Source organism: Gymnoscopelus braueri (genome assembly GCF_963280865.1).
Source record: "Gymnoscopelus braueri genome assembly, chromosome: 21".
Classification (NCBI taxonomy): Eukaryota; Metazoa; Chordata; class Actinopteri; order Myctophiformes; family Myctophidae; genus Gymnoscopelus; species Gymnoscopelus braueri.
In genome coordinates this window covers 40,306,737-40,378,825 of record NC_137623.1, presented here as the reverse complement: position 1 = coordinate 40,378,825, position 72,089 = coordinate 40,306,737, and the positions used below count along the sequence as shown (strand labels likewise).

Genomic DNA, 72,089 nt, shown 5'->3' with positions numbered 1-72,089 from the left:
ATCCCACGATACCGACAATGTGGATCGGAACCCAAAAAACTACAAAGGTTATGATGATCCTTGAGATCAGCTGGCTCGTTCGTTTGCAGCTGGACAGAGCTCTCTCTTTCACCTTCCGGTAAAGGCAGATGTAGAAAGATGTCATGACAGAGAAAGGCACGACGAAACCAAACGATAGATCAAGCACTGTGGCAGCCAGAGTTTTCCCCTCCATCTGTGGTGGTCTGCTGCAGTCAAAGTGTCCATCCTTCATCCTGCCAAACGAGGCAACTGATGGCCATGTCATGAAGCAAGACACCCCCCACAGTCCCACCACCAGAGCTCTCTCACCCATTTGACCCATTTGTGCCCACCTGTGATGATGAAATACTTTCATAAAGCGCTGGATGCTCATCAGTGTTATAATGTAAAGGTTGGCATAGTGACTGCAAAAGGTCACAAACGTAATGAACTTGCAAAGCCCGTAGCTTAGGTCCCATTGTCTTAGCGTGTCAACAATCCACACAGGCAGGATGATCAGACACAGCAGGTCACAACAAACTAAGTTCAGCATCAAGAGATGAGTAAAGTTGTTTTGCTCCAGTTTGCGTAACAAAAGCACCAGCACAGTCACATTCCCAAGAGTGCCCAAGACAAAACAAAGGCCTAAAAGAACCGCTGCGGTCAGATTGGCTGGGCTTGAGGTAAATTCCACTTGGCTGGAGGGTGAGCTTGATGAAGTTGAGTCGTTGGAAATGAACATTTCTGCCATTTTGTTCTAGAACAAAAACGTGATGATGTTGGTTGCACCAGCAAGTATGAGGACTGAGGAGTGATGGTGTCTTGCCTTAAATGGTCTGTGGTTTATTCAGGAGAGTAATGTGTATAATAATGACTCTAAATATAGACAGAGTAGAGACAGGAAGTTGCACAGTAAATATTTATCTATGCTTAAATACAACTGAGTGCAAAAAAAAAACGTCCTCATTTTTGCTCCTGATAAGATTGCTGCAAATGTTGCCAACTTCCTTGGGTCTGTAAACCCAAATGTGTGTTAAAATCACAGAAACCGTGGCATTATTTGATCAGGCTATGCTTTTAGATAAGCACTGGTGCTGTGATGTTGTTTATATAAGGTAGGCCTACCGTGGCAGCTACTGATAAATGCTGATGGTGTTTATAATATGCCAAGCTTTACTGTATGTACATTGTACATACACTAATCTATTTTTATTTTTATTATCCTAATAGTGTTAAACTACTCTTTTTGCTATTGTTTCTTTATTTTTTCTTTATTTTTCTTCACTTAAAGGGATATTTCACTTTCAATTTTTTTTGGGTCATTGTATCATCTACTCAGGCTTTTGTCTGCCCCCCAGACAGTTTTTAAGTTGCTTGATTTAGTATTTAGATATTCGATATTCACTTTATCAGACACGCCCCTTCATAACGTATAACGTATGTGTGCGAGTGGAAACACTTTTATTCTTTCAACCTTTTTTGTCAGGTGGAGAAAGAAGAAAAGGTGGAAACTGGTTGAAACTTACAGACTTTGCTGCCTCCTAGAGGTATGTTGGGGTATGGCAGCGTCTACATTACAATGAGCAACTGAAAAGCATCAGCAGTCAGACAGGACATAAAAACCCCAAACCCTGTTCACTTCCTACATAGGCCTATCTCATTACATATCCTCTACCATTCCTTGTAAAGCCTGAATGTAAAGCTGCACTCCATAACTTATTTTAGTGAATGAAATGTTATTTTATTCCAGTCTATATGGCAGAGTATGCTGAAATGTATATCCTGTGTTCGGTTAGGACCAATACTGGTTGACAAGTGGCATTGCACAAAGCTCAAAATGCAATATACTGTATATATACCCTCCGCCTCAACGCACTTTCTGTATTACCTCAGCAGGAGACATTTCAGAGCTCACACGGGGGGGACCTAGCTCTGGTCCAGAGCGCTAACGAGTTCTCTCTAACGCGCTCTGTTAGGAGCGGTGCTATTCCCATGGACCGAAACTAGAAAGACTATTCACCGTGGTGGGAAACGTCTATGTGTAACCTCTATGTGTAATACACTTTAGGGGCAGAAAATAAAATATGTCCGCCAGACGGAAATTATTTTATTTACTCCACTGCGCCCTCAACAGATCTGGTCAATGGTCATTTATATTGACCAGATCTGTAGATGGCAAAACACCAAATATGAGTGGAGGAATGTTTTCCTGTCCCCACTCAGCCCTTGAACCTGTGTGACCTACCGTATAGAGCCGGGGTTCTCAAACTTTCTTGGCTCAGGGCACTCCTGTAAATAACTTTTTCATCCACGCCACCCCTGACTGACATTGTTACTTTATAATACCTTACATTTATGTCATATTATAGTACGGAAATATGTAAATCTTTCCCCCAGAGATACAGGATGTCACGAGGAAAACTTGAGAGAATATCTGTGTGATTATATTGTATGTAAGTGTGCTCAGACACGACAAGCTCCCAGGACATCAGACATGGCATTGAGCAGTGGTTCTCAACCTTTTCAGGCCACAACCCCCCAAAATAATCATATTTGAACTGCCCACCCTGACAAGCACTTTTGTAGGAGTTGAGGCATTACATTTAGTTTGACTAGGTTCCTCAGGTAAATATTGTGAAAATAGCCAATCTACAAGCTTACGCATTGCGAGGGGTTGTGAGCTTGTAGATCAGCTATTTTCACAATTTTTGCCTCTTTCTTATATTATTTGACAATTTGGCCTATGTATTTCCTTTCCTTTTTTTCTTTATTTTTTGGTATTAAAAATCCTTAAATTGTCACTTTACTGTCATCTGGGGATCCCACCAAATCATGTGTGGACCGCTCTGGAGGTCCCGACCCACAGGTTGAGAACCACTGGCATTGAGGATGATTTGAAGGGCCTTAGTATCAGCACTGAACAGCTAGTGAGCCTGGTGATCCAGACATAGGCCCAACGGTAAGCAGGACCTCAAGGTGAACTGTGGTCAGTAGCATCCCTTGAGGTTTTCAATACCCAGAAAACTGGCGAAAGCAGCCGTTTTCAAGATGTTTTGGTCATTATCTCTGGAACAGAAGGTCCAATCTGCTCAGTTCAAAGCTTGTTGGGTGCGTGACTTTGAGGACATAACACCTTTTCGGGTTATTCGTTTTTTTTTAGGGGAGGCGAGATCTTAGTTGGGCAGGCGACCGCCTGTCCTGCCTCTACAGTAGGTACGCCACTGGTCGCCGCTCGGCGCTCGTAAAGACAGTGATGTCACTGAAATGCGACAACTTGTCTGTCTGCCGTCTCGCCTCTGCTGTGTTAACATTATGGGTAACTCGTTAAAGTGGCAAATTAAATGTGAAACACATCAACTATTAAGAAAACAAGAAGATATGTTGACAAAGACACTCCATACATTTGGAAACATATTTTTATTTAAATCAATATCATCTTCAGTTAATGCAGGATATTTTTAAAAGTAGGCTAACTCTCATATCCTCTCATAGGGAATGCATTGGCAGGTGCAGTTCATCGTTCTAAAGGACCTCGAGTAGCGGCGCTGTCTCAAAAGTGGGCGTGAATTTGTAGCCTTCCGCTTCCGGCCGTGTGTCTCTATCTAACTGAACCTTTGTCATTCATTGGATACTGCAAAGATCGTTGTTTACAAATTGTTTTCCTAAATCTAGACCTTTCTCCCCAACTTTCTCCACAACAATATCTTTAATACTCCTTGCTGATTTCACTACGGCCTCTATCACGTTTGAAAGGAAGCCGTTATCTGTTTCAGCCTCGTCTCTTGCTTGTTGTTGATGTTCTGTATTCAACTTTGTCTCTGCTGGTTTCAGAGTTGCCAGTCCATATTTTCTCTTCAGTCTTTCCATCTCTCTATATCTCTTCTCTTCATTCTCTTTAAGAATCCTTTGTTTCCTTTTCTCTATTGCTCTCTCTGCTTCTTGGAGCATCTCAGTGGTGTAGTGGTTTCCTCCATTAGTCTTCACCATCGACTGGATTTTCTCCAGCAGCTCAGTGACCTGAGAGGGATCCTTGGTCTCGTTGTTGAAGACATGATAGCGACCGTCACATTTTTTGATCAGTTCTTGTAGTTTTGGACTCTTTTCCAAAAAGTCTTCAACTGGTACACCTTGAAGCAGGTCACCACCAGTGAAGAGAATCATGGTGTGTTTGTTTGACCCTTCACCAAATACCGCCTGAATAATTTTCACCGATGTCTGCTCCTCAACTGTGAATTTTCCCAGTCTGATCACAACCAGGAACACATGGGGACCAGGAGCAGCAAAACATATACACTGTTTGATCTCCTTAATGATGGCGTTTTCACCATGTCTGGTGTCAAACAATCCTGGCGAGTCAACAACAAATACATTTCTACCATCCACTACACCTCTGACCTTCTTACAGTCAATTGTCACAGATACAGGCGTGGATGAAGATTCAAATGCATTAAAACCCAGGATGGTGTTTCCAACAGCGCTCTTTCCAGCTCCAGTCTTTCCAACCATCACCATCCGAATTCCTTCAATGATATGAAAAAAAAAGGGATATGATTAATGATGATAAACATTCTTACTGTGTGTGTGTGTGTGTGTGTGTGTGTGTGTGTGTGTGTGTGTGTGTGTGTGTGTGTGTGTGTGTGTGTGTGTGTGTGTGTGTGTGTGTGTGTGTGTGTGTGTTTGAGGGAGTACGTACCACTTGAACTCATTTTAGTCTTGTGTCTTTGTTACTCTGTAAGAGGAGGGGGGTATCATTATAACGATATTCAGATATTCACATGAGACAGATGATGTTCTAAACTCAATCAGCAACAGTTTTTTATCATGTAATCAAATGGGCTGTAATATACTGTAAACAGGGGAGTCGTTTTTTAAGAGTGGTACTTCTTAAAAGTCACAAATATTCCAAATAAAAACACGATTAACAGATCGGCCTGTAGACCTTTTTCCGTAACAATACATTGTGTTATTTAGCGTATTGCCAATTTTGTTCATGTTAGCCTCGACAGACAACTATTGCAGGACATTTGACATGCATGATGAAGTAGGCAGGGTATACGTAACTTGACTGAGATTCCATCACTCACCTGAAGACTGGAAAATGATTAGACGGCCCTCCTGATCGTTGTGGTGGTTCTTTAACTGTGGGTTGATTGCAGGGAGAACCTATCAGTGGAAATAAGTGTAATAAGTAAGTTATTGAGTAATGGTAACTCTCACATGTAGGCTTCATTAAGACAGCACCATGCTTCTGATTGGTTTGTGTGGAAACAAATAGTATCTTGTGTTGTGTGTCTTAAATGGACAATACTTGAACTGAGTTTAGGATAACTATACATCACGCAACTTCATGCCTCTAGGAAATTATATTACTGTTGACATTAGTCACTGATATTGCAAACCCTTATTTTAATTTTATTTGATATATACGTTTTTCCTGTTCGACATTTCTCAATTATGCCTGTGGATTTAACATTCTATTTATTGTACAGTATTTGATACTATATTGAATTGAGTTAGGTTATGGAATCTAAAGCTAGCTATTAATTTGGATTATTTGTGTGGTAATGAAGCATAATGTTCATTAATTTCTGAATGCTGTTCATGTAAGTTTTTGTAACAGAACTTACAGAACAGAACAGAACAGAACTTTCTCATAAAATCAACACTGCCATACGTTCGTTGTCAATGTCAATCATAGACAAACTACAATTGCACAGTTCCTGCTTTGTCAAAGTAGAGTCCCCCCAGTTTGACATTCTCATCATGAATACATGATACTTGATTAACTAACTGCAACAAATCAGTGTCAGTCTGATCTTTAGTAGATGGAAAAGAAGGAAAATTTGGGTCAATTGAGTACCATGCATCTAGAATCTGCATCTATATATTTGTGATCTCATCATGATTTCTATAAGACCGTAAGGTAAGTCAAATGTAACAATTTGTACCACACAGGTGATTCAACCTCAAAGGGGACACACACCCATGTCTACATTTGTCCCCAGTCTGTAGGATGCTGATTTTTCGTGTCTATAAGTGACCAGTAAATGTGATACTTGAAAAAGTCTATATTCAATTATTTATAATGTGCTATGATTATTCCTATAAAACATTATGCATATTTATGAGTTCTCATACAGTGTTATAAGCAGATTATAATGCATTTTAAAGTATGTTTACTGTATAAGGTATTATAGACAGGATTCATAGGAAGTGTCACCGGTTAGGTCACACTTTCCCATCTACATGTCACTAAAAGAGGTGTCAGTATCTTACCTGTTTCAATGTTGAAATCCTGATGAAGGTCTGGAGAGACAGAGGAAGTATAAAGACAGGCTATGAAGGTTCATCAACAAGGACCAGCTCACTGACACATCTCTGGTGACTCCCTGTCATTTTATATATTTTCAGTGTGCAATTCCTTCAATGGGGGAAGTCAGAGATCGATCTCTATTGTTTACATAAAGAGAGGCCGTTAGTTACATGTGATCTAGCCTCGGAAACCCATGCATTTTTTTTTGTTACAAAAAAGAAAAGCCTGGGGGAGCGATGCACGAACGATGGTCTTGGACCTTGTTATCTCCCTACCAATCAGAGTGCAGAGGGGCGTCGCTCTAAATTTGGTGACGTCAGCGTGTTCCGTGCACAGGCCGAGGGGGGGAGGGGAGGGGAGGCGGGGACATAGATTGGTGAATCAATAGGAAGCCACGCACAAATCCAGGCGGCTGTGTTTGGGTCCGCCCTTCAAGACCATGGATTGAGCTCGTAGCCTCAGGCTACATGTGATCTGATTAAGCAAAGTTACATTTGCATCACTGAGAGAAGGAAGACAACAGCAAAGTAAGAATCAATCAAGGATTGAGCTAATCAAGGTTCAGGAGTTAACTACTGTACCTTCATAGTTCCATTTATTTGGAATTAATATATATATATATATATATATATATATACAAACATACATACATACATACATACATACATACACATATACATATATATATATATATATATATATATATATATATATATATATATATATATATATATATGTATACACACACTTTTAAGATTCATGGTGAAATTTACCAGGAGTCAAATTCTGTTCCATTTCAGATCTCAACAAATAGGATTCTATTGGACCTTCCTAAGGTCTCTTTGTCTCTCAGGTTCTTGGAGGATCTAAGAGCAAAAGTTCTTCTTCGTGAGTCTTAATCCTCTGGAGTCGGCCATACCAGCCCTGACGAACAAGGACTGTCATTTTGTATTTTAAAACAAATTCATACACAACATTGGCATGGACTGTAACTTTTGAAACCAATTTCTTTGGGAATTATGTCTGATTCCCCAGGAAGAGAATAAATCACTTGATTATTATGGTGGTATATGGGTTGGTGCTTTGTAGACACACAACCATAGACATAAGATAGATGACAGAATCAATAGGCCAACTTGTAGAATTTAAGTATCATCTGCTGTTGACAACTTACATGGGTGTTAGGTGGGTCAGGAATTGAAAGACCCTTGTTCCAGGCAACAAAAAAACTGTTTATGATTATATTTTAGGTGAGAAAGGGGCCATGCAGCCTTTCAGTATTGAATCAGTTCATATTTACAATGGCATCAGTAGTTTAAAAGTTTGTTATCAGATTTCAGGAGCTCCCTTGCAGTAATTGGAAAGCGTTGGAAAGAGTGTGCCGCCGACAAATTGTTGTCGGATAACGTGGTTCCGTCGGTTCGGACCTCTTTTGACCCGACTCAGAGAAACTGACCATGTTCAGTCCTAAACCTCCTAACTCCATTGGATCCTCAAACTTTGGAGATAGCTGTTTTTTCCATCTTTGATTAGAATGATTAGAATCTCCACATTAATGGTCAAAAGCCTCCTAACTACACTTGAGCTGTATTTGGGTAAAGTGATGATTATATAAGGACACATTCAAGTATCTTACAATGTATAAAGTCACCATACCAACTTTGATGAGGCAGTATTCTGTTATTTCTAAAACATGTTTTTTTTTTCTTTTGAAAAGTTAATATTTTGGACATAGCTGGTTTCTGCCCGACAGCAGATATAAAAAACTTGAAAAAGTGCTCCTCGGAGCACAGGTCTCCGCCAGGTCAGGTACGTTATTGTGGCCTCCTGGTGAAGCTATAATAGGCCAATGTGAAAAGGGTGCCATTTCTTCTTAGGCCTTTCAATCGGACACTGCATTCATGATTTGAGGCATTTTGTTCCAAAAATGTGTTTGCTAAATTAGACCTGCTGGTGGCGCTATAACAGGCCAATGTGAAAAGGGTGGCATTTCTTCCTCGGCCTAGTGGGAAGGTGCGCGCAAGATTTCACGGCAATCGCACGCTGCGTTGATGATTTGCGGCATTTTGTTCAAAACGAACCAATCCTGCAAACTTTGGAAGCCAATCTTAGCCAATCAGGATAGAATATAGAAAATCGGACAGATGCGTGTTGATCACATGACTATATAGATACTGTGTACCGATTTGCGTGAGGTTTGGACAAAATCTGTAGGAATGATATCCAAAAATGTGTTTTGCACAAATCGGCCTCCTGGTGGCACTATAACAGGCCAATCTGAAAAGTTCGGGGCAGAGGTTAGGCTTTGGCATCCAGGGAGTGTGTGTGCACAGTTTCGCAGCGGCCGGGCTAACGGTGCCGGAGATTAGCTGTTCACAGACAGACACACGGACGGACGGACGGACGGACTGACGGACAGGGGGTAAAACATACACTCTCGCCATGCCTTTCGGCCTCGCGGAGACAAATATATATATATATGTGTGTGTCATCTTTCAACATACTGTGTGCAGGGCAGTATCAACTGAAGGGTGTCTCCTAAAAGCAGCACCTATATCCTTCAGAAGCCAAAGCTGTGCATGTTGGTCATGACATTATTAAAGAGGTCGATTTCATTCCCAGTGAAAGCATGTCAGGTTTGATAGATTGAAACGGCCTAGCACACTAGGCTGTGAAGCTGTGAAGACACTTCACGTAGACTGCTGTAAAACTCATGAAAGAAGTCACAAGTCGCAGGAGTTCAGGCTAAGTGCACGCTTTCAGCTGCCAGGAGCTCTGACTCTCTGATGATCAGGTGGAGGGAAACACTGAATATTTATGCTATTAATGCTATTAAAGCTATTAAAGCGTCACAACGTGTCACGTTGTGACGCGTTGTGAGCTTGTAGATCGTTGTAGAATGTTTCCCCTCGGAATGGGGATGCTGGGGTTAAACGTTAAGTAGAAAGTTATTTTCAATCTGTCCTATTATAATGGAAACGGACATTCTCTGAAGTTGTCCTTGTTACTTAGGCTACTGTAGCTTAAGGGGAAAAATTTATATATTTACGTACCGTGATATGACATACATGTAAGGTGCTGTAAAGTAACAATGTAATTCAGGGGTGGACGAAAAAGTTGTTTACAGGGGTGACCTGAGCCAAACATGTTTGAGAACCACTGAGCCAGGGCCTTCATACAATGCATGAGAATCGAGCCCACTTTGTAACTGGCTGCATTTCAAATTAGGCGACGCAATTACACGGCATCGCCTAATTTGGCACGTTCGATAAGAGAGAGGGAGAGTGAAGTGTGCACATACATGCACACGCTGAGGAGGAGCCCTCATCTTCAGCCGGGGGGTCATTAGCCTGGGCCCAGAGCCACTGAAAAAGAGAATTACGACGCTCCAGTGTTGATTTTGACTGCAAATTTTGATTTCGTTTTAGTCGTAAGTTTTTTTTTGTCTTTTGAATAAAGTTCTGCTCAGTTTTTGTCATATTTTAGTCACCTGAAATGTTTTACTTTTAGTCTAGTTTTAGTTGACTAAATATCACAAGATTTTAGTCGTCTAAAATGTAATTTTGGCGGGCTGTGATGCCACCGAAATTTTTGGTCTGTGACATCTGTGCGCACCCATGATGACTTGTCTTAGTTCTACTGGATCTCTTTCCACTAGTCCCTCCCTAACATTTTAGTCTAGTTTTTATTTGTTGACAAAATTGTCAGTATATTTAGTCATAGTTTTAGTCATCATACCTTAGTTGTTATTTCGTTTTTATTTGTATATTTGTGAACATTTTTCGTCTTAGTTTTAGTCGACAAAATCAACACTGCGACACTCCCATATAGACGTGTATTCAACTGTTTAATCAACCTACAGTTGATTTGGAATTTATTTCAGTGTGCTCAGAGATAACAAGAACAAGAAGAACATGATTACACTATGTGTTGGGACTGTGTAGGTCAGTGATATCAGTGTGATTGTGTCACGGCTAAATCAAAGATTGTGATAACTCTATCTTTCGACGGCTCTGACGTGGGCTAACCAGCACATGAAAGTAAATGAATAAAGTGGTGGAAAGTAAAGTAAGTACATTTACGCAAGTAATGTGCTTAAGTACAAGTTTGAGGTACTTTTACTTTCCATTCTTTGATAGTTTAAACTTCTACTCCACGATGCAATGCGCTGTGAGCATGTAGATCGGCTATTTTAGAAACAAGAATGAATGACATACTGTCATGGTGAACAGAGAGTTGGCAGTCGCTGGATGTGTGTGGGATGCGGGTTTGTGAGGGCAGGCCATATTATGGCATGTGGTGGATTGTTGGTCTGTGTGATGCGTGTGATTTCTGCTATGTAGGTGATTGATGTGGTTGGCATTGGTAGTTATAACATAGTTTGGGAATGTATGTAAATGTGAGCAAATGATGGTAGTGCAGATGAGTGGATAGGAAATGGAAACGAGTGAAATGCGTGGAAGCAAATGATGCTCGGAAGTGAAAAGAAAGAAGAGTTCATATAGATGAGATTGTAGAAATGTGTATAATTTATATAAATAATATAAATATGGATATTATATGTGTGTGTGTATATATATATATATATATATATATATATATATATCAAAAAAATCTGTCATTTACTCCTAAATGTATTCAAATATGCTGTATTGGGCCCTAAATGTACTGTAATTGAGGGGGGGGGGGGGTATTATATGTACTCCCCCCCCCCCCCCCCCCCAGTAACTGGAGGAAAATGTATGCCCCCCCCCCACCCAATAAACCATTTTTTTTTTTATATTGACACCAACACTAGGAGTAGAACATAAAATGAATGCTGATCTATAATTATTATTACCATTATTATTAAATGTAATTGCTCAGTTTGTATGTACAGTGTTTCTACAATTTACAATTTAGGCATTTAGCAGATGCTCTTAATCCAGAGCGATTTACAGTAAGCAAGGATATCACAAGGTAATACATCAAATGCATAGAAATAGTAATCTAGGATCATAGGTAAACCAAGAACCAATCATCAGTCTAATAATAAATAATAATAATACATTTTATTTGTAATGCACTTTTCATTCTGTGGAACGCCCTCCCTGTGGAACGCCCTCCCTGTCCACCTGAGAGCACCACAGTCGGTCGACTGTGAGAGGATTAAAGACCTACCTTTTTAGCAAAGCATTTTTAGCTGGTTTTACCTCTAGGCTTTATGCCCCCATGTTTTAATTGTTTTGTTTCAGTTTCTTAGTTGTTGTTTTCTTTTATTGGTGTGACGTTTCTGTTTTTATGCAATTGCCTTCTGTAAGCACTTTGAGATTTCTTGTAAATGTAAAGTGCGTTATAAATAAAATCCATTATTATTTATTATTATTATTCACAAGGAATCTCAGAGTGCCAGATGGTAAAACATCATCAATCATATAAAAAAAAGCAGAGTTTTGCACATATTGATTTTTTTTTAGAACTTTAGAGGTGGCACCGTGGAGGAGGCTGGTGTGCAAAACATACTTGCAAAACATACGTAGAGGAGGCTGGCGTGCAAAAAATACTCTCTCGCCATGCCTTTCGGCCTGGCGGAGACAATAAGTGAGAACTACAAACCTTACCTCTGGCCTGACCTCTGGACTGGTGGAAATAAATATACATCACATACAGTCTACACTATAAAGAAAACATCACATGGATGCACCTGGGACATATCATCAGTGTTGTAGCCTTGGGTCATAGGGTGTTTCGGGTCTCGCAACAACATACACCCTCGCCCAGGTGACCCAGCCGGGGTTGATCATGCCCCGACTTACGTCCCAGTAGCTATCCACGGTCAGTCCTATAGGGAAAGACAGGGCCACTCGGTCCGCTTTTCCGGAACTACTCTGCCGGGATTCGGGGAGGCTCTGGCACGTGGAGGGACTAGGCTCTGTGGGTTGTCTCCTGGCCGGGCTCCTCCTTCGTCTCACCAGGTCCAGGACCTGAGTGCTGCACCAGATCCGATGCACCACCCCGATCCAAACATTTCCTTCTGGCGTGATGGTTCCTTGGGCCGCGGTGGTACTGCAATACAATACAATACATACTGTATGCAGTACATTATGTGGCAACTTTGGACTGTAGCAGAGCTGCTCTTAGCTGATGTTTCTAATGAGTTCATATCAGTGAATTAATCTAATTAACATTATGAAGTAATTTGCTGAATAGTATAAAAGAACATTTTGAAGGTGTTCTAAGTGATATTTCTAGGTTAAAACGAAAAAAAAGTTGTTAGTTAAAAGGTTAAAACTATATTTTGATAATCATTGATATAGAACAGGGGTGTCAAACTCATTCTGGGATAAGGGCCACATTGGCCGAAAGGTGACTTGATGAAGGCTGCGACCAGTTGCAGACACGCATGTGTTTTTACACAGCTGTCACTTGGCTTTGTTTTTCAGCCTGTTTTCTCAGTCACTGCTACAGCTGCCTTTACAAATGTGATTTATTATTAAGAATTGTATTATCGGTATTGCAGTTGTAGGCTACAATAAATGTTGTAAGAGAGGTGAAGAAAACATGCTATTTTTGTTTAAGGAGCCCCAATAAACCATTTGAAAATATACTAATTACATTTGAAATACTCATCTGCTACTAATCTATAAATGGGTACACAACCTTTCTTTATGCAGGCCTGCTTCCAACAATCAAACTCAGACTTTTTTGACAATGAATCACCATAATATGTCTAAATGCTTCCAAGAAATAACAAAAAACAACAACCTTTTTAATGATTTTTTTTTTAATAGCCAAAATGAAAATGTTACATTGGGTAGCCAGCATGAAATTTCATCTCAGTCACTTGCTGCTTCCAGTCAACTGAAATCTCTTTTTGCATTAACCAACCTGTCAATGTCAGCGACCAGTTTGGTGTTGAGCAACAGTCCACAGACAAAGACTGTTGTGAATGCTCTGATATATTCTCGCCTTGATTACTGTAATGCCCTATACTCTGGTCTCAGCCAAAACCTTATTATTCGTCTGCAACTGGTTCAAAATGCAGCAGCTAGGCTCATCACTGGTACCAGGAGATTTGATCACATAACCCCTGTTTTAGCTGCACTTCACTGGCTGCCAGTCGCCTTCAGGATTGATTTTAAGATTTTACTACTAACTTTTAAAGCTCTTAATGGTCTAGCTCCTAGCTATTTACTGTATGTAATTTGGTTGAACCTTTTGTGCCAGGGCGCACCCTTAGATCATCTGGCCAGGGTCTACAGGAGATTTATACGGCTAATTTGGTGACCAAAGGAGGTCGGGCCTTTTCTATAAAGGCCCCCAGACTCTGGAACAGCCTACCAGAGCAACTAAGATTAACCAGATCATTAACAAGTTTTAAATCCCTGTTAAAAACCCATTTCTGCAGAATGGCCTTTTTAACTCCCTGAGATAAATGTAGTTTATTGTCTCCGCCAGGCCGAAAGGCATGGTGAGAGAGTATGTTTTCGCCCCTGTCCGTCCGTCCGTCCGTCCGTGTGTCCGTCCGTCCGTCCGTGTGTCCGTCCGTGTGTCCTGTCTGTGTGTTAGCACCAAATCTCCGGCACCGTTGGCCCGGTCGCTGCAAAACTGTGCACACACACTCCCTGGATGCCAATTCAGAACCTCTGCCTCAAATTTTTCACATGGGCCTGTTATAGCGCCACCAGGAGGCCGATTTGTGCAAAACCCATTTTTTCCCATTACTCCTACAGTTTTTAACCAAACCTCATGCAAATCGGTACACAGTATCTATATAGTCATGTGATCAACCCTGATCTGTCCGATTTCCCATATTCCATCCTCATTGGCTAAGGTTACCATCCAAAGTTTGCAGGATTGGTCCGTTTTGAATAAACTGCCTCAAATCATGAACGCAGCTTGCCATTTGCATAAAATTGCACACGCACATTCCCACTAGGCCGAGGAAGAAATGGCACTTAAAACTTTTCACATCAGCCTCATGGTGGCGCTATAACAGGCCGATTTGCATTTTTAACTATAACTGCACCGATCTGCGTGAAACTTTGCACGCCTACTCCCTAGAGGCCAAGGAAAAACATCTGCACTGCATTTTTCACACCTGCTTTTTACAGCGCCACCAGGAGGCCGACTTATGTCAAATACATTTTTGGATATTAATCCTTCAGATTTTATCCAAACATCACACAAATCGGTACACAGTATCTCTATAGTCATGTGATCAAGACGCATCTGTCCGATATTTCATATTCCATCCTGATTGACTAAGGTTGACTTCCAAAGTTTGCAGGATTGCTCCGTTTTGAACAAAATGTCTGAAATCATGAACGCGGCGTGCGATTTCCGTGAAAATTTGCACGCACATTCCCACTAGGCCGAGGAAGAAATGCCACCCTTTTCACATTGGCCTATTATAGCACCACCAGGAGGCCACAATAACTTACCTGACCTGGTGGAGACCTGTGCTCGGAGGAGCACTTTTTCTAGTTATTGTTCTATTTTAAAATGTAATATATCACTGTTATGTCATTATTGCATTGTTGTTGTTGATTGCTGTTTTGATTGTTCAAGCACTTTGTAACTTTGTTTAAATAAGTGCTATACAAATAAAGCTTTATTATTATTATTATTATTATTATTACCTTTAGAGCCATAATGATTTTCCTCTTTTGATTACCATGTTGCACTCGCGGGTCACATTGGACCGCTCCGCGGGCCGCATTTTAACCACGTACCTTGAGTTTGACACCCCCGATAGAATGTCAGTTCAGAATTGTTATCCTCATGATCATGAATCATAAATAGTGATTGATGCGCTTACAAGTAGGAACAAATTCAGTGGCGCCCGTCAATAGGGGGCGCTAGTGCGCCGCACCACCTCTCCTAAACCTAGATCTTCCATGAAAAAATATTACTTTAAAATATATTCTATATATTTTAAATGATAAAACCATTAAGGTAAATATTATTATATAGTTAATGACTAGGGAGTGAAATGTATAATCTACCATAAAATGTAGATAAAAACGTTGTACTGTACTGTACTGTAACTAAACTTAATGCTGTGTGCGTAAAAATCTTTAAACATTGACTCGCAATGTTAGTTTGCGCATGCGTATAGTTTACTCTTCAATGCAAGTGAACAGGGCTTCTTTGGGTGCAGGTTTGCTACGCCTCTAGCGCATAGATATCTATACACATCGGGCCCGGCGCCACAGGGGTGCCAGAGGGGCCCTGGCACCCTCAGTTGCAAATTCTGCCCCCTCAGTTTATGCTTGACCAACATTGGGGGGGCACCAAACGGAGTGGAGAAAGTGAAAGAAGACAGAGCTATCGCCGAAAAGCGGACACACACACGGACGGACACACACACACGGACGGACGGACAGGGTGCAAAACATACTCTCTCGCCATGCCTTTCGGCCTGGCGGAGACAATTAAAAGGGAATAGAAATGTGTACACAGAGCTGTTACATTGCAACTGAGGGACATTTAACTTACAAAACCATAAGAATTGTGCATTTGCTGTCAGAAATAGTTAAGACTATATCCTCACAGGAAAGGTTAGCTTGGGATAAGCTTTTGCAAAGTTGTGCACAAATAGCAGCTGTTTTTCAAAGGTGTTTAAAGGTAATTGCTCTTTTTGTATGTACAGTGTTTATACAATTAATTTACACAATTTTCCCCCCAAAAGTGTTTAAAGGTAATTGCTCTGTTTGTATGTACAGTGTTTCTACAATTTACAATTTAGGCATTTAGCAGATGCTCTTAATCCAGAGCAATTTACAGTAAGCAAGGAGATCACAAGGTAATACATCAAATGCATAGAAATAGTAATCTAGGATCATAGGTAAACCAAGAACCTTTCATCAGTCTAAACAGTAGACAGTCTTTAAAGTGGTTGTGTTCAGTTTGATATCCTTCTCTATCAGAATAGCTCACACATCTTGCTGCTGTGTTTGCACATTGTTGTACTTCGCCCAGCAGATATGGGAGTATTTTTTGTCATTAGTGTTTTCAAACTCTCCTTTGGGTGATTGTAATCTGTGGGGGATGTATGTGTCTCCGATGTCTTGGTACAGTGAGCAGGCAGTTAGGAAGTGTAGCTAAGCTTCCAGTTAATTTTGTGTCTCTCTCTCTCTCTCTCTCTCTCTCTCTCTCTCTCTCTCTCTCTCTCTCTCTCTCTCTCTCTCTCTCTCTCTCTCTCTCTCTCGTGTGTATTACATTTTTGTACAGGGTACAGCCAGGGTACAAATACACAGCGAATACTACAAGCCTGTACAACATATTTTACAGGCACAAATGGACCCTTAAGGTTCCATTTGTACACTCTCAGAGTTATGGTGGTCCTTGAAATTAAAGAGTTATAGAACCACTGGTATTATATTAGTATATCAGACATAAAGTCCTCATACCAGATCTGACAGTGTAGATAAAACCTGTTCCAGAACGGGAAAAGGAGCAAACTAAATACAAAGCTGAACATTTTTAAGTGGTTAAATGTCTCAAACAAAAAACTTAATTTAGACACTGATGATAGTCTATGAAGCTATCTATGAAATCTATGAAAATGTTTCATCTGAAACACAATTGTATAAAATATTTTAGTGGGGGTCCCTGCTTCATCTCTGTCTCAGCTAAGGGGTCCCTGCTTCATCTCTCTCTCAGTTAAGGGGTCCCTGCTTCATCTCTCTCTCAGCTAAGGGGTCCCTGCTTCATCTCTCTCTCTCTCTCTCAGCTAAGGGGTCCCTGCTTCATCTCTGTCTCAGCTAAGGGGTCCCTGCTTCATCTCTCTCTCAGCTAAGGGGTCCCTGCTTCATCTCTCTCTCTCTCTCTCTCTCTCTCTCTCTCTCTCTCTCTCTCTCTCTCTCTCAGCTAAGGGGTCCCTGCTTCATCTCTGTCTCAGCTAAGGGGTCCCTGCTTCATCTCTCTCTCAGCTAAGGGGTCCCTGCTTCATCTCTCTCTCAGCTAAGGGGGTCTCTGCTTCATCTCTCTCAGCTAAGGGGTCCCTGCTTCATCTCTCTCTCAGCTAAGCGGTCCCTGCTTCATCTCTGTCTCAGCTAAGGGGGTCCCTGCTTCATCTCTCTCTCAGCTAAGGGGGTCTCTGCTTCATCTCTCTCAGCTAAGGGGTCCCTGCTTCATCTCTCAGCTAAGGGGGTCCCTGCTTCATCTCTCTCTGAGCTGAGGGGTCCCTGCTTCATCTCTCTCTCAGCTAAGGGGTCCCTGCTCCATCTCTCTCTCAGCTAAGGGGTCCCTGCTTCATCTCTCTCTCAGCTAAGGGGTCCCTGCTTCATCTCTCTCTCAGCTAAGGGGTCCCTGCTTCATCTCTCTCTCAGCTAAGGGGTCCCTGCTTCATCTCTGTCTCAGCTAAGGGGGTCCCTGCTTCATCTCTCTCTCAGGTAAGGGGTCCCTGCTTCATCTCTCTCTCAGCTAAGGGGTCCCTGCTTCATCTCTCTCTCAGCTAAGGGGTCCCTGCTTAATCTCTGTCTCAGCTAAGGGGGTCCCTGCTTCATCTCTCTCTCAGCTAAGGGGGTCTCTGCTTCATCTCTCTCAGCTAAGGGGTCCCTGCTTCATCTCTCTCTCAGCTAAGGGGTCCCTGCTTTATCTCTGTCTCATTTAAGGGGGTCCCTGCTTCATCTCTCTCTCAGCTAAGGGGGTCTCTGCTTCATCTCTCTCAGCTAAGGGGTCCCTGCTTCATCTCTCTCAGCTAAGGGGTCCCTGCTTCATCTCTGTCTCAGCTAAGGGGGTCCCTGCTTCATCTCTCTCTCAGCTAAGGGGGTCTCTGCTTCATCTCTCTCAGCTAAGGGGTCCCTGCTTCATCTCTCTCTCAGCTAAGGGGTCCCTGCTTTATCTCTGTCTCATTTAAGGGGGTCCCTGCTTCATATCTCTCTCAGCTAAGGGGGTCTCTGCTTCATCTCTCTCAGCTAAGGGGTCCCTGCTTCATCTCTCTCAGCTAAGGGGGTCCCTGCTTCATCTCTCTCTCAGCTGAGGGGTCCGTGCTTCATCTCTCTCTCAGCTAAGGGGTCCCTGCTCCATCTCTCTCTCAGCTAAGGGGTCCCTGCTTCATCTCTCTCTCTCAGCTAAGGGGTCCCTGCTTCATCTCTCTCTCAGCTAAGGGGTCCCTGCTTCATTTCTCTCTCAGCTAAGGGGTCCCTGCTTCATCTCTCTCTCAGCTAAGGGGTCCCTGCTTCATCTCTGTCTCAGCTAAGGGGGTCCCTGCTTCATCTCTCTCTCAGCTAAGGGGGTCTCTGCTTCATCTCTCTCAGCTAAGGGGTCCCTGCTTCATCTCTCTCTCAGCTAAGGGGTCCCTGCTTCATCTCTCTCTCAGCTAAGGGGTCCCTGCTTCATCTCTCTCTCAGCTAAGGGGTCCCTGCTTCATCTCTCTCAGCTAAAGGGGTCCCTGCTTCATCTCTCTCAGCTAAGGGGTCCCTGCTTCATCTCTCTCTAGGCTAAGGGGGTCCCTGCTTCATCTCTCTCTCTCTCAGCTAAGGGGTCCCTGCTTCATCTCTCTCTCAGCTAAAGGGGTCCCTGCTTCATCTCTCTCTCAGCTAAGGGGTCCCTGCTTCATCTCTCTCTCAGCTAGATGGTCCTGCCATTACTGCATCAAAAGTAATCAACAAACTATACTATAAAAACTGGCCAAATTGTCAAATAATATGAGAAACTTTTGAAAATAGATGATCTACAAGATCTGCTATTTTTAGTTTCAGGTACATTCATTATAATAGATGATTGTATGAATCTCTAGTAGAGCTGTTTACTACTGAGTACATTAAGTACATGTAAATGCATGAATGATCTTAACTCTACTCACAAAGACTCTGCTCCTGTTTTCCACACAAACATTTTTAAAAGGAGGAAAGGGGCGGGATTACTGACACACCTGAATCTGATAGGTAGAGCAGAGGACAGGTGACCTTCTTCTTCTTCTCTTAGTTTTATGGCAGATTACTACCTCAAAGGTGTATACCGCCACCTACTGTAGGCCTACATATTATTTCTGCTGTAGTATTATTGCGAACGCAGCGGAAGGAGGCGCGCGTGGAGCTTACTATGAAACTGTGCTCGGCTTGTGTGTGTGTCTCTCTGTGTTCACGCTCTCATTGGCTGCATGCACCCATGTGACTCACATGCGTGCACTGCCTGTAAGCAGCCACCCGAGTGCGCCAGAGTGCAGGAATTTAGACAATGCTCTGATTACAATGCACAACAGCCTGACACACACACACACACACACACACACACACACACACACACACACACACACACACACACACAGTCAATGTTCTCTCCCCATCACGGTGAAATAACACGGATTACAAGTCCGTAAATACACAATATGTTCGAGCTGCGTTCGCTTCCCGCGTTCGCGCGTCTTACTTGTATTTCAGACTATTAACACAAAAACACACAAAGTAATCCCCTTTCCTGATATAGTCATTCTACCCAGACCCAGTGGTCTGATTGGTTCAAACCCTTCCTCTCCACTTATGTCCTCTATGTCATTGGTTCTAAAAGTGGGGTCCGGGGACCCCCAGGGGTCCTTGGGGGGGTTCCAGGGGGTCCCCAGCAAAATGTGTTAATATAGCATCGCAATCATTTTAACCTTTTATACTTTGGCTATTGAAAAAATAGCAGATCTACATGCTCAAAATGCGGCACCGAGTGCGCGCTTTGAGCATACCTACCTTGACTGATCATAGTCCCTACACGCACCCTACGACCCAAGACGGCTGGGTGACTGTTCCTGGTCGTAAGCGTAGTAATAAACAAAAGCACACGGGACACCAACCACTTCACGTTTCAAACAGATTTTCCCCACTCGTTGCTACACCCGTTGAGTTTAGCAATGAGACGTCAGCTCCACTCTGTGACACACCCCCTCCACGTGTCACTGAGAATACAACTCTGGTTATTGGTAGTTCTATAATGAGAAACGTGAAGTTAGTGACACCAGGGACCATAGTCAAATGCATCCCCGGGGCAGAGCGGGCGACATCGAATCAGATTTAAAAATGCTGGCTAAAAGTAAACATAAACGTTATGATACAATTGTAATTTACTGCGGTGGCAATGACACACGACTTAAGAGATCAGGGGCCTGTTCCTCAAAAGGTGAATCAGAGCTAAAGCCTGGCTTTACCACCTATCCTGGCTTAATTTAGCCAGGATTAGAGCTGAATCGGTTCCACAAAAGCTGAATGCTCTGTCCTGTCTAAATAAACAAATAAAGTAAGTAAAGTAAGTAAAGTATAGTTACCATGGCAATTTAGCTGTGAAGTTAGCCTGGTCAGGAGCAGGCTAACAGCCAAGCTTACTTAATCCAGTGTCTTTGTTCTTCAAGTTTTTCCACAGTTAATTCAACACATGTGTTTGTATATGGACTCATTTGAATGACCCTGCATTCAAATAAAATGAAATCAATACAATAAGATATAATCAATGTATATATATTACTGAAATAGTGTGTGACCATGAATCATAATTGTTTCACAATGACTCATGTGATATGTCATTGTCACTCTGTTAACACTATAGTTCATATTGTTGTTAGATGTTTGATAATATATTACCATTTTTTAAAATATTATAAAAAATGTCTAACACATACATAAAATTAAATAATTAAATTAAATAAATAAAATATTTTTTTTTTTTTTTTTCTTGTCCACCTTTGGAGTTACATCATGATGGCAAGGTAACTACACAACCCAAATCTCTACCAAAGTGGTCTTGCAAATGTGGGGTTATTGTGTGTCTCGTCCCGTCCCCCGTCCCCCGCTCATCCCGTTGCGGTCAACCCCGTCCCCGCCCCCCCCCCCGTCCCCGTCCGTCCCGTCCGTCCCGTCCCGTCCGTCCGTCCTGTTGCCCGTCCGTCGCAAACACACACACACACACACACACACACACACACACACACACACACACACACACACACACACACACACACACACACACACACACACTCTCTCTCTCTCTGTGTGTGCTTGCAATACTTTGCCACGCTTTCTCCCTGGATTTATTTATAACGTCCGTGTTTCCTTTTCTGTTGATAATATGTTTCACTTCCTCATATGCTTGCATGAGCTGCTGCTGTTCGGCCACAGAGAAAAACGCTGCTCGAGTTTTGTTCCCCGCTGCCATGATTGGTCAAGTTCAAGGAATCTGCGCTCGAGTTCATGGTCTTTTATAGAAATACGTCGCCGGTGAATCGCCGCCCATTCAGCCTGGCTTCATTATCCTGGCTGGACACAGCCTGGCTTGACATAGCCTAGCTCGACAAAGTCGCTCCTTTTCAGCCTGGCTTGGCGTTCGAGGAACGGAATAAACGAGGCTTTTCGGACCCGACTTTGTCAAGCCTGGATTTGGCTTAAGGCCAGGCTTATTTAATTCACCTTTCGAGGAACAGGCCCCAGAGATCACAAAGATAAATGTTGAGTCAGTATGCACATACGCAAAGACAATGTCGGACTCCGTAGTTTTCTCTGGTCCCCTGCCAAATATGATTGGTGATGAGATGTTTTAAACCCAAGAAAGCACTATTACTTGTTTCCATTGAGGTCCTTTGTACTCAATTCATTCTACATGTGTGGTATATGGTTCACATTTCCCCCTATCACCTCTATACTCTTACATCTTATCTTACTATCTTACTACTATATAATTGACAAAAGCTCAGAAAGTTCGTGCGGGATTCGCAAGCACAGGATCACTCCACATGCCTCCAAGACCCGCCACAGACTGTTGATCAGAGCTCTGGCTATGTTTTAGGCTCCTCACCCCACCTCGATCAGTGATCAGACTCTCGGCTTGATTGATTTTGCGATTTGCCTATCAGACCCTCAGCCTGATCTGGCAGGTTGCCATAGCAACCAGATACAGGAAGTCTGACCTCCTTATCACATGACCACGGTTGGGAGGTTGGGAGGTTGGGACTAGAGGTTAGGGCCGCAAAGCAAAGCGGGGAGGGAGGAGAGGAGAGGGGAGGAACCGAGAGGAGAGGCCAGAGGGGCCGGACTTCGCATGACGTGTGTGCAGAGTGACTATAGGCCAGTGCTGTCTGGACCAACCTCGGATCGGGCCTAGATGTGAGGGCCGCGAAGCATACTTTTAAAACATACTTTACCCTGCAGTGAAAACAGAGAGTAGATTTAAATGAACTATGTTGTAATACATAATGCAGGATGGCCCAATGCCCCCTGGTGGATAACATGTTATTTACACAGATGCCAGGTTAATTTGTTTACCGGGCATCCTATATAGTTTCTATAATTTCAATGTATAGATTATTATTTTGATATTCTATTGTTTAGACTGATGCTAGGTTCTTGGTTTACTTGTGATACACAGACACTACACTGTCTCTCTGTATTCTATGATCCTATAGCTTACTGAGACACTACACTGTCTCTGTATTCTATGATCCTATAGTTTACTGAGACACTACACTGTCTCTCTGTATTCTATGATCCTATAGTTTACTGAGACACTACACTGTCTCTGTATTCTATGATCCTATAGTTTACTGAGACACTACACTGTCTCTAAGTATTTTCTGATCCTATAGTTTACTGAGACACTACACTGTCTCTGTATTCTATAATCCTATAGTTTACTGAGACACTACACTGTCTCTGTATTCTATAATCCTATAGTTTACTGAGACACTACACTGTCTCTGTATTCTATAATCCTATAGTTTACTGAAACACTACACTGTCTCTGTATTCTGTGATCCTATAGTTTACTGAGACACTACACTGTCTCTGTATTCTATGATCCTATAGTTTACTGAAACACTACCCTGTCTCTCTGTATTCTATGATCCTATAGTTTACTGAGACACTACACTGTCTCTCTGTATTCTATGATCCTATAGTTTACTGAGACACTACACTGTCTCTCTGTATTCTATGATCCTATAGTTTACTGAGACACTACACTGTCTCTCTGTATTCTATGATCCTATAGTTTACTGAGACACTACACGGTCTCTTTGTATTCTATGTATGTGTTTACCTTGTGTCTACCTTGTAAGTCAAACTGGATAAAGAGACTCTGATAAATGACAGAAGTCTAAACAGTGAACACTTTTTACAATTTAGGCATTTAGCGGACCCTCTTAATCCAGAGCAATTTACAGTAAGCAAGGTAAACACGAGGCAATACATCAAATGCATAGCAATAGTAATCTAAGATCATAGGTAAACCTATCATCAGTCTAAACAGTATAATATCAAAAAATAAATAATCTCTACATTGAAACTATAGGATGCCAGGTCTACAAATGAATCTGTCTACATAAAATCCTATCTATATTACATTTTAGCCTTTGCACAAGCCTGCATGGTTGTCGAGGCTAGGGGAAGTACTATGGGCTGAGGTGGAGTCTGAAGAGGTGAGTCTTCAGACTACGGAGGAAGATTGGGAGTGAGTCTACAGTTTTAAGTGCAATGGGGAGTGAGTCTACAGTTTAAAGTGCAATGGGGATTGAGTCTGCAGTTATAAGTGCACTGGGGAGTGAATCTGCAGTTCTAAGTGCAATGGGGAGTGAGTCTTCAGTTATAAGTGCAATGGGGAGTGAGTCTTCAGTTCTAAGTGTAATGGGGAGTGAGTCTTCAGTTATAAGTGCAATGGGGAGTGAGTCTTCAGTTCTAAGTGCACTGGGGAGTGAATCTGCAGTTCTAAGTGCAATGGGGAGTGAGTCTTCAGTTATAAGTGCAATGGGGAGTGAGTCTTCAGTTCTAAGTGTAATGGGGAGTGAGTCTTCAGTTATAAGTGCAATGGGGAGTGAGTCTTCAGTTCTAAGTGCAATGGGGAGTGAGTCTTCAGTTCTAAGTGCAATGGGGAGTGAGTCTTCAGTTATAAGTGCAATGGGGAGTGAGTCTTCAGTTCTAAGTGTAATGGGGAGTGAGTCTTCAGTTATAAGTGCAATGGGGAGTGAGTCTTCAGTTCTAAGTGTAATGGGGAGTGAGTCTTCAGTTCTAAGTGCAATGGGGAGTGAGTCTTCAGTTATAAGTGCAATGGGGAGTGAGTCTTCAGTTATAAGTGCAATGGGGAGTGAGTCTTCAGTTCTAAGTGTAATGGGGAGTGAGTCTTCAGTTATAAGTGCAATGGGGAGTGAGTCTTCAGTTCTAAGTGTAATGGGGAGTGAGTCTGCAGTTATAAGTGCAATGGGGAGTGAGTCTTCAGTTATAAGTGTAATGTGGAGTGAGTCTGCAGTTCTAAGTGCAATGGGGAGTGAGTCTTCAGTTCTAAGTGTAATGTGGAGTGAGTCTGCAGTTATAAGTGCAATGGGGAGTGAGTCTTCAGTTATAAGTGCAATGGGGAGTGAGTCTTCAGTTATAAGTGCAATGTGGAGTGAGTCTGCAGTTCTAAGTGCAATGGGGAGTGAGTCTTCAGTTATAAGTGTAATGTGGAGTGAGTCTGCAGTTCTAAGTACAATGGGGAGTGAGTCTTCAGTTATAAGTGCAATGGGGAGTGAGTCTTCAGTTCTAAGTGTAATGGGGAGTGAGTCTTCAGTTCTAAGTGTAATGGGGAGTGAGTCTTCAGTTCTAAGTGCAATGGGGAGTGAGTCTTCAGTTCTAAGTGCAATGGGGAGTGAGTCTTCAGTTCTAAGTGTAATGGGGAGTGAGTCTTCAGTTCTAAGTGCAATGGGGAGTGAGTCTTCAGTTCTAAGTGTAATGGGGAGTGAGTCTGCAGTTATAAGTGCAATGGGGAGTGAGTCTGCAGTTCTAAGTGTAATGGGGAGTGAGTCTTCAGTTCTAAGTGTAATGGGGAGTGAGTCTGCAGTTCTAAGTGCAATGGGGAGTGAGTCTTCAGTTCTAAGTGTAATGGGGAGTGAGTCTTCAGTTCTAAGTGTAATGGGGAGTGAGTCTTCAGTTCTAAGTGCAATGGGGAGTGAGTCTTCAGTTCTAAGTGTAATGGGGAGTGAGTCTTCAGTTCTAAGTGCAATGGGGAGTGAGTCTGCAGTTCTAAGTGTAATGGGGAGTGAGTCTGCAGTTCAAAGTACAATGGGGAGTGAGTCTGCAGTTCTAAGTGTAATGGGGAGTGAGTCTGCAGTTCTAAGTGCAATGGGGAGTGAGTCTGCAGTTCTAAGTGTAATGGGGAGTGAGTCTGCAGTTCTAAGTACAATGGGGAGTGAGTCTGCAGTTCTAAGTGTAATGGGGAGCGCGTCTGCAGTTCTAAGTACAATGGGGAGTGAGTCTGCAGTTCTAAGTGTAATGGGGAGTGAGTCTGCAGTTCTAAGTGCAATGGGGAGTGAGTCTACAGTTATAAGTACAATGGGGAGTGAGTCTTCACTTATAAGTGCAATGGGGAGTGAAGTGCAAGCTAGAGCCGCCAACCGTCCCTTGAAACATACTGTTAGGAATCTTCCTTTATTTGTAAACGAAATAAAGTTAATGCAGACATTATAGACAGCTCTAATAAACATTCACTGTTACTGTTACTGTATATCAAAAAAATTCTATTCACATAAACCCACAACATTACAAGAGCTTGGAAAGGCCTTTTTATTTGTAACACACATTTCAACAACAAGGTAATTCAGTGTGTTTTACACAAAACATCAAGCAAAGAAACACATTATTAAAGGACATTATGAGATGACCTGAGAGCTCTAAAAAACTGAAGAATAGAAAAAGATACAAAAAGAAAACAAACTCCCTGAGTTCATGGTGTCAAACAGAGTGAATCCATGAAGAGAATCATCATGAACAATGATCTGTGTTCCTGATTCTAAGAGTGTAGGGCAGTGGTTCTCAAAGTGGGGTCCAGGGACCCTCTGGGGGTCCCTGAGGGGGTTCCAAATGGACCTTACGGGAGTAACTCTGAGGACGCCCCTGAGCAAGCAGGCAGGCTCTATTGGCTCAGTGGTTAAAGAAAAAATATATAATCTGCACTTGTGCATGAGACCAAGGTTCAAATCCCAGATAAGACATTAAGGTTACATAGTGTAGCTTTTACAATATTTTCATGTTACATATCATTCAAATGCTTTACTTCACTGTGGATTTGTTCCCATTTCTGTGTTCTTACAGGCTTATAACAGTCTTATCTATCTATCTCCCATGGTCTATTGACCCTTATCTGCTCTCCCCTCATTTCCCTGAAAATAGTTGCATAAGTGTTAAAGCTCTGGAAACACCATTGTTTCCACACGGTTAGCATGTCAGGCTAAGCTGTAGGGTTAGCATGTCAGGCTAATCGGTAGGTGACGGCTTCAGCTGCAGCGCATCACTAAGGTTACGATCCAGCTGACTGATCATGTCAATCATTAATGAACTGGCCTCGTCTCCCTTTCTCCGCACCAAGTCGATAACGTGCCGCGCCTTTTCTACTCTGACCTTTTCCCCCTTGGCTGCATCCATTTCATCATCAGTGATGACACTCTTAGTCAGAAGTTTGTCCATTAGAGAATGGAGGGTCGACTCTGAGATTCTCTGAATGAACTGTTCCCTCACAGACAACAGCTTCTTCGCTGCCGCTCCATGGGTCAGATTCTGCCGAGCTTCAGAAGCACCTTGAAGGAGGATTTGTTTTATTATTAGTGGTGTAATTATATAATAACCAAGATGATATATTAAAGCATATAAGGACACTAGTTCAACTGTTGAGATATCTTAGTCTGTTGCTGCATTGATATGAAACTGATAATCTGAAAATAATCTCCTCATTAATTTACATATCTAAAAGCCACTCTTTTAGCACATAAACGAACAAAGCTGATTCTGACTATATATATAAATATGTATATATACATCACAAAACCCCAAAAGGCATTTAAACATTAAAGGAGAATTCCGGACAAATTAAGTGTTATCTTTCATGTCTCGTTACTCACCTAGCGACGTAAAAAGTGGCGTTCTTTTTTTCCATATATTCCCCTGTCGTCATTTTTTAAACACCCTCCGTTGTTATATGCTTGTTTCTTTCCAGAACCTGGCAACTCGTGTTGCCAGATTCTGGAAACAAGCAACCAGTGTTAAATCGTTCGCCATTAACGGCAGGCTCGCAGGAATTTTCAGCGCATGTTTGACTATCATGAGACTCTACAATGAATCGTAGTAGAGAAAAAAATAACATTGCGTCGGTTATAATAGACAAACTTCACTAAGCCACGCGCTCCCATTATAACAACGGAGGGTGTTTAAAAAATGACGACAGGGGAATATATGGAAAAAAAGAACGCCACTTTTTACGTCGCTAGGTGAGTAACGAGACATGAAAGATAACACTTAATTTGTCCGGAATTCTCCTTTAAGTTGACATTTTTTCTTACAAAAACAATGCCGTAGCAATGCAGGTTTTCTGATGTTTTTATATCGGCATAATCTGTTTTGTTTGCATTTGTGCTCAAAATGTGCTATACATTTTGAATGAACGGAGCAACAGAGTAAGATATCTTGTCAACTGAAGATATCTTGTCAACTGTTCGACTAGTTCCATCATGACAAGGTAAGTACACAACCCAAACCTCTACCAAAGTATCATTGTACTTTAATGTTTCAGCCTAGTAGTCTTCATCAGAACTCTGATGAAGACTATAGGCTGAAACATTAGCTTGTTTGTTGACATGAACAGAATAAACTGGTGAAATAATCAGTGTGTTTGCTGACTTTTAACTTTGGATGTTCAACATTGGAATGATATGAATTTGGTTTAGCATCACAAACTAAATAATGTGAAGGTGTCACATTTTAAATATGTAACTATAGCAGACTAACACTGTTTGTGTGATCATTCACACCCAATGACCTTCATAGTATGGCAATGTTTTAGCCTGGCATGGCCAGACTAATACCACTGTGTAGATATTAGTCTGGATTCTGTCTGGAACCTGCATTTCCAATAATTTTACCCAGATTACAAAATGCCTCTGGTGATAAACCCGCCCCACATTTGCATACTGGGCCCTGATTGGTGCCCCACAACTATAGGGAGCAGCGAATTCCAATCACAGAATCTCAGAATTAATAAAATTGCATCATGATCACACAATGTTTGAAAGAGTAACATGGTTTCACTCACGTTTCTGGTCTGCCTCTGTCTGTTTCTGGATTAACTTCTCCATATCACACTGCATTTTTAGCATTTGATCTGTGATCTTGTTTATTTGGTCCTGCTGGTCCTGGATCACTTTCTGTTGTTGTTGTTGTTCTTTTATGGTGGCTTTTTGTGTCACATCCAGGGCCAGTGATGTCACTTTTATAGAACATATACAGTAGATAGAACATAAGTATGTAAGTTTACATGAATCACAGACATTTTAACATCATCAAATAATCATATAATTTCTCATTGTATTCTATGTAATTGTCTTGAGGGAAATATAAATCTTGTCCAAGTCTCTCCAGAGTTTTAATTCTTCTTCTTGTCTCTTGATCTTTTGTGTTTCACTCACGTTTCTTTTCTGCCTCTGTCTGTCTCTGGCGGATCTTCTCCAGTTCCCTCTGGCTCACTTCAAACTGAGCTGCGAGATTCTTCACTCGGCCGACGAGGACTGGATGCTGGTTTCTCAGCTCCTGCTGGTCCTGATCCAGTTGATGCTGCCGTCTCTTGCTGTCCTCAATCTCTTTGGTGTGTTTTAGTGTATCCAGGGACAGTGATGTGTCTTTTATAGAGCATACAGAACATACAGTATATTCATTTAAAGTGACCACAGATGTTTTAATATCCTCAATTAATCATATCTTTTCTCATATCTCTTTTAGTTGCGTTCACTGTAATATTGTTGTCTTGAAGGAAATAGAAATATTGAGTTATTGTATCTTGTTCAAACACTTGTCTTACAAAGTCAATTAATTTATTTCACTGATGACATCATCTGCTGAATTAATTATTCATATTATAAGACAATGTTCTCCTGACAATGTTCAACCGCTATCACTTGGTATGAACATGAACCTGATTATCATGAGGATATTATGTGGAATTAACCTACAAATACAATTGATTGTTGGTGTTCCTGTGGTCTATTAGTATCGTTAAGATGGCTATTTTAAAACACTATATTTGCACTTTATTCTATCAGCCTAGAGTTGAATAATCTGAAAATCGGGCTTGTTTAAGGCAGGGAAGGTAATACAATGACTATTTATCAGTGTAGATTGAGTATAAAACAATACAACCATAGCATTATTGCTAGTGTACCGAATGTGATCAACTTTAAAGTTTAGAAATGAATTTAACAGACAATGTTTGTTTGTTTGTTTACATGGACAGAATAAATTGGTGAAACTGAGTTCAATCAACGTTATCCTGACAATCTATATGCGCTACCTTTTAATTTTGGATATTCAAGATTGGAATTGTGAATTTGGTTTAGAACCACAAATATATATATATATTTTTTCAGGTGTCACCTTTCAATTATATAACTATAGCAGACTCACACTGTGTGAACATTCACACCCAATTGTTCATTGTCATGGTCCTCTATCTTTATGCGTTCATACACATACAACAGCCTTAGTTTACACCAAGTGGAATTATTGTCAATAAAACACATATAAACACACAAAACGTATGTTTTCTTTTCATTTTTTTCTTTTACATGATTTAAAGTAAAGGCATCAAACTGAATATAATCAGAAGGAATAGATAACACTTTAAAACATTTTAAAGACTAACATCATAACTCACGTTTCTTGTCTGCCTCTGTCTGTCTCTGGTTGAACTTCTCATACAGTTCACTCTGCATTTTTTGCATTTGGTCCTGCTGGCTCTCCTTCATGTCTTTGATGACATCCAGGGACAGTGATGTGTCTTTTATAGAACAAATAGATAGAACATAAATGTAAGTTTAGATGAAACAGGCATTTTAATATCCTCAATTAATCATGTCTTTTTCATATTTCTTTCAATTGTATTCACTGTACTATTTTCTTTGGGCTATTCAAAAATAGCAGATCTACAAGCTCATAGCTATGAGCTTGTATATATGCTATTTTTTTGGGAGATCGTTTGAATATATATATATATATATATATATATATATATATATATATATATATATATATATATATTTAGAGCATTTGTAACTCAAATCTTTGCTTCTGGGGGATTCTACTAATGTCTTCTAAATCAGATTTTTTTTTGTTGTTTAAAACAGTTTTTTTGAAAAACGTTTGTTGCTATAATATCAGTGGTTTGGCCGTGGACCCCCTTCTCAAAATATGTTGTTCCAGGGACTCCCAGAAGTTGTAACAGAGTTAAAAAAGTTATAACAGAGTAAAAAATCTTTGAATATATTCAAAGATTTGCACATATTTTCAAAAATAGCAGATCTACAAGTTCATAGCGCACAGAGTATATCTCCTATTTTTGAATAGCCAAATAAATGGTAAATGGTGCATTTATGTAGCGCTTTTATCCAAAGCGCTTTACATTGATTGTGCCATTAACCCATTCACACACACATTCATCGAACTGGGAACCTTGCGGTTTTCCAGTTCCCTCTACCCGGCCACTCTACCCCTGAGCCACTGCCGCCCCTGTAAATCTTAAAAATAAACCTTAAAATCACACACAGATGCGTTCCCGGTCTTAAAGGCTTATACCCAGGGGGCAAAGGGGGGTATGCTGCATTTGCCCTGCCATAAAAGGTTTGCCACCAGAAATAATATCTATGACCCAGTAGGATCACAACCTATATGGACAACCCGGTCAACTTGCTGCTGGAAATCCAATATGGCCGCCTCAATATTGGCCTCTATCAGAAAATAGCTTTTGCAATAACTTTTGAACCAGATGGGCTAGAAATAAAAACATGGTTTCAGAGCATGAGAATACTTATCTTTATGATTGAGTGTGTCTGGACCTTTAATTTGCATATTTCCAAGATGGACGCCACTCGAAAATGAGTTTTACTATGACTTTTACAGTGACAGCTGACTGTTATGGAAAAGAGTCTGCTTTTTAAGCAATATAAACACATTTGGTCAGTTTGAGCTTTCATTTCTATGTAGTCAATATTAGAGATGCACGATATAATCGGTAACGTATCGGAATCGGCCGATATCGGCCCATATCGGCCATATCTGTACCGAACCGATCTCAAAATAAACCCGATTAAATTCACCGATATTGTATAATAAAATGACCGAGAGGCGAGAGCAGTCTGTCTGCCTGTCTCTGTCTCTTTAAGAGAGCACAGCTGTAGCTCCTCCCCCCTCCACACGCTCTACATGCAATGTCTCTCAGACAGTGCATTGCTGCACTACGCAGCGGAGCAGGCTAGCCTGCACAGAGAGTGGAACTAACAGCAAACTAACAGCAAACAAACTCTTCACGTCCATAGTTCATACCCAGAACAGTCAGAGGGTTTCTTGTACATCTTAAATTAGATTAGAGTAGGGATACTGCGGAGGATATATTTTGCCTCGTTATTTAACATCGACGTAACAAACACTCGTTAGTCGTTACTCGACTCGAGTGCAACCAGCGGCTGCTTTTGAACAAGCAAGCTGCTTGTGTATTTAACCACAGAGAATGAGCACAAATTAACTCTCAGCTGGTAATGTTTCTGTCTTTGACATCCTGTTGTCCTACAATCTGTAGTGTAGTGTACGTCCGAAGCAAGCTGTCCCTGTCCTAAACTCACTGTCTCTTTCTTTCTCACACACACACACACACACACACACACACAGTGGTAGTTCCAGGGAGTTGTGATTGGGAGAGCTAAGGGGGGCTTAATTGTTTAGAGCAGAGGGCCAGAGGCTAATTAATTTAGGCAACAGACAATATGAATAACACTAATAACAAACTAGATTCAATGATCTTAGTTCCATAGGCCACATAACATATGGTTTTGTGTTATACAAAGATTCAAATAATTCTGTGATGGCTTATAGCATACAAAAATGATGTCATAGTTAAGTTTGTTACTTATATATAATTATAATTAATGTATTTATTCCATAAATATTTTTCATCACAGTAGGGTTAGTGGAGAGGAGGGTTTACCATCAACTTTCACCAGTAAAACAAATTAAAATAAAAAAAATCAGCAATGAGCTCAATATAAATATGATATATAATATATCGGTATCGGATCGGTATCGGCAGATATGACCCAGCAAATAATCGGTATCGGTATCGGTATCCAAAAAACAATATCGTGCATCTCTAGTCAATATGTCTGCAGTCATACATAATGTATGGTATTACATTTTCCCTCAGATTCTATCTGGAGTTGTGGGGATGATTGCAGAGACAAATTGGAGAAAACGCCCACAATGTATCTTAAAGATGACATTTTAATAAACTAACTACAATATAAACAGAGACATGTACACACCCAGACTTGCCAACAACTTCAGCTTCAGGGCTATAAATTAACATAGTGGTATGCATTTAAGTACCAGAACAAAAGATAGACAAATTAGTGACAAAGTGAAGTGGAGTTGAGGTTGCCTACAAAAGGTTAATTTTGACCTGTATGGTGCTGTCTTGCCTGCTTCTAAAGCCGATGATACTATGGTACGATGCTATTCACTGTCCCTGTTGTCATGTGTTGCACTGATCCTGCTACATCGTGTCTCCAGTCCCTGGCAACGGCATCCTAAGTAGCATGGAATGCAAACCTCCACCCACGTAGACACTAGACAGGCTAGCATTATTGGCTACCTTGTACCTTCCACTCATCCCAGCATCGCCAACTGATCCTTCTGTCGTCAAAGATGAAACTGGTCACTACATCACATGCATTGGGTGATAAGTACACCATTATCACTTGAGATCAGGCTACATATGAACTCGCAGTTGCCATCAGAAACAAGCACGAAGATGAGTTTGGCAATGTAGTCCTGTTGCTGGGAGGCTTGAGCTTCCACCAAGCTCACAACTACATGAAGGCTATTTGCAAGATTATCAGGGATGCAGGGGCAGAGGATCTTCTTGTAGCAGCAGGTCTCTGTCAGGAAGGAACTGCCAAGAAGATGTTTGGTGAAAAGGCTGAATACTACCAAACCTTACATGCCCTTAAGGTCCTCAGTGAAGCCATGTGGCGCCTGCTCTGTGAAGCCTTTGAGGCATGGGCAGCAGACAGGGACACAAAGCCCTGGAGGCCACAAGTTGAGTCAGTCTTGAAGATCCTGTTTGAGAAAGAGACAACTGGCACTCAGAAGTTAGAAACTATCAAGGTGAGGCGTCCAGAGATGGCAGTCCTAGGAAAGCAGCTGCCGTTTTTTCAGGAATCATTGAATGGGCAACCAACTAAAATCTTCTTAGCAACCTTCCTGGAGATGTTAGATATTCTCCAAAGGTTTATCTACTACGAGCGGGAAGGTGACTGGACAGGACAGGACATCTCTGTGAATCAGCAAGAATGCTACCCTACCTCACTGCAGCAGGCCACTACAAGTACGAGCAGCAATCTTTGCCTCTGTATTTGGCTGATATGAAGAAACTACCAGAAACAGCTTCAGATGAAGAACTGATGGCAGGTGTATTTGTTGGCAGACGAGCAGATGACGGCCACAACAGTGTTTTTCTTGATATGCTACTGGAGCAGACCTATAATGCCGATGCCAAGGAAGCAAGCGGTCTGGAAGGCATTACACTCAGCCCTGCTGCCCGGACAAAATGGGTCTACACAAAACCACTCACTGCAGCTGTCTCTGCAGAGCTCAAGTCTATGCTTCACCCCCACTCCTCCAACCCACACCATGAGTCTGGTCGGAGTCGTGTAACCCGGGATGCAGAGATGGTAGTCATGGTCATGGCAGCAGTGGAGACTAACCCATTTACAGTGACCACATCATCCATGATCAACATATATATCAGGACAGTGTGCTCCACAGTCAAGGACTACTTGATCAGTGGAAAAGAACTGGGTCTGAAGGCACTGTGTGAGTCACTGTCCAGTGATCAGAAGAAGACAAGTATAATGAAGCTTAACACTTTAACACTCAAAACACAAAATCCCCAAAATCTAAGGGGAAACCCTCAGCACCTGGCAATAGCAATGAAATTACTGCCCTCCTGTGCATGACCCAAATCATAGCCAGTGGCGGATAACTCAACCTCGAGTGCATTGAGAACAGGTACCAAGGCAAGCCTGCTGGCAGGCACGTCATTCAACAGCAGACGTTGGTATCGTTCAGCCATACGCCATTGGTCTTTCCTGAAAGGTGAAAGCATTTGGAACAATCGCTGAACGATACCAATGGCTGCTGTTGAATGACGTGCCTGCCGGCACAGAGATTATTCACTTCTGCTGTGACCGGTACAGTGGACCTAGTCTTAAGACAGCTGAGCAAGAACACAGATATGCTTGACCAAAACTTACCAAAGAATATGAATTCAGTTATGTCAGCTAACAAGGCAAACCTATTGAGTTTCCTCTGCGACGAATGGTGTGAAAATGAGAAACTTAAGTCGGCCCTTGGTCAAACACATCTTTACCTGGGTGGGGGGTTTAAAGAAGAGACAAGGAGTGTGGTGATCAAGGAGGGGTCTATTGAAGAAGATAGGTCAACCCTCTTAAAGCTGCTTCCCCCGACAGAGAATGCCTTAGACCTGCACCTGAGAAGAGCTGCTCTAGCAACCATAATAGATAAACGTGCACACATTGCCAAGCCGGATATTCCTTCTTTCACAGAGTATGGATGGTCTCTCAGTGATAGCAATGTAGCAGTCCCCCTTGCATCTAACGAGCCAGCCTGGCCAGTCAATGAACAAGGCAATATCATGCAGCTGTATCAAGGCTGCCAGAAAGGCAATTCCATGCTACTTAGGATGCGGTTGCCAGGGATCAGTGCAACACATGACAACAGGGACAGTGAATAGCATCATAACATATGTATCATGGCTTTAGAAGCAGGCAAGACAGCACCATAGAGAGGTCAAAATGAACCTTTTGTAGGCAACCTTATAATTCCTTTTAACAGGACGTTCATGAAAGTCCTTGCGGGCTTGTTTCCAATGAGGGCCTGTGAGCAATTAGGGGTTAAGAGTCTTGCTCAGGGACAAATTTCATTTCATCGACACATATGCTGGCGTGGCCTGGAATCGTACCTGGGGCAACCAGGGCCTCTGGCTCCCTAGGCGGGCTCACTAACCACTCAGCTATGGCCGCCCCTTAACTCCGCATTTGTCACTAAGTAGTCTATCTTTTGTTCTGGTACTTGAATGCGTACCACTATGTAAATTAGTTTAGCCCTAAAGCTGAAGTTGTTGGCAAGTCTGGGTCTGTAGTTAGTTTATTAAAATGTCATCTTTAAGATACATTGTGGGCATTTTCTCCGATTTTTTTCTGCAATCATCCCCACAACTCTAGATAGAATCTGAGGGAACATGTTATACCATATATTATTTATGACTGCAGCCATATTGACAACATATAAATGAAAGCTCAAACTGACCAAATGTGTTCATATTGCTTAAAAAGCAGACTTTTTGCCATAACAGTCAGCTGTCACTGTAAAAGTCATAGTAAAACTAATTTTCGTTAAAGGTCCAGACACACCCAATTATAAAGATAAGTATGCCATTGAGTTTCTCATGCTCTGAAACCATGAAATAGACACCAAGTTTGCATTTATAGCCCATCTGGTTCAAAAGTTATCGCCAAAGCTATTTTCTGATAGGGACAATATTGAGGCGGACATATTGGATTTCCAGCAGCAAGTTGACCGGGTTGTCCATATAGGTTGTGATCCTACTGGGTCATAGATATTATTTCTGGTGGCAAACCTTTTATGGCAGGGCAAATGCAGCATACCCCCCTTTGCCCCCTGGGTATTAATAGTTGTCAACTCACTTGGTCCTTTCACTGTGACCTTGAGTTGTCCACTGCCTGCTCCCTTGGTGAAGACTTTGAAGTCAGCCTCCTCTTTCACTCTCACCCCCTGGGGCTGGAGGCCTCTCCCTGACACCCTGCAGGCTATGGAACCATCCAGAAGAGAAAGGGAGAGTTGTTTAGACTAGCAGATGGAGGGTAAGGAATTGTACATGCACGGCCACACACACATTCACTCACGCACGCACGCACGCACTCACTCACTCACTCACTCACTCACTCACTCACTCACTCATGCCAGTGGTGGAAAAAGTACTCCAATTTTTTACTTAAATAAAAGGTATCAACACTGCAATGTAGAAATACTCTTCTCTTCAAGTAAAAGTCCTGAATTAAAAATGTACAAAAGTACAAAAGTATTGGTATCAAAATGTACTTAAAGTACCAAAAGTAAAAGTACTCATTATGCAGAATGTCCCATTTCACAAGTTTCCAAAAAATCTTTTGAAAATAGCAGATCTACAAGCTCACAATGTGTCACATTGCGATGGATTGTGAGCTTGTAGATCTGCTATTTTCAAATGGTCGAAATGTATATAGGGATGAAGTGGTTAATGTATGTTTTGTAATAATAATCAAAATCTACAAAGTAACTAGCAACTAAAGTTTTAAATAATTGTAGTGGAGTAAAAGTACAATATTTGCCTCTGAGATGTAGTGGAGTAGAAGTAAAAGTACAGAAAATTGGAAATACTCCAGTAAAGTAAAAATACCTCAAAACTGTACTAGAACTTAAGTACAGTACTTGAGTAAATGTACTTAGTTACTTTGTAACAATAGGCCCTTTTAACTGAAAGGATAATTATTACCAAAAAGGAAAAACAACGAGATCGGTGGGTGTTTTAACTGCTACGATGTTTTATATGGTAGCCAGGAATTAATTGACAGGTCAACCGGTATTTAAATCAAATAATAACACTTAAAGGAGCTACACCATGAATTTAAAAAAAAATATTTGATATTTAATATCATATGGTGTATGTCCCTCAAACCTTTTTCAAAAGGTTTGAGCCTAAATCATCACTCAGATATACTCATCCCAAGTCAATTGTCTCTGGCTTATACAGCACTTTCAGCTGCAATACCAAAACGTCCTCTTGGGCAGGGGGGGGCTACTGAGCAATTCTGTCTGTTAATAAAAAAAATATATTAAAAAAAATATTTAAAAAAAAGGAAAAAAAAAGGAAAAATTCTGCATAAAAAGAAGCATCTAAGAAAAATACAAAATCGAAAAAAAAACACTTTGAACATTTTTGAACAATTCCACCAAGTGTTTGAGGTGCCTGTTTCACCCACTTCCGGGGGGCGGAGCCAAAATCCGAGCCCGAAGTATTTGTTCGTAGACCCCCACTTAGGGGGGGTAGAAAAAGTTTCGGAGCGATTCGGGCACTTTTCATTTAACATTGGGTTTGCCATCAATAATGTTTGTGACATCATAAACATTTCCATTCTGAGATCGCCTGTTCAGACACGCCCATTCTGGAAATCCATGAAATGAGAAGGAATGACTGAATTAAAAAAAACAACATTTTTTTGGGTACAAGAGACACTGGGGACCCCAAAAAATACAAAAAAACAAGAAAAAAGTGATTTTCATGGTGTAGACCCTTTAAAAATTACTTCTGTCCCTGTTGCTCTCCCTGATAAATAAAATAAATAAGCAAACGAACAAATAAATCAAAAACAAACAATAATCACTTTAAACACCCCTCCCACCCAAACAAATACTGTCCCTTGTAACCCGGCGGGTCACAATGCAAGATACAAACAATAAACAAATACACACAGCGTTTAAGAGTCTGTCATGCACGCACGCTGCTTAAATAAATAAATAAATAGTCCCGCGACCGTCCTCTTCTGACCGCGCTCCCACGACGCAAACGGCTCCTTTTAATCCTTTTAGTCCAAACGAAAATGAAAGTCTTCTCCGCCCGATGCGGCCCAAATAATAGCTAAATGTCGGGGTACCCCTCTAATTTGTATTCCAAAAAGAACAGGACGCTCGGGTTGATCTCACCGGTCTCGGCTCATCTCGACTCCCCTCCCGACCGGTGTTTCAATTTTTAACGAGACCAGATCAGACTGAGACCGCGTCTACTGTCGTCCTAGTAACAGTAGATGTTGTCCCACGGTGAAAGAATGCGTAGCTGTCCTCGTCAATGCCTGTTTTTTATTTCATATCACAATGCCAACACATACCGATCTGATTCTTGTTTGGATGAAGAAACGTCAGACAGACGAACACTCACGTTGCGTTGTGGACGGTTCTCCGTTGGTTTTGTTGTTGTTGAGAAACAGGAAGACAATCACTTCCTGTGTCAGTCTCTCTAACAATAGATTTACACGTTTAATAAATGCAACTATTTGCCATTGGAGTCGGAGTCAACATGTGTAAGGTACAATCACTATTCAGCCCATTCAAAGCGTGCAAATAAACGCATCAATGAATGAATTAATTAATAAATATATAAATAAATGTTCATTCCCTCCTGGGATTCGAACTCTTCCCAACATCAGCATAATTACACCAGACAGGCGCTTACTCCGGTGCGCCCTTCTTCTCACGACAAATGTGTACCGTAAACAATTTATAGAGTATACAACCAGCCATTAAAAAACTAAATAGTCATGGTCACTAGATTAATTTGAGACCTCAGTCGCCACAATGATTTCATTGTACTGCTCTCTAACACGGCTGTTTACTACAGATTTGTTTCTCAAATCTATCACCATCACCATCATCATCATCATCATCTATTATTCATTATGTTAGAGGCTACTTAGAAATAGTCATTAGAAGACAACCATTTCTTCCTGTGACAATCTCTAACAATACATTTTATAAATGCAGCTATTCGCCATTGGAGTTGGAGTCAACATGTGTAAGGAAGGCAATCACTATTCATTTCGCCAGTGGATTAAACATGCGTCATGTAGCCTACATTAACTATTCAGGCCATTTAATGCGTCACAAATAAATAAATGTTAGCCTTTAATGGGATTCGAATTCCTCCCAATGTCAGCAGAAATAGTCTGGGGCATGGCCTACTCTTGTGCGCCAGTGTACCCACTCTGACTCATAATCATAAACAATTCATAGACTATAAAACCAGCCATTAAAACGCACATGGTCATTAGATTCACTTGAGACCTCAGTCACCACACTGATTTCCAACTATTTAATACAGATTTGTTTCTAAAATCTCTCACCACCACCACCACCACCACCACCATCATCATCTATTATTCTTATTCATTATGTTACAGACCAGGAGACCTGGTTCTGCCAGACCCAGAAGGAACACATTCGTAGTAGGCAACACACCTACAAACCACTTTATAAGTTAAAAGTATGAATCATTTTAGGCATTGTGTGTGTGTGTGTGTGTGTGTGTGTGTGTGTGTGTGTGTGTGTGTGTGTGTGTGTGTGTGTGTGTGTGTGTGTGTGTGTGTGTGTGTGTGTGTGTGTGTGTAGCATTTTGTGTCTAGGGGTATTTGCAAGAGCAAAGCCTTTGCTCAGTTATCTCATTAGAACTAGTAACCATGACAACCAGTAACCTTAACCCATTGAGACCACCTATTCTACAGATGCCTTCTAAATCAGTAGTTCTCACACTTTCAGATGATATCTGCTATTTGACAATGGGTATACAATGGGTTGGTATAGGATATACCTAATATCTAAATACTTAATCAAGCAATGTAAAAAGGTCTGGGGTGCTCACACAATTCTGAGTAGATTAAGAAATAAATGGGCCAAACATGTTTGAAAGTGAAATATCCCTTTAACATGGTGTCAGAAAATTTGGAGGGGCTTAGGTGTGCTGATTGCTTGCTCAATTAACAAACATATAAAAGGTTGAACAACTGTGTTGGGAGTTGGATCGATTATAACTATATAGAGTTATTATAGAGATATTGAGAGAGAGAGAGTGAGAGAGACATTTGTGACTGAGTCATGGACCCACGAATGTTTTCCGAAATATTCCATTTCAAGAGGAATTCAACCTTTCCAGAAGGCTTCACAAAGCAGCAGAGGTATAACCTGAAAAGAAGGGCCAACCAGTATGTCCTTAAGGGTATGTATTCTGTTACACTATCAATCTTTATTTAAAGTACTTTGTTCATTAACCTTTTAAAATTATTTGAAAAAACATGGTCTCCTCACACATTAGAAGGACAATATCAGTCACCAGGACCAAGAATTGGTGTTTTTGATTAATCCATCATGGTTAAAATGGAGTTTGAAGTTATAATGGGTTTGTATAGGAAGGGGGCGTGTCTGATAAAATGAATATCAAATATCTAAATACTGAATCAAGCAAGAGTCGACGATAAAATGTCACTTTAAGAGTAAATTGAACATTTTCACATTTATTTGTACTAGATGGCATCCTTCATTACTTATGCACCAGAAGCAAGAAGCAGGAGCCCCATTTCGCCAAGGTAAATGTGTTTCATGCTTACTTTTGGTGCTCAAACACTTGAATTTCCCCATGGGAATCAAAAGAGGAATCTAAGTATCTGTCTATCTCATCTCTCTATATGCTATCTATGTATGTAGGTGGTGGAGTCGGCTGCTGAGGCGGCGTCTGTGTTCCAGGAATTCCATGCCAGTAGTATCGGTGGTCACTGTGGTGTGGAGAAAACACAGTGATCCACCGATACTACTGGCCTGGACTGGAGGCGGACATCCGCAAATGGGTAAGTTGGAAGGGTCAAGGGTCCTCCAAATGTGTATATATCATTTGTACATGCAGGCCTATTTATGCAGGGCCTACTTAGGAAAACAATGGCAAATTGAAGCATTAACTAAATGCACACACTCATGTGATTGTATATCCCCTTCACTTACTGTTTGTGCTTGACCAAAGGCCTGTGATATAAATTAATGTGCATATCATTTGACTTAAGATCAAGGAGTGCCCTGGGTGCCAGAAAAAGGCGGGTTGCTTGAAGGACAAAGCTCAGTATGAACCCATAACAGTGAGTGTTTTGCAACTGAAAATCCCATGCATCTAAATGTGCAAAGATAGGCTACCAGCAATCATACAGATGTCTAATTGGTTTCTTTTTTAATCACCTTTTTATCAGGTAAAGGAGCCATTTGAGCTTGTAGGTATCGACCTAATGAAGCTCAAAAGGACACAAGATGGCAATGATGTCTGCGTGATGGTGGACTATTTCACGAAATGGACAGAGGCCTACCCACTGAAAACCAAGCATGCAGGGGAGGTCTCCAAATGCATAGTGGACTTTGTGTACAAGCATGGGGCCCCGCAAAGGCTACTTTCTGACCAAGGTTCGGAATTCCGAAATCAGGTACAACACTCATCAAACATTACAAATTATATTGTTATTTAATTATTTATGTTGGGGATGGGGCTCGTACCATTGATCTGAATTGTGTTCATTCAATTGTTTTTATTATTATTGTTTCCATTTAAAACAATTCTTAATTGCTTTTATACTTTTATGCAATGTAGCACTTTGAGATTTGTGTCAAATTGTGTTCCAAATCTATTATTAATGGAATTTATAGGTGAATTCTTTGCTCTGTGAGGAGCTCGAGATCCAAAGAAGTTTTTCAGCGCCCTACCACCCGCAGACGAACGGCCTGGTAGAAAAAATGAACGGGACCATCCAGAAGTAAGTTGCATAATGCCAAATTGGCAGATACACCTACAGTACACAACATGAATGCTGTTGACTACATTAAATGCATCTGAATGTCTGCTGTAATGTTATGTAATGTGAACATTTTCAGGTCGCTGAAAGCCCTTTGTTCGGATCATCCAAACCAGTGGGATAAGTACCTGCCAGCGGCCTTGTTTGCGCTGAGGACAAAAAAGCATTTAACAACTCAATACACGCCTTTTTATCTGCTGTATGGGCGAGAGGCACGGTATCCATCCGAAGTCCATGTGGATTATGATGTAAGTGGATCCATTTGTTGGGGGGGGGGGGGGGGGGGCAGTAAATTAGTAGCAGAGCACCAAATGAGTTTAACCCCCTTTATACATTGGCTATTTGAAAATAGCCAATCTACAGTCTCACAACGCAGAGCGACACGATGTGAGCTTGTAGATCTGCTATTTCCCAAAATGTATGCCAAATGCATATTGATTTGGGGGTCCTTGACATGAATATATGAAAATGAAAACACTACTGTCAATAACCCCACCTGGTGTTTTTGTACCTTAGGTGACACCAGAAGATATGGAGTCATACTGTGGGTCGGAGGAGGTCTGTGAGCGGCTGAAAAAGCAGACACCAGTGTATGAGGCTGTGCAGGGCAATGTCCTCAAACAGCAAGCCAAGGTCAGGAAGAGGAAGCTGGAGCAGGGCTGGGATGACAAGTTCACAGTTGGGGATGTGGTGTTAAAGAAGAACATCAGAGAAGAGCAGAGGAAGGGAGGCAAGCTGGCACCAGAGATGCTGGGGCCCTATACCATCACCGAGATAAAGGGGAAAGTGGTGTACTTGGTTGGGGACCAAAATCAGAAGCTTATTGCTAATTTGGACCAGCTGAAACGCTACATCGAGCCAGAGGAGAGGATTCCAGCGAAGCTTTTAAAGCTAGCTGGAACCTTTGCTTTGGCTCGCCCCCCTCCACCACTTTCCCCTTTACCTCATCCTCCTGCTCTTCTCCACCCTCCCCAACTGTCACCCAGTCCCTCCAGCCCTCTTCTTGGCCGCCCTGCACAGCCATCATGCAGCCCCTCCGGGCCTCCTCCTGCCCTCCACCACCCACCACCATCCTCGGGCCCCTCCACTGGCTCCCCACCTGCCAGAGGAGGGAGATGGACAGCAGAGGACCAGGTCACTGGTAAATCCCATTCACTAATGTGACATGAAGAATAATAATGCCATGTACAATTTTTAATGACTGAAATGTTCTGAATTTCCACTTCAAGCTATATGGAAGGGCCAAACGGGACAAATTTTGTGGGCCAAATTTGGCCCATTTAAAATTCTGACCCTTGATGTCCAGAGCCTGGCGCCAGGGGAGACATTGACCAGCGAAGTAAGTCTCGTTTTGTGAGCAAGTGTTCTCATTGATATTAAAGTGATTTTTAATTGTATTTATTTTTGTGTGTAGATAGATCGCCCAAAAGGCCACAACGAGGGTGACAGTTTTGCCAGTGGAGGAGATGAACAGAATATGGGACGGTTTAACCAGGGGGGTTAAAAAAGTAAGGATAATAGTTACTTTTAAAAGTGTTGGTTACAGTCGCACCATGTTAACAAATTAAATGATCACTTCACTTGCAGATTGATGTCCTGGAATGGGACATCATTATGGGGGCAGTGTGTAAGAATGGCCACTACACACTAGTAGTAAGTTAACTTTAATCAATGCAAATTATGCAACTATATTTACAACTAAGCTTTTGAAGTATTAAAGTATTCTATCTGCCGAAGGTTATGTATCCACATGACCACAAGTGTCTGTTTGTGGACCCACTCACTGCCACCCCAAGACAAGTGGAGATGTGTCAAAATAGTACAAGGCAAGTAAATCATAGATTTATTGTGCTTCATTGCAAGTATGTTCAATGGCTTCTGATACACAAGTAACCAACGGTTTGGTTTTTTCTTCAGAGCTTATATGCGGAGGATGAGGGGCACAATCTCTCGCTGGACCTGTGAGACTGTCCCTCATCCCCGCCAAACGGATACAACATCATGTGGGGTGTTTGTGTGCAAAGTGAGATTATATAGCCTAGAATATCTATCCTAGTAACAATTTAATACATTCTAAAAGAACACTGTTAACACTAACCTGTATTTTAAGATTGCAGTGATGCTGGTCATAGCCACTGCTGGGGTGGAGCAGGGCCTGCTAGCGAACATTGACCTGGTACGCCAAAGTATTGCCAGACAACTTTTGGAGGACTCTGGTAGGCTTCAATCAAATGTTTATCAGCCTCACCCAGACCAAAAAATTGGACTTCACTGAACTCAAAAATATGTTTTCATAGATGACCAGACACTTCTCTGTCGCTCCTGTGGGGAGGTGAGCGCTGGGACAGGAAGGTCCGCCGCATCCGTGGATGATTGGGTACGAAACCTTAAAAGTTTTTTACATGGAGAGCACATTCTTTCTGTAACTAACTAAATAAATAAATGAATAACATTGTATCCATCTTCTTTCAGATTTAATGCTCATCATGTGCATTGTGGTTCCACTGGGTGTGTGTAGGCAGGCCTAACACCAGTGAGGACTACTTCTGCCCAGCCTGCACATAACCCAGTGGAATCACAATGCACATGGATCTCCTCATACTGTGTGATGCCAGGATGGATCATCATCACTTTTTTATTTATTTTTTCATCAAGAGGCATTTTTTCCCCTTCAGTGTTACAGTGAAGATGGACAGGAAAGACATGCAGCAAAGGTCGTTGGGTTGGAACCCGCGTGCGGTCAGGCTGCATTAGAGCCAATGGTCTGCGCCTGGACTGCTCGGCCAGCTGGGAACTCTTTATGATTTTGTTTTGGAATCCTGTATGAGCAGCATAGTTGTTTTTTTTTGCCCCAAAAAAGATGACCTGTCTTGCTGCTCTTGACCTAGTCTGGATGCAGACTTCTGCAAAGGTTAAATTGCAATTTAGATGGCATGCTATTTAGACAGAGGCTTATCTTTCTGCATTTGATGCATGTTTACCTTGCTTATTGTAAGTCACTCTGGATAAGAGTCTGCTAAATGCCTAAATTCAGTTCAACCTACCAAAGTCAATTATGGTGCATTTCTACACCAACCAATGTCACCTGCTCCATCAGCATGCACAGGAAAGGTTACAAACCCATACACAGGAGCAGAGTGCAATGCATCACTATTATTACTGTCCTGAGCTCAGTGGCCTTGTGGTTACAGTGTCCACCCTGAGACTTTGAAGTTGCGGTTTGATCCCCGGTCGGGTCCTACCAAAGACTTTTAGAAAGGTACCCTGCCTCCCTGGTTAGAACTCAGCATCAAGGGTTGGATTGGGGTAAATCCCTGTGGCATACTAGAGTCAGATCCAGTGGGTGTGCATCACGCTAAGGAATCAGGAGATGGGCTCCTGCCCTATAGGGCTCGTCAAGGCCTACTTAACTATCCTGAGGTGATCAGGAGCAATCTGAAATCATACAATTTGCCCTTTTGTGGCTAGTTGTTGTTACACTAGAAGAGACGATAAAGCCAAGAATGTGCCTTGTACATCAAGCACGCTAAGGAATCAGGAGATGTGCTCCTGCTGTATAGGGCTCGTCAAGGCCTACTTAACTGTCCTGAGGTGATCAGGAGCAATCTGAAATCATACAATTTGCCCTTTTGTGACTAGTTGTTGTTACACTAGAAGAGACGATAAAGCCAAGAATGTGCCTTGTACGCAGGGACGGATTATAGCTTGTGCACGTGCACAGGGGCCCTGGAGCCAAGGGGGCCCTGGCACTGCCACCTGAAACTCTGCTTTTCGATTAGTCAGTCATCTACTTGAGAACATGATTCCCATGTTGACTTCCAACTTCCAGGGAGATTTCAAATCACATTACACGTTTCTAATTGTGTAAAATAAAACACACACTTATTTTGAAAGCCTCCCAGTTGTAGGAGGAAATCTTCTATTGAAGCCATGTGACGCTTCATTTAAGCAAAACAGACTTGGTTTAAACGCAAGTATTTGGCAAAACCTCATATTTCTTTAATATTTGGTGGGGGCCCGTGGGGATTTTGTGCACAGGGCCCATTTTCACTGTAAGCCATCCGTGCTTGTACGTCAAGCACGCTAAGGAAACAGGAGATGGGCTCCTGCCCTATGGGCCTCAGGGCTCGGCAAGGCCTATACTGTCCTGAGGTGATCAGGAGCAATCAGACAATTTGCCAGTTTGTGCCCATTTGGGACTATTTGTTACACTAGAAGAGACGATAAAGCCACAAATTTCACTCTTGTGTACCGTGTATGAGATGTGACAAATAAAAAAACTTTACAAGACTTTTAAATCATGTGGTTGGCTGATTTACTATGCCTCTTTCTTTGCTCTTTGTGTAAATGGTATGGGGGTGTTTCTCCTTGAGGGTGCCATGTTGTACAGACAGAGAGATTTTAGGGGTGTTAGAAATCAGTGTGGTGACTGAGGTCTCAACTTAATCTAGTTTTAATGGCTGGTTTTATAGTCTATGATTTGTTTATGATTATGAGTCAGAGTGGGTGGACTGGCGCACAAGAGTAGGCTATGCCCCAGACTGTTGGATTTCTGCTGACATTGGGAGGAGTTTGAATCCCATGAGAGGCTAACATTTATTTATTTGTGACGGTTTAAATGGCCTGAATAGTTAATGTAGGCTACATGACGCATGTTTAATCCACTGGCGAAATGTTGCATTTTTTAAATGTATTGTTAGAGACTGTCACAGGAAGAAGTGGTTGTCTTCTAATGAACTGTTGATGTAACCTATCATGTGTCATATTTACTATTTCTAAGTAGCCTCTAACATAATGAATAATTGATGATGATGATGATGGTGATGGTGATAGATTTGAGAAACAAATCTGTAGTAAACAGCCGTGTTAGAGAGCAGTACAATGAAATCAGTGTGGCGACTGAGGTCTCAAATTAATCTAGTGACCATGACTATTTAGTTTTTTAATGGCTGGTTGTATACTCTATGAGTTGTTTACGGTACACATTTTTCGTGAGAAGAATGGCGCACCGGAGTAAGTGCCTGTCTGGTGTAATTGTGCTGATATTGGGAAGAGCTCGAATCCCAGGAGGGAATGAACATTTATTTATATATTTATTAATTAATTCATTCATTGATGCGTTTATTTGCACGCTTTGAATGGGCTGAATAGTGATTGCCTTCCTTACACATGTTGACTCCAACTCCAATGGCGAATAGCTGCATTTATAAAATGTATTGTTAGAGATTGTCACAGGAAGAAGTGGTTGTCTTCTAATGACTATTTCTAAGTAGCCTCTAACATAATGAATAATAGATGATGATGATGATGATGATGGTGATGGTGATAGATTTGAGAAACAAATCTGTAGTAAACAGCCGTGTTAGAGAGCAGTACAATGAAATCAGTGTGGCGACTGAGGTCTCAAATTAATCTAGTGACCATGACTATTTAGTTTTTTAATGGCTGGTTGTATACTCTATAAATTGTTTATGGTACACATTTGTCGTGAGAAGAATGGCGCACCGGAGTAAGCGCCTGTCTGGTGTAATTATGCTGATGTTGGGAAGAGTTCGAATCCCATGAGGGAATGAACATTTATTTATTAATTAATTCATTGATGCGTTTATTTGCACGCTTTGAATGGGCTGAATAGTGATTGTACCTTACACATGTTGACTCCGACTCCAATGGCAAATAGTTGCATTTATTAAACGTGTAAATCTATTGTTAGAGAGACTGACACAGGAAGTGATTGTCTTCCTGTTTCTCAACAACAACAAAACCAACGGAGAACCGTCCACAACGCAACGTGAGTGTTTGTCTGTCTGACGTTTCTTCATCCAAACAAGAATTAGATCGGTATGTTTTGGCATTGTGATATAAAAGAAATAACAAAAAACAGGCATTGACGAGGACAGCTACGCTTTCTTTCACCGTAGACAACATCTGCTGTTACTAGGACAACAGTAGACGCGGTCTCAGGTTGATCTGGTCTCGTCTTAATCTTTGTCACCGGCGTCTCGATCACAACACCACAGCTCGAATCCCACGGCACGGCAGAAACGCTCCGCTGGGCTCGAAAGTCCTTTAACCTCGGCTGCAGTTTACTGTTTACACTTTGTTTCAAAACTCTCTAAACTGGTGCTTCGAAGTCTCTGCTTTCCTCCTCCGTTCAACCTGGCACAAACGGTTTGGTTCAACCTGGCTCCACGGTTTGGTTCAACCCCCCTCCCCTGTGCCACACCCTGTATTAATAACCTCGGGTGGCATCACTGATTCCATTATCCCCCCAATCAGACCCATTACAACTCATGTAAATAGGACAAGTTCATATTTTCTCACAGCTTCAAACATGTTACCTGCAGTATATTTAACAAATATAATAACATGCACAGGTCGAGTGGAATACTAATAATATTAATGTGCAATTGTCACAACTTTACACCACTGGACGTAGTCTATCCTCGGCTGGACCATGCTGGGCGAGAACGGTCACTGAAATGACTAAGCTGAAGTACAGGAAGTACCGAACTAGGAAGTTATGTTGATGCTTTGTAGATCTGTTTACATGAAAGCCATGTTGTGATTGGTCCAAAAAGACAGCTTCCAGGGGAAGTATATAATTTACAATGTAAGTCCTGTCCTACACACTCGTTCTGCCTCAGGTCATTACCACACGTTTCTTCTGAGAAGAGAAAAGCCTGGGAACGAGGTTCCTGCTGGACTAACAAGGAACTAGCATATGGGATCAAAAAAACTAAACAAGCTACAATAATAGTGGTTGAAACTAGTGGCTTCAACGTTTTTCAGACCATGGAACCCCTAACTAAAAGAGAGAGAGATAAAAAGAGATAAAGCAGGGACCCCCACTACTATAACATTGTGTTGCAGATTAAACTTTTTCATAGATAGCTTGTTTGACAGCACTGTCAGCAGTGTTGTGTAAATAAATGTGTTTTGTTTGTTTACACATTATGTTTTCTATGAATATGTTGGATTCATGTTAATGTGTATTTTCACATTTAATCTGCTGCTAAAGTCTGCTCATTTGCCCTCTACACCAAAACTCTTCACTGGAAATAGCCTATAGCCTATACAATCTACAGCCGATCTACAAGCTCAAAACGTGTTGCGGTGTGACACATTTTGAGCGTGTAGATCGGCTATTTATTGAGCTTGAGCTCAATAAATCGTCATTTATTTTATCGGCTTGTAGATCGGCTATTTTCTGTGAATGTTCCCCCACAGAATAGGGATGCTAGGGTTCAAATGGTTCATGTATAAAGTTCCTATCACACAAAGATTTGATGCCCCTCCTGTGATAACTCTGAGGACCCCCTCATTCATTCTTAATATGTGGGTGTCTACATAGAGTCAACTGTAAACAACACTCACCTGGGACACATGAGGCTGTTCCTTTGGATTGTGCTGTAAGAAATAAAACCACATTCAAATGAAATTTAAATACTAACATGTAAGCTAATATGACCTAGACAACATGGATTCACTGAGCAATCAATCATCTTTACAGTAGAGTCAACAGACTTTAAACAGCACTCACCTGGGACAGATGCAGCCACGGCTTTGGGTTTTGCTGTAAGAAATAAAACAGCATTCAAATGAAATTAAAATGCAAACATGTGTAATATGGCCTAAAGTTAGAAACAAACTGTTAAGTTGTTAAGTCAATTAACACAGTGTCAAACACACAGTCATAGTCGTAGCTAAATGCATTAATAAAGGATGTCATTTTCACCTGGTGAAAATGTAAAACATGTATAAAGTCACATACACGTTCACATATAGCCAAAGTGCAGGAAGTATAGAGGAACGGCCACTGATCTTGTGTGGCGGGAGTTTTGTCTACCTAGTAATTTTTCAGTAATGTACTGGGGGAATAAAATCCTCCCTGTAGTGAAAACACATAACGTAATGTTACCGGATAGCGTCATGACGTTGAGCATTGATTTCAGCCAGAGAGAGACAGTCACTTTGGATAGAGCCAGCATGCTTAGATTAATGTGGTGCTTAATAGTGAGACGAGAGAGAGACAAAAACTGTTCAGTTCATGCTCTGCAGAAAAGTGAAACGTATATGTGTTGCATGAAGAAGATGGCTTGTCCTAAGATGTAAGTTAAAGCTCTGTTTATAGGGAGCGAAAAGAGAAAGGCAGGCACACTGAAGGAAATGAAGAGATTGTGTCACGACCAGTGATGCCCACTGCTCTGGTGTTGCCATGTCTGCTTATTTTCTGGAAAGTAGATTGTAAATATTGGAAGTTTCGGGTTGTGTTTTCTTTGTTGTGAGCTTGTAGATCGGCTATTTTCAAATAGCCAATGCATATAGGTTCATGTACCCCATGTGGCCTATAATAGTCACTTCTTTACTTCTTTGCTCTGGAGGGGAACAGCATCTACCAGACAACTGAGATTAGCAACAAGCGCAGTAGTCACTTTGGACGTCTTTTTCTTTCTTAGGTTCAGTATTAAGATCTAACTAACTGCTTCTCAGTGATGCTGACTACAACAACACTGTTGTAAATATGAAATACGTTACGAGCAGCTTGTGAGTCTTACCTGTCTCTTCTCCTGATGCCTCCAGTTCTTTGACATAGTTGGAAGGGAAAAGCCCCACCTTTCCATTCAAGCTGCCAAACCACCAGCCAGATACATCCTGAAGGCACAAGACAGGCATTGTTTATCCACCTGTACTCCCAGTTTGTATTTTGATGTATTGTTAACAGTTGGACAATAAACTTGGATTAAGCAGTGTTTGTTAAGAGTCTTCAGCGCTTGATAATAAGCATTGATTTGAATCAGCTGTAGATCTTGTAGAGTAAGAAACTAATGTGACCTTTTCTGATTTCTGTCAGGTTGTGTTCCCACATTATTGTTGACTGATTTGATCCCTCAAATGAATTTAATGACTCACAAGTAATGCCCACATTGTAGTGGTCACTCAATCCTGTAGGTTTACACTCCATAACATGTGAAGGATCAGACCCTTCCTCACCCAGGAGTCAGCCCAGCTCCTTATCCAGGGGTCAGTCATATTAAAACTTGACTATTGTAACTCTCTCCTTACTGGCCTCCCGGCATGTGCACTTAAGCCTCTCCAAATGTCCCAGAATGCTGCGCTTGGTCTTCGACCAGCCAAAATGTTTACATGTCTCCCCCCTTCTCCACTCCCTCCATTGGCTCCCAGTTAAACAGTAATCTATGTTATGTAGACAGATGCCGGGTCATTGTTGACCTGCCATCCTACAGTTTGTATAGTTTCAATGTACAGATTCTTTGTCTTTTGAGATTATACTGTTAAACAGATAAGTTATTGGTTTACCTATCATCCTAGCTTACTATTTCTATGCATTTGATGTATTACCTCGTGTTTACCTTGCTTACTGTAAATCTCTCTGGATTAAGAGCGTCTGCTAAATGCCTAAATTGTATAATTCCCCCTTCCTCCAGTAAGCTCTCTAGGAAACTTGTTGATACATGTAGACTAGTATGCTCATGTCATCCCATTGATGTCATGATGAATTGGCTACATCCATATGTGTGTGTGTGTGTGTGTGTGTGTGTGTGTGTGTGTGTGTGTGTGTGTATACATATATATATATATATATATATATATATATATATATATATATGTATATATGTGTATATGTATGTATATACACACGAGGTCAGCCATGCCCAAGTCCACAATGCACCTCCATATATGGTGTTCTAGGTTGTCAGTTGTAACCAAATATGATGTGTATGTGAATCTGCTAACAGCAAATAACCATAACAACCAGGAATCACTCAAACTTAGTAGGAAACTATGGCGACATATCAAACTAGAAAAAGTGTTCCTCGGAGCACAGGTCTCCGTCAGGTCAGGGAGGCTATTGTGGCCTCCTGGTGGCGCTATAATAGGCCAACGTGAAAAGGGTGCCATTTCTTCTTAGGCCTTGCACGACAATCGGACACTGACTGCATTCATGATTTGAGGCATTTTGTTAAAAACATTTGTTTTGCTAAATTAGACCTGTTGGTGGCGCTATAACAGGCCAATGTTAAAAGGGTGGCATTTTTTCCTCAACATAGTGTGAATGTGCGTGCAAAGTTTGAGCGCAATTGGACGCTGCGTTCATGATTTGCAGAATATTGTTCAAAACAAGCCAATAATGCAAACTTTAGATGTCAAACTTAGCCAATCAGTATGGAATATGAAAAATCAAACACATCCGTCGTGATCACATGACTATAGAGATCATGTGTACCTATTTGCGTGAAATTTGGATAAAATTGGAAGGAGTAGTATAAAATAATGTGTTTTACATAAGTCGGCCTCCTGGTGGCGCTATAAAAGGCAGATGTGAAAAATGCAGGGCAAAGGTTTTTCCTTGACCTCTAGGGAGTGTGCATACAAAGTTTTACAAAGATCGGTGCAGTTATAGGTAAAAACACGAATCGGCCTGTTATAGCGCCACCATGAGGTTGATTTGACAAAATTCAAATGGTAGTTCTTCCTCGGCCTAATGGGACTGTGCGTGCAAAATTTCACGGAAATTGCATGCTGTGTTCATGATTTGAGGCATTTTGTTCAAAACGGAGCACTCCTGCAAACTTTGGAAGACATTTTTAGCCAATCAGGATGGAATATGAGAAATCTGAACAACCAGTTTTGTTTAATGACTATAGAGATACTGTGTACCGATTTGCGTGACTTTTGGACAAAATCTGTAGGAGTACTGTCAAAAAATGTGTTTTGCACGAATCGGCCTCCTGGTGGCACTATAGAAGGCCCATGAGAAGAATTTGGGGCAAAGGTTCTGAATTGGCATCCAGGGAGTGTATGTGCACAGTTTCACTGCGATCAAGACAACGGTGCCGGAGATTAGCTGGTCACAGACGGACGGACACAAGGACGGACGGACGGACGGGGTGGAAAACATACTCTCTCGCCATGCCTTTCGGCCTGGCGGAGAAAATAAACAATTTGATGTGAGTGACACCCACACCACCAGAGGGCGCAACCATGATCTGGTACTACCCAAATTTAGAACAAACATTTCACGGGAATGTTCATGATTTGAGTACTCCTGCAAACTTTGGAAGCCATTCTTAGCCAATCAGGATGGAATACGAACAATCTGAAAGACCTGTTTTGTTTAATGACTATAGAGATACTGTGTACCGATTTGCGTGATGTTTGGATAAAATCTGTAGGAGTACTGTCAAAAAAGTGGCCTCCTGGTGGCGCTATAACAGGCCCATGTGAAAAGTTTGGGGCAGAGGTTCTGAATTGGTATCCAGGGAGTCTGTGTTCACAGTTTCGCTGCGATCAAGCCAACAGTGCCGGAGATTAGCTGATCACAGACGGAGGGGGCGATGGACACACGGACAGACGGACAGGGCCTTTCGGCCTGGCGGAGACAATAAACTGCTCTGTGTGTTGGGTATGTGACAACATAGATTAACATCATTATGTAACATCAGCATTATGCAAAGTGGAATGGTGCTGTGGTTGCCCATTGTTCTTATTGTAAGTACACATTGACACAAGACTACAAAACTACAATAGATGGTACATTGAGCTCTATGGTATGGTGTGTGAAAGCCTGGTGATGTGAGGTTAGGGATGACATTGTGAGACCACAGTCTCGTGGACACGCACATGCATGTGTGGACACGTGTGCATTGTGCAGTGCAACTGCATAAAAACTGTGAGAACACGGTGCACCATCGTACTTGGATCACTACATACAATATGCAGGGGAATGGCTGAGATGTAATAACAACCCCCCCCCCCTTTTCTTTCCTCATCACATGAGTTAGTAAGTGTACTAGCTTGTAGTGAGTTAATACAGTAGCTGTCTTCCTGCTGCTTAGCGTGTTAGCCAGGTGAGGGTAATAAACGTACCTCTCTAATGAAGTCAATGATGTCTCCCACTTTGAGCTCCAGTAAATCCTCCCGCTGTGACACGTAGTCAAACAATACCTCACACTGCCTCTTTTTCAGCTCTGCAATGACAAAGACAGGACAGATTACACCAGTTAGACCACTAGACTGCTCAACGGCAGAGAAGATAGAGACATCACCTGTGTGTGTGTGTGTGTGTGTGTGTGTGTGTGTGTGTGTGTGTGTGTGTGTGTGTGTGTGTGTGTGTGTGTGTGTGTGTGTGTGTGTGTGTGTGTGTGTGCTTCCAAGATGGCGGCAGGAGTAAACACCGGTTCTCCAGCCAAAATGCACTAATAACACCTTAAAACACACCCGTCGTAACTGCCGCCGTCAATGCAGGGAAGAAAGGTTACTAATATGGATGTTACCAGATTGCTGTTTGCAATGTGCCTCATTGCGGTGATAAAGTTGGCCTTTAAAGCCGCTTTACCAACTGGTAGAATATATCAACAAAGGTGGCAGGTGTTCGACCCCACGCCAACACATCCAGCGGGGAGAGAGAGCACCTGGACAACATTTTCAGACTATGTCCGACCACTTACTCCAGAGGAGTGGATCCTCTTTCAAAACGAGGAGAGAAACTACAGAAAAACTCTGGATGCAAAGCGACTGGAGGAGCGGCGAAACTTTGCCTTCTCAGGTGAAACACCTGCCAAATGGATTAAACTCATCAGCATTCTTAATGGATTGTACTACAAGAGCGGGACTTTCACCACTCACCATAAGAATGGACCATTTGGACTACCCCTACTGAAGTACACACTGCGAGTACTAAAGAAGTTTCTGCTCTTTAGTCCGACACTCCCATATTATTACTATGTTCTCACACACCATGAAGGTAGAGTGAATGAAGTCACCACACACATACAGCATAGACACACACGACCGGAAACGGAAGGCCTACAAATCCACGCCCACTTTTGACACAGTGCGCTACTCGAGGTCCGTTAGAACGATGAACTGCAGCTCTCAATGCAATCTCTATGAGAGGCATTGTAAAATACCGTCATTTCACTGGTTAACTACTGAGGCTGTAGCGATTTTTTTTGTGTTCTAATAATCTGTCCCATTTGTTTAATTTATCCTTTTTAATGTCCCATATCTTTCATCTCGATATACTACCCACAATATACTATAATTTACTCCATCAGTATGTCAAAACCGCTAGCATCGGAGATCCAGAGTTTAAGTGGTCGCATGGTATATACGTCACGGACGCATCCCTTGAAGTTTTCAATACCCAGAAAACTGGCGAAAGTGGACGTTTTGGTCATTATCTCTGGAACAGAAGGTCCAATCTGCTCAGTTCAAAGCTTGTTGGATGCGTGCCTTTGAGGACATTAAGCACACAATGACACATTTTCGGGTTATGTTTTTATTTTTTTAGGGGAGGCGAGATCTTAGTTGGGCAGGCGACCGCCTGTCCTGCCTCTATAGTGGGTACGCCACTGGTCGGCGCTCGGCGCTCGTAAAGACAGTGATGTCACTGAAATGCGACAACTTGTCTGTCTGCTGTCTACCCTCTGCTGTGTTAACATTATGGGTAACTCGTTAAAGTGGCAAATTAAATGTGAAACACATCAACTATTAAGAAAACAAGAAGATATGTTGACAAAGACACTCCATATTTGGAAACATATTTTTATTTAAATCAATATCGTCTTCAGTTAATGCAGGATAATTTTAAAAGTAGGCTAACTCTCATATCCTCTCATAGGGAATGCATTGGCAGCTGCAGTTCATCGTTCTAACGGATCTCGAGTAGCGGAGCTGTCTCAAAAGTGGGCGTGGATTTGTAGGCCTTCCGTTTCCGGTCGTGTGTGTCTATGGAACTATTAACCAATGGATGAACTGTCTATGAAACAGTGACATCACAGGCTAATCCTTTAAGGACTAGTCAGGCTGAATGGTGAGCAGAGTACTTAATGCAGAGAAATATTAAATATTATAGTTAAATATGATAGTTATCATGCAATGTAAAACTATTCAGGCAGTGTCTTTCTTTTCGTGGAAATGTGTACAAAAAGGTTTGCAGTGATAGCTCCATAATCATGCGCGCGCGCACGCACGCACGCACGCACGCACGCACGCACGCACGCACGCACGCACGCACGCACGCACGCACGCACGCACGCACACACACACACACACACACACACACACACACACACACACACACACACACACACACACACACACACACACACACACACACACACACACACACACACACACACACACACACACACACACACACACACACACACTCTGCCCCTGTGCTGTATGTGTAGATACTTTCACTCCACTACATTTCTAGGAAGGGAAAAGTGCATTATGAAATACCGAGTTAAAGGAATAGTTCACGTTTTTGTTTTTGTCTCATTCCTGAGACAATAATTTAATGACCGCGTGTATATCCAAAAGAGTCTCCTTTGTGTCTCCTACCGGATACATTAGCCGGTAGGACACAGTAATCCAGGGGTGTCGAACTCATTTTGGTGTCCGGGCAAGATTGGTCAAATGGTGACTTGAGGTGGGCAGGAACCAGTTGCGGACGCACATGCGCGCTCACACGCATTCAGTTATACAGCATTGTTTTTCAATCTGTTGTCTTGTCTTGTTATTATTATTATTATTATTATAAACCATTTTAAGTACAATAATTCAATTTGAAGTTAAACAATACCTGGTAATGTGTGTGGGTGGTTAAATAATTACATTTATAGAACAGTGGTGTAAAGTAACTAATTACATTTACTCAAGTACTGTACCTAAAGATTTGAGTTTTACTTTACTAGAGTATTTCCAATTTCCAGAACTTTTACTTCTACTCCACTACATCTCAGTCACTGCTATAACTACAGTATATCACTTTAAAAAATGTTTTATGAAGATTAGCTACTTTAATTATTTACATTAAAATCAAACAATGCAATTTGTAATGAGCCCATCCATTTGAAATACAACAATTAAATTCATTACCTGGTAATGTGTGAGGTAATGTGTGTGGTTATGATAATGTTCTCATCAGAACGGCCAATAACATTTACATTTTTTGTTTCTGTTAGCTAATGTGTGCCCATTGTTCTCAGGTTTCAGCTATAGATCACTGTACACAACATTCTTTTTATGCAGGCATACCTTCAACAAGGAAACTATATTATATATATATATATATATATATATAGACATAAAAAAGTTAGAGAACCACATATTATAGCAACATAAGTGTTTCAGAAAACTGTTAGGATTTAGGAGACATTTGTAAAGATTTCCATGATTTTAAAAAAATAGCAGATCTACAAGCTCATAGTGCGAGCTCCTCCTTTCCTTTCTTCGTGTGTGTGTGTGTGTGTGTGTGTGTGTGTGTGTGTCTGTCTGTCTGTCTGTCTGTCTGTCTGTCTGTCTGACAGAGAGAGAGAGTGTGTGTGTGTCTGTCTGACACAGAGAGAGAGAGAGAGAGAGTGTGTGTGTGTGTCTGTCTGACAGAGAGAGAGAGAGAGAGAGAGAGAGAGAGAGAGAGAGAGTGTGTGTGTGTGTGTGTGTGTGTGTGTGTGTGTGTGTGTGTGTGTGTGTGTGTGTGTCTGTCTGACAGAGAGAGAGAGAGAGAGTGTGTGTGTGTGTGTGTGTGTGTGTGTGTGTCTGTCAGAGAGAGAGAGAGAGAGAGAGAGAGAGAGAGAGAGAGAGAATACTAGCTAGTTGAATAGACGGTTAACGAGCCAATCAGCCAGAACAGTCCACAGCTGGCTGTGGAATGTTGGCTGACTACCGGGCCATCAGAGGTACTTGCCAGCCAGTGGGGGAGGGGGGAGAGCTGCTTGGACGCTCAGCAAGGCAACGTGTAAACTCCGACTCTGTCTGTTAGAGGTAGTATCAATTCACTATTTGTAAAAGTATTTCGCGGGCCGCACTGGACCTTTCCGCGGGCCGCAAAATGCCCGCGGGCCGCGAGTTTGACACCCCTGCAGTAATCAAATCATTGTCTCAGGAATGTGACAATTCAAGGCTTCATGGGGTGAGTAATTGATATAAAATAAGACATTTTTTCGGGGTTAACTACTCCTTTAAGCCAAATGTCAAATATAGTGAAAATAGCAGTTCTACAAGCTTACAAATCTGCTATTTTCACTATTTTTATATGTTTATATGTTTTGAAGATTTCTGGGATTTATTTTGGGGGGAAAGTACAAAATTGACAGAGCAACTTTCACTTGTAGGTAATATTTGACCAGGAGTATATTTACTTTGACATAAGTATACTGCAGTTGAGTACTTTGTCCACTACTGGTTGCTACATTTGTGGCCTGAATTTTAACCCATACAATCATTAGCATGTTAGCATTATGTTCAATAGAAGACAAACAGTTAAATACTCACTGTCAGGTGTTACTGGACGTCCTGTTCCATAATGGTCCATCTCCTCTATATTCAACAACAGCTCAGTGACCTGAGTGTCATCACCCCCGTTCTCATTGTTGAAGACATGGTATCTGTTCCCACATAACTCTACAAGCCTCTGTAGGCCCTCTCCTTCACTCTCAATGAACTGCTCAATGGATTTACCTCTAAGAGAGTCTCCATGTGTGAACAGTATCATAGTGTGACTCCACACTCTCTGACTGAGAAGCTGCATGTGTTCCTCCATGTTTTTACACTGATCAGCTGTACATGAGTAGCATGCTCTTATAACCAGGAGGAGACTATGTGGTCCTTTAGGACACAGAGATGCACTAAGAGCTATCTGCTGTTTGATCAGCTCAGATGTTTTATTTAGAGGGTCTACCTTCCACCATCCTGGAGTGTCGACCACAGTGACCTGTCGTCCTGCTACGTCTCCCTGTCTCTTCTCACACTGAACTGTTCTCTCTAAACTAAACTGCTCTGAACCCAGGATGGTGTTTCCTGATGAACTCTTCGCTGAAGCTATAGATCCCAGAAGTATAATTCTCATCTCTGACAGATGGAGGTCATCACCTGAAATATAAGAAAGAACACATTCAGCATTTATCTGTTAGTGTGAGTGAGTGAGTGAGTGAGTGAGTGAGTGAGTGAGTGAGTGCGTGCGTGCGTGCGTGCGTGCGTGTCTACAGTGGTTATCTGTACTGAACTTGAGTATTAACATGTTTTGGATACTTCATACTTTCACTATCAGTTACACACCCCATGAAGCCTTGAATTCATGGAGATTTTTTTGTTTTTGTCGCATTCCTAACTAAGACAATAATTTGATGACCGGTGGAGTCTCCGGTAGGAGACTTCGATCAGCTTTTTCCACTATAATATTTGAAATAGGGCTCAAGTATTTAATTCATAATGCACTTCATCCCTTCCTAGTAATGTTGTGGCGTGAAAATCATAAGTATCCAATAAATACAAATACTCAAGTAAACATACTCAAGTACATTACTCAAGCAAATGTACTTTGTTACTGTCCACCACTGCATGCACACACACACACACACCCCACACACACACACACACACACACACACACACACACACACACACACACACACACACACACACACACACACACACACACACACACACACACACACACACACAATGTTATGTGTAAATGAAAAAATAAAACACATTGTATATCATTGCTGTCAGGCAGAAACCTTGTTTCTCCATGTTCCAAATTAATTTTTTTTCTAAATGAACGCCCTAGTTCTCATACAAGACTGTCACACAAAAGTAGTGAAAATAGCAGATCTACAAGCTCACAACACGTAGCAATGCAACGCATTGTTTTTAATAATAATAATAAAAGGAACGGATTTGGACATCCGCCAGGAGTTTTAACTACTATACCCTGTGCCTACCTTCTGTTATTTTGAATGTTGTCGTTTTCATGTTTGTTATTTATTTTATTTTTTTATGTTTTATCATTATTCATTTACAATTATTATTGAGTGATAGATGGATGTCTTTGATTGGTTAGTGGTCAGTGTGTGTCTGTGAGAACAGGGAACAATTAGACAGGTATCCTATATATTTAAAGATTTGCTAACATTTTCACGATTGTTCAAAAGAAATAGCATATCTACAAGCTCATAGCGCGGCACATGGTGCAGCGCTATGAGCTTGTATATCTGCTATTATTTTTATTTTTTTTAAACCTCAGATTTGGACATCCGCCAGCAGTGATAACTAATATACTCTACGCCTACCCTCTGTTATTTTGAATATTGACGTTTTTATTTTTGTTATTGATTCATGTTTTTTATGTTTAGTCATTATTCATTTACAATCATTATTGAGTGATGGATGGATGTCTTTGATTGGTTAGTGGTCAGTGTGTGTCTGTGAGAACAGGGAACAATTAGACAGGTATCCTTATCAACCACGCCTGTGTAATGTAACTACTTTTAACCCATTCAATCCGGACGCATCTCTATCATTTTAGATTTCTTTGGTTATTCAAAAATAACAGATATACAAGCTCATAGCGCGGCACTCGGTGCCGCGCTATGAGCTTCGTGGAAATCTTTGAATATATATATTTTAAAGCAAACATTTGTAACTCAAATCTTTGCTTCTGGGGGTCCCTGGAACAAAATATTTTGCAAATGTTCGCTTTAAACAATATATATTTAAAGATTTGTACACATTTTAATTTTTTTTCAAAAGAAATAGTATATCTACAAGCTCATAGCGCGGCACTCGGTGCCGCGCTATGAGCTTGTGTATCTGCTATTTTTGAATAGCCAAAGAAATCAAAAAATGACACACAGATACGGCCCCGGTCTTAATGGGTTAAATAGCAGTAATTTAGAACATGTCAGTCTTAACCCTGATGGAGGCAGCTTGCACTGCATGCTGAAACGTTGCTCTTTTATAAATACATTTTTACATCTGAACTATGAGTGTGCAGAAACTTATTTTAAGTGTAGAATCATATTTATATCATGAGAACCCTGACAGGGACGTGTTGTTTATGAAAGTATGTTAAAGTCATGTTGAACTTTGGTACAACCTTGGCTTGTATTATAGCTACAGTACCTGCTCATGATATAAGTCCATATATGGTCTTTATCAGTGACTCCTGTGCTGTGATTGGTCAACAGAGAACAGTGATATTTATCTCTCCTTTCACTGTCAATGCATGACTAAACAGATCTCACACTATTAACACATAAAGAGCACAAATAAAGACAATTGATACTTAGTTTTATGAATCTCCTGTAAATGTATTGATGTCCTTGACCTGAGGCCAATTCTATACAAATGCTTTCTAAATCAGTAGTTCTCAAACGTGTCAAGGACCCCCAACATGTATATGGCCATGAACCGACCCCCATCTGAAACTGTTTTGTGCCAGGGACCCCCAAGAAGATAAGATTTGACTAAAAGAAAATAACAAAATTATTCAGACTTTTTCAACACTTTCAAGATTTTTCAAAAATGTAAAAAAAAATAGCAGATATACAAGCTTGCTGAGCTTGTATATCTGCTATTTTTGAATAGCCAACGTATAAAATATTGATAAAGGGGTTAAAATGATTTGTTGCTTTATATATAGCTAAAATCAAAAATCACACAGATGCTTTCCAGGTCTTAATGTGTTAACCCATTGAATCCGCGAACGCATCTGTTTAGATTTCTTTGGGCTATTCAAAAATAGCAGATCTACAAGCTCATAGCGCGGCGCCGAGTGTCGCGCTATGAGCCAGTATATCTGCTATTTTTTTTTTAAATCTTTAACATTTTTGCAAATCTTTGAATATAAATTTTTATAGCAAACTTTTTTTAAACTCAAATCTTTGCTTGTCACGATGAGGTTCAGGAGGTGTAGGACTCAAATGCAGAATGACAGATACAGGCTGAGCAGTGAATATTCAGGAGGCTTTATTAACTTTAATAAAGTACCCCACAAAGGGAAAACACAGGGGCCCTCATTTATCAACGCAGCGTATAAACCGGCTTATATTTTTCCATATATTCGGCGTACACCAACGTCAAAGTCACATTTATCAACGGATCCTACACAGCCAATCCTGGCGTACATCAGGTCGGAGCTTTGATAAATCTCAGCGCTCGTATATTTTGAAAATAGCAGATCTACAAGCTCACAACGCGTCGCGATGCGACCCGTTTTTGAGCTTGCAGATCTGCTATTTTAAAATAGCCAATGCAACTGAATGACTGTTAAAGCAGTTTGTTTAAATTACTTTATAAAATGTTATATTTTCACAGGGATTAATTATTAGTGTGTAGATATACATTTAGGAGTGGATTATGTGTCCAGATGCCTGTCAGACAGTCAGACAATGCTGCTCCGCAGGTCTAGAATGGAATAAACGGGCGCAGCCAACGTCAACAACTGGTCTCGACCAGACGTGAGATCTCAGTGTACGGTAGGATGAAGCCCACGTCAGGATATATTGATAAATGCCGAAAGGTGCGGTGATCTCGCTCTACGCCCATTATTTGGGCTGCACCGCGTTGATAAATGAGGGCCAGTGAATCTCTGACTCAGGTATACACTAGACAAAATCAAAGACTGGGACAAGAATTAACCACATCAAAATACGACGACGAACTGACAAGGAAGCAAACACACAGGGCATACATATAGACAAGGACTAACTAGACACAGGTGAACACAACAGACAATCAACATTGGGATAGGCTAGGGGACTAAGGGGACGCAGGTGGAAACACTGGGAATCACAGGACTGGTTAGACAAGACAGGTACGGAATACTAAGCAGACAGGAAACACTAGGAACAATACTACACAATAAAACACAGAACACCAAGGCAACAACCTACACATAACTAAAAGACCAAAACAGAACAGGAATACAAAGTAAAAGTCCAAAAGTGATAAACACAGACAAAGTCCAAGGGCTGAGGAGCGGACCGTGACATTGCTTCTGGGGGATTCTCATTCTACAAATGTCTTCTAAATCCTATCAAACTTGTTCCATGTCAAGGACCTCCCAAAATAATATGTATTTGGCCGCGGACCCCCATCTCAAAATAATTTGTTCCAGGGACCCCCAGCAGAAGCAAAGATTTACAAATGTTCGCTTTAAAAATATATATATTCAAAGATTTGCACAGATTTTCATGATAAAAAAAAATCAGATCTACAAGCTCAGAGCGCTCAGTGACGTGCTATGAGCTTATATCTGCTATTAGTGAATAGCCCAATATCAGAATAGCTAAAGTATAAAATAATGGTTTAAGTGGTTACACAGATGCGTTCCCGATCTTAATGGGTTAATGGTGATCATTGATTAAAAGCTGCGTCTGTGTACCTGAGAAGTGTGTTAGTGACAGATGTGATTTATATGTAAATAATTACATACCCATCATTGACCTGATGCTCTCTCGTTGTTTCTTCACCTTCATCTGTCGTCGTGTTGCTCCCTCATCCTGTGTTCTCCTTTTCTTCTCAGTCTCCTCTAACACTCTTCTGTCTATCTCAAAACAGCCTCTTTTATCTCCTGCCACCTCCTCTATCTTGTCCAACAGCTGTGTGACCTGAGTGTCATCACCCCAGTACTCATTGTTGAAGACATGGTATCTGTTCCCACATAACTCTACAAGCCTCTGTAGGCCCTCTCCTTCACTCTCAATGTACTGCTCAATGGATTTACCTCCTAGATAGTCTCCCCTGGTGAACAGTATCATAGTGTGACTCCACACTGTCTGACTGAGAAGCTGCATGTGATCCTCTATGTTTTTACACCAATCAGCTGGACGTGAGTAGCCTGCTCCTATAACCAGGAGGACAGTGTGTGGTCCTTGAAGACACAGAGATGCACTTAAAACTATCTCCTGTTTGATCAGCTCAGGTGTTTCATTTAGAGAGGCATTATATGACCATCCTGGAGTGTCGACCACAGTGACATGTCTTCCTCCTACGTCTCCCTGTCTCTTCTCACACTGACCTGTTGTCTCTAAACTAAACTGCTCTGAATCCAGGATGGTGTTTCCTGATGAACTCTTCCCTGACTCTATAGATCCCAGAAGTATAATTCTCATCTGTGACAGATGGAGGTCATCACCTGAAATATAAGAAAGGACAAATTCAACATGTATCTGTTTTTGTGCGTGTGTGCGTGCGTGCGTGCGTGCGTGTGTGTGTGTGTCTACAGTGGTGAACAGTAACTAAGTACATTTACTGAGTGAAGTACTGTACTTAAGTAAAAAAGAAATATAATTGTATCTGTACTTAACTTGAGTATTAACATGTTTTGGATACTTGTGAATTTTACTCCACTACATTTCAAAAACAAATATTGTACTTTTGACTCCACTACATTTCCAGGAAGGGAAAAGTTACATTATGAATTAAAGGAGTAGTTCACCCAAAAAATTACTTATTTTCTATCAATTACACACCCCATGAAGCCTTGAATTCATGGAGATTTTAATGTTTTTGTCTCATCCCTGAGACGAGATGACCGGCAGAGTCTCAAATGCAGGTCAATTAAAGTAATACTAGGTAACGTTTTCAACAAAACTAAAGTTAAATTGTATATCTTTTGTGAGTGGCAAAAGTTTCACAACACCCACTCCATGAATTTCACCCCCGGAAGCCTTTTATTTATATATTTTCTATTGAACGTGGACGGGGGGGACTTTCCCGGGAAAATGACGTCATCTGGCCGGAAAACGGAGGCGGAAATGCACTGGTTTCCTGTTTGGCCAGGAACTACCGCAACGGTTTCCTGTTTGGCCAGGAACTACCGCGCTAATAACAAAAAGGAACCTCACGCTGATTTTAAGAGAATGTAGGATTGGAAGATCGAAAAAGAACAGAAAAAGAAAGCACAGCTCATGGTAACTAATGCTCCACTGGCTAAGAGAAACGATCCGCAGATAGTATAAAACAATTAAAAGATCGCTTTTTGAAACGCTTCCGGCTTCCGGTGAAAACAAATGGAATTCTGGGTAATCGAGGACTACGGAAATTGTATGCAGTGACGGTAGTGACCAGCAGAGGTTGCTAAAAATCGTTATTTGTGAATCTGCATTGTACAACTTTAAGTCTCCTACCGGCAATGGTGGAAAAAGTACTCACATTTTCTACTTAAGTAAAAGGATCAATACTGCATTGTAGAAGTACTCTGTTACAAGTAAAAGTCTGGAATTCAAAATTTACTTGAGTAAAAGTACAAAAGTATTGGTATCCAAATATACTTAAAGTACCAAAAGTAAAAGCACTCAAATGTTTGAAAATAGCTGATCTACAAGCTCACAATGCGTCGCATCGCAACGCTTTGTGAGCTATTTTGAAATAGCCTAGGTATAAAATAGGGTTACAGTAGTTAATGTATGTTTTATAATGTAATCATTTATATCTGCAAAGTAACTAGTAACTAAAGTTTCCAAATAATGTACAAAAAAAAATGTAAATGTACAATATTTGCCTCTGAGATGTAGTGGAGTAGAAGTAAAAGTATAGACAATTGAAAATACTCCAGTAAAGTAGAACATACCTCAAATTGTATTTAAGTACAGTACTTTAGCTAATGTACTTAGTTACTTTACATCACTGCCTACCAGAGACTGCACCGGTCATCAAATTATTGTCTCAGGAATGAGACAAAAACTAAAACTTCTCATCATGAACTCAAGGCTTCATGGGGTGTAATGGATAGAAAATAAGTACTTTTTTTGGGGTGAACTACTCCTTTAAATACTTAAGCCCTATTTCAAATATGGTGAAAAAAGCAGATCTACAAGCTCACAACGTGTACATCAGTTATTTTCACTATTTGTCATGAAACAAAGTATAGAGGGGTTAAATGAAAATGATAAAAATAAAACCATTATGTGTTTTGAGAACCATTCCATTCCTGTTGAGTGTGTATTCACCCAATAGACCTACAGTATATCACTTACTGCTGTGGTTCTCAAAGTGGGTCTTTATTTTCAACATATTCAAAATAGCCGATCTACAAGCTAACAGCGTGTCACAATGCGACATGTTGTGAGCTTGTAGATCTGCTATTTTAGAAACATCATGACAAATCTTCTCTTATGGGGTCCCTGGCACAACATGTTATCAATTGGGGGTCTGTGGTCAAATCCATATCAATATGGGGCTCCTTGACATGAAAATGTTTGAGAAGCAGTGACTTACAGTAAACTACAGTAATAACAGAGATGTCTCACACTCATAGTTCAGATGCACAAATTCATTGGAACATTTTAAAATGCAGTGTCTTTAATATCAATGCATGTTTCTGTTGCTGTTTTGAAATGTTTACATTTCAAAAAACAAAACAAAAAAACAGATCTACAAGTTCACAATATGTCACATAACAACACATTTGAGCTTATAGATCTGCTTTTTCCACTATATTTGAAATAGAAAACTATATTTAATTCATGATGCACCTCTTCCCTTCCTAGTAATGTAGTAGAGTCAAAAGTACAATATTTGTCTTTGAAATGTAGTGGAGTGAAATTCATAAGTTTCCAATAAATACAAATAATACTCAAGTAAACATACTCAAGTACAGTACTCAAGCAATTGTACTTTTTTACTGTCCACCACACACACACACACACACACACACACACACACACACACACACACACACACACACACACACACACACACACACACACACACACACACACACACACACACACACACACACACACAATGTTAAGGTTAAATGAAAAAATAAAACACATTGTATATCATTGCTGTCAGGCAGAAACCTTGTTTCTCCATGTTTCAAATTCCATGTTTTTTCTAAATGAACGCCCTACTTCTCATACAAAACTGTCACACAAAAGTAGTGAAAATAGTAGATCTACAAGCTCACAACACGTTACAATGCAACACGTTGTGTGCTTGTAGTTTGGCTACTTTCACAATGTTTTAAAAATTATAATAAAAAAGGAACGGATTTGGTGTGATAAATATAACAGTGATATTATACCCTATGCCTACCTTCTGTTATTTTGAATATTGTCGATTTTATTTTTGTTATTGATTCATTTTATTTTTATTTTTGTATCATTATTAATTTACAATTATTATTGAGTAATGGATGGATGTCTTTGATTGGTTAGTGGTCAGTGTGTGTCTGTGAGAACAGGGAACAATTAGACAGGTATCCTTATCAACCACACCTGTGTAATTTATGTTTTAATTAAGACCTGAGACCCCAGAAGCAAAGATTTGAGTTAGAAAAGCTTTTATTTTTAAAATCGTGAAAATGTTTGCAAATCTTTGAATATACATTTTTAAAAGCAAACTTTTTTAAACTCAAATCTTTGCTTCTGGGGTCCTTCTAAATCCTAACAGTTTTTTTCAAACTCCCAAAATGATATGTATTTGGCCGCAGACCCCCATCTCAAAATAATTTGTTCCAGGGACCCCCAGCAGAAGCAAAGATTTACAAATGTTCACTTTGAAATATTCAAAATATATACATTCAAAGATTTGCCCACATGTCCCACGAAAAAAAATAGCAGATCTACAAGCTCATGGCAGTCGGTGCCACGCTATGAGCTTGCATATCTGCCATTTTTGAATAGCCCAAATTATAAAATAATGGTTTAAGTGGTTACACAGATGCGTTCCCAGTCTTAATGGGTTAATGGTGATCATTGATTAAAAGCTGTGTCTGTGTACCTGAGAAGTGTGTTAGTGACAGATGTGATTTATATGTAAATAATTACATACCCATCATTGACCTGATGCTCTCTCGTTCTTTCTTCACCTTCATCTGTCGTTGTGTTGCTCCCTCATCCTGTGTTCTCCTTTTCTTCTCAGTCTCCTCTAACACTTTTCTGTCTATCTCAAAACAGCCTCCTCTATCTCCTGCCACCTCCTGTATCTTGTCCAACAGCTGTGTGACCTGAGTGTCATCACCCCTGTTCTCATTGTTGAAGACATGGTATCTGTTCCCACATAACTCTACAAGCCTCTGTAGGCCCTCTCCTTCACTCTCAATGTACTGCTCAATGGATTTACCTCCTAGACGGTCTCCATGTGTGAACAGTATCATAGTGTGACTCCACGCTCTCTGATTGAGAAGCTGCATGTGTTCCTCCATGTTTTTATACTCATCAGCTGTATTTGGGCAGTCTGCTCCTATAACCAGGAGGATACCATGAGGTCCTGGAGGACACAGAGATGCACTAAGAACTATCTCCTGTTTGTTCAGCTCAGATGTTTCATTTAGAGACTGATTAATACACCATCCTGGAGAGTCAACCACAGTGACCTGTCTCCCTGCTACGTCTCCCTGTCTCTTCTCACACTGACCTGTTTTCTCTAAACTAAACTGCTCTGAACCCAGGATGGTGTTTCCTGATGAACTCTTCCCTGACTCTTTATTTCCCAGAAGTATAATTCTCATCTCTGAAGGTTTTTTACTGGGGCCTGGAAATACAAGATGAATATTCGTACATTATCTGAAATTTATTTAAATGGTTAATATTCAGGATCAATCATTCATATCAATCATTGACTGGTTAACCTGAATGTGACGCCATCTCTGCAGGTTTACTGTTCCTCTTTTCTTCCTAAAAGAAAGAAACATCCAAACACATGCAAGGGTTAGAGTGTATATGGAGTGATTTATAGATGTATATATCAGGCATTATGCAAGTATCATATACTGTCTATATCAGTGGTTAAAAAGTGTTTCATTTCAAGCTGCCCCATAACTCAGGGTTCATTTGGTTCCATCAGTACACTCTCAGAGTTAAAGACACACATCCTCAAGGAACCCTGAGGGTCCCTGGACCCCACCTTGAGAACCACTGTACTATATGCGCACACACACACACACACACACACACACACACACACACACACACACACACACACACACACACACACACACACACACACACACACACACACACACACACACACACACACACACACACACACACACACACAGAATTGGGAGTCTTATCTTGTATGTGCATCCTTGAAGTATAGTAATGCAATAGTGTGTGTGTCTTGTTTTTAGTTTTTCTTTTTTATAGGGGGGGGGGTTATTTCCTGTATTTTCCCATCGCGTGAATTGCAAGACCCTCCGTTGCTCCGATCCACATTCCACACCTAACGTGGCACTGTTCGGGGGTCTGCCATGACAATATCACACCAGGGGTCCCTGATGGGCCCCTGGGGGCCACAGGTGCACTGTTGCTCCAATCCTAGGGTTGGGATCCAGAGGAACTGGATCCAACATTTATGAAACCAGGAATGTGTTCCATCACATTTGGAAGCGTTTCCGGACCCAGGTATTTATCACACTGTCAGATCTGCTATGAGGACTTCATGTCTGATATACTATTATAATACCAGAGGTTCTATAACTCTTTAATCTCAAGCACCACCATAACTCTGAGAGTGTACAACTGGAACCAAAGTAAGGGTCCATTTGGTTGGATGGTGTCGCACACCAGATATAGCCTATAGATCGACAAGCTCACAATGCGTGGCGCCTCGTTGTGAGCTTGTAGATCTGCCACGTTCGTCAGGGAAGGCAAGTCCTTCATTTACAACACAGACACCCCAACACCTCCACTGGATGTTGTGTTTCTACACAGACAGTTTTTAGGTTGCTTCAGGGTGGTGCAACGGATCTGGTACAGCGCTGAGGTCCTGGAAATGGTGAGACGAAGGAGGAGCCCGGCCAGGAGGCCATCCACAGAGCCTAGTCCCTCCACGTGCCAGAGCCTTTCCCTATAGGACTGACCGTGGATAGCTACTGGGATGTAAGTCGGGGCTTGATCAACCCCGGCTGGGTCACCTGGGCGAGGGTGTATGTTGTTGCAAGACCCGAAACAACCTATGACCCCAGGCTACAACACTGATGATACGTCCCAGGTGCATCCATGTGATGTTTTCTTTATAGCATTCAGTATTTAGACATTAATTGTATCTGACACGCCCCCTTCCTATACAAACGCTGGTTATAGAGCTCATCTGGGGTAGCCTGATTATCAGCCTGAAGCTGCGTGGAGCTTCAGTCTGAAATTGGCTCCAGTGTCGGCGATTACAAGGGGGAGGGGATTTGAATTTCCCTAAACCAATCACAAGAGACAGCTTGTTTTAGCAGATATTCGTTGATTGGCTTGTCGTTAGACCCACCCCCACCTCCGTCTCTCATTGGACGGTACTGGACGGTATCGAAGATATCCTAGGCTCACATGTCAACACCAGACCAAGAGGCAGTCCACTCAGAAAGTGGGCGGGGTCTATGGTCTGGAACCAGGCTACACCTGGGGAGCAGGAGTCCCCCAGTTGTCCCAGGTTCGACTGCAGGCCTGGCCAGCAGTGTGTCAAATATGACTGGTCAAAGTGTCCTTGAGCAAGTGGGATGCATGTCTGTTTTAATTAGTGATGCATGTTAATATGTCAGTGAATGTGTTGCATATTAGCTGACTGTGGCTGAGGGAGGCTAATGATGCTATGTGACACACACACACACACACACACACACACACACACACACACAGCAAGTCAAATACAATAATAGATCAAATACATCTTTAATGATCCCCAGAGGTCAATTCAATTGTAAGGTAACTAAGTACATTTACTCAAGTACTGTACTGTACAATTCTGAGGTACTTTTACTTTACTGGAGCATTTCCAATGTTCTACTTTTACTTCTACTCCGCTACATCTCAGAGACGAATATTGTACTTTTTCTCAACTACAATTATTTGAAAACTTTAGTTACTAGTTACTTTGTAGATTTTTATTATTATTACAAAACTTACAGTAACCACTTCAGCCCTATATACATTTCGGCCATTTGAAAATAGCAGATCTAAAAGCTCACAAAGTGTATTTTTAAAATTGCTTTTTTGAAAAATTAAAAAAAAGAAGAAATAAAAACAATTAAGTGGAAAAACACGCCCCCTCACATATTAGAAGGACAATATCAGTCACCAGAACCAAGGACGGGTGTTTTTGATGAATCCATCATGGTTAAAATGGAATTTGAAGTTACAATGGGTTTGTATAGGAAGGGGGCGTGTCTGATCAAATGAATGTCAAATAGCTAAATACTGAATGAAGCAACTTAAAAACTATCTGAGGTGAAACACTAAATCCAGAGTAGACGTTAAGCTTCTCTTCACAACAATGACCATTGTGCTCCGCCCAGTGGCCACCTATATGCAAGGGGTGTTCAACAGGGGGTCCGGGACCCCTAGGGGGTCCTCAGAGTTACTACAAGGGGTCTGCCAAAATCTTTGTGTGATGGGGAACATTAGCTGAAAATAGCAGATCTACAAGCTCTTGTAGATCTACAACTTGTAGATCTTAAAGAATAAAATATAATATAATTAAATATATTTAATATCATATTGTTTATGTCCCTCAAACGTTTTTCAAAAGGTTTGAGCCTAAATCAAGCCTCAGATATACTCATTCCAACTAACTTCTCTCTGGCTTACATTACATTACATTACATTACATTACAGTCATTTAGCAGACGCTTTTATCCAAAGCGACTTACAATAAGTGTATTCAACATAGGGAACGAAACTACTAATCACCAGAAGTGCATTTCCTGCAAAAACAAGCAACCAAGAGTATACCTAGCGCTAAGGTAAAAGTGCAATATATCAGCTACCTACTTTCTTAAACAGATGAGACAAAATAGCAAAATCAAATGAGCACGAGCTAAAACAAATAAGTGTATCGATTAAACAAGATCCAATAAAACAATACAAAAATAAAACAAGAGTTCGTACAACTAGTTAACAACAAGTAGGCCAGGCAAAGAGGAAGGGTAGTGTTTCCTGAAGAGGTGGGTTTTCAGCCTGCGGCGAAAGATGGGCAGTGACTCTGCTGTCCTGACATCAGTGGGAAGTTCATTCCACCACTGTGGGGCCAGAACAGAATAAAGTCGTGACCGTGTCGATCGACCAGAAGGACCCTTGAGTGACGAGGCAATCAGTCGCCCCGAGGTGGCAGACCGAAGTGGTCGGGCAGGGGTGTAGGAATCGACCATAGCCCGGAGGTAAGAAGGAGCTGTTCCTTTCACTGCCCTATAGACGAATCCACAGACGCGCTGCCTGTAGCTGCCTGTAGGCGGCCATTGCTGCGGTGTCGCGTCCACGGAGCGTTGACACCGAACTGAATGCGAGCCGCTACGGGGAGCCAGTGCAGAGAACGGAGAAGGATAGTTGTGTGGGAGAACTTGGGGCGGTTGAACGCCAGACGAGCCGCAGCTTTCTGAACAAGCTCCAGAGGTCTGATGGCTGATGCCGGAGCACCAGCAAGGAGGGAGTTGCAGTAGTCCAGGCGGGAGATGACAAGAGCCTGGATGAGCACCTGGGCTGCCTTATAAAAAACTTTCACCTGCAATACCACATTGTCCTGTTTGGCACGGGGCGCTATTGAGCCAGTTTGT

At 41.4% G+C, this 72,089-nt stretch overlaps 2 protein-coding genes across 4 annotated transcripts; both read right to left on the bottom strand.

The window, feature by feature from the left end:
* Positions 1–3,621: 3,621 nt before the first annotated feature.
* Positions 3,622–6,900, bottom strand: LOC308077003 (GTPase IMAP family member 7-like; the record flags this gene model as incomplete). The annotated part of the gene is made up of 3 exons (XM_080417532.1): positions 3,622–4,520; positions 5,085–5,163; positions 6,895–6,900. 3 exons carry the CDS (start codon positions 6,898–6,900, stop codon positions 3,622–3,624), a joined length of 984 nt encoding a protein of 327 aa, XP_080273658.1.
* Positions 6,901–25,870: 18,970 nt separating this feature from the next.
* Positions 25,871–68,083, bottom strand: LOC308076733 (GTPase IMAP family member 8-like). 3 transcript variants are annotated; one of them, XM_080417177.1, is made up of 12 exons: positions 67,385–68,083; positions 63,039–63,740; positions 58,095–58,691; positions 53,679–53,779; positions 50,345–50,441; positions 49,330–49,362; positions 49,164–49,196; positions 36,060–36,182; positions 29,939–30,061; positions 28,698–28,907; positions 28,325–28,498; positions 25,871–26,816 (listed from the first exon to the last, which is right to left on the bottom strand). In XM_080417177.1, exons 1-12 carry the CDS (start codon positions 68,061–68,063, stop codon positions 26,497–26,499), a joined length of 3,192 nt encoding a protein of 1,063 aa, XP_080273303.1. In that variant the 5' UTR covers positions 68,064–68,083; the 3' UTR covers positions 25,871–26,496. The 3 variants fall into 3 exon arrangements, with proteins under 3 accessions (XP_080273303.1, XP_080273305.1, XP_080273304.1); XM_080417179.1 differs by lacking the exons at positions 28,325–28,498; positions 28,698–28,907; XM_080417178.1 differs by lacking the exons at positions 49,164–49,196; positions 49,330–49,362.
* Between the last annotated feature and the right edge of the window lie 4,006 nt (positions 68,084–72,089).

Coding starts and splice junctions, on each gene's coding strand:
- LOC308076733 (XM_080417177.1), bottom strand. CDS start 68,063: ATGAGAATTATACTTCTGGGAAATAAAGAGTCAGGGAAGAGTTCATCA. Junction 50,442..53,678: donor TCATTGACTTCATTAGAGAG/GTACGTTTATTA, acceptor TTGTGCCTTCAG/GATGTATCTGGCTGGTGGTT. Junction 36,183..49,163: donor AACAGCCTCATGTGTCCCAG/GTGAGTGTTGTT, acceptor ATGGTTCCATAG/CCTGCAGGGTGTCAGGGAGA.